Below are 72,089 nucleotides of genomic sequence, written 5' to 3'. Positions count from 1 at the left end.
TGTATAGAAGAAATCCACATTTCTCAGAGTGTTACTCAAAACGGTTCGTACTGTTCTTAATTAAAAAGAATCAAGTACAATTCAGTAAAATAGTTCAGTTTTTTACTTACTTAAAGGTTGGTGTTTATCCATTTCTAAAATATTTTATTTTGTTAAGATATGCACATCGGGTACGTTTTCTGTTTATGTTTTCCGAACTTGAATACTTATCCGAAACATGTATTTACTAACATTATTTTAAAATCAAGATTACAGATTAAAAAGGAATTACAGGGAACATGTCAAAACAAAAAAGAACAATATCTTAAAAGAAAAATACCAAAAACAGTATAAAGATACTTATAAATACAATGAATTCACGATCAACTACAAATGAAATATCACTCTTAACTCTCAAAAAGGTTGAAAGTTATGAAGATAAAAAACACTTGAACGCATTTTCCTACAAGAAATTTGCACGATTGTCTCGGAGAACGACATTTTTTTCTACTTTTTTGTCAAATTTTCAAATTTCATGAATCGGTTTAATGGGATGATTCGTCAGCAAGTGAAGGATGGTACTTTATGAAGCTGTCAATAATTACGCCTTCATGTCTGAAGTGAAGGATGGTACTTTATAAAGCTGTCAATAATTACGCCTTTATGTCTGAAGTGAAGGATGGTACTTTATAAAACTGTCAATAATTACGCCTTCATGTCTGAAGTGAAGGATGGTACTTTATGAAGCTGTCAATTATTACGCCTTTATGTCTGAAGTGAAGGATGGTACTTTATGAAGCTGTCAATAATTACGCCTTTATGTCTGAAGTGAAGGATGGTACTTTATGAAGCTGTCAATAATTACGCCTTCATGTCTGAAGTGAAGGATGGTACTTTATGAAACTGTCAATAATTACGCCTTCATGTCTGAAGTGAAGGATGGTACTTTATGAAGCTGTCAATAATTACGCCTTCATGTCTGAAGTGAAGGATGGTACTTTATGAAACTGTCATCAATTACGCCTTCATGTCTGAAGTGAAGGATGGTACTTTATGAAGCTGTCAATAATTACGCCTTTATGTCTGAAGTGAAGGATGGTACTTTATGAAGCTGTCAATAATTACGCCTTCATGTCTGAAGTGAAGGATGGTACTTTATGAAACTGTCAAAAATTACGCCTTCATGTCTGAAGTAAAGGATGGTACTTTATGAAGCTGTCAATAATTACGCCTTTATGTCTGAAGTGAAGGATGGTACTTTATGAAACTGTCAATAATTACGCCTTCATTTCTGAAGTAAAGGATGGTACTTTATTAAGCTGTCAATAATTACGCCTTTATGTCTGAAGTGAAGGATGGTACTTTATGAAACTGTCAATAATTACGCCTTCATGTCTGAAGTGAAGGATGGTACTTTATGAAACTGTCAATAATTACGCCTTTATGTCTGAAGTGAAGGATGATACTTTATGAAGCTGTCAATAATTACGCCTTTATGTCTGAAGTAAAGGATGTTACTTTATGAAGCTGTCAATAATTACGCCTTCATGTCTGAAGTGAAGGATGGTACTTTATGAAACTGTCAATAATTACGACTTCATGTCTGAAGTGAAGGATGGTACTTTATGAAACTGTCAATAATTCCGACTTCATGTCTGAAGTGAAGGATGGTACTTTATGAAGCTGTCAATAATTACGCCTTTATGTCTGAAGTGAAGGATGGTACTTTATGAAACTGTCAATAATTACGCCTTCATGTCTGAAGTAAAGGATGGTACTTTATGAAGCTGTCAATAATTACGCCTTCATGTCTGAATTGAAGGATGGTACTTTATGCTGTTAATAATTACGCCTTCATGTCTGATAATTGGGTGTATAAATGATTATCTAACACGTCCACACTGAAAGGAAACTAATAATACAATAAATTATAACCGGCTTTTATCATGGCTCAGTTCTAAATGTAACAGTATCAACACTATGTTTTTAAATAAAGATGCATTAAGCAGGAATATAGTTAGATCTTATTTAAATCTAATATCGACCTGACAATATTGTTTTATAAATTTGTGACAGATAACTTCTTTTTGCTGCTGTTACATTACTTTCTAGAATAACAAGTGCAAGGGTAGTTGTATTCAATCTCTAGTAAAGAAATCGTTATTGGTCTGTGGCCTCATAATTAGTCTGGTGTTTCCAGTTTGCCGGCTATAGGTATATGATTGACACTCTGTGTTTTCTTATATGAAGTGAATCTTAGACACTCTGCTTGTGATTCTATATTTACAATTCGATATTTGTTGTGATAACGCTTTTATGTAGTTTTCTTTATTTATAAATGTCAGACGCCTTTACTTACACAAAATCGAAGTATTTAATTGTAGACAATTGTATATTAGCGAAAAAGGGAGTCTCAATACAGCGACAGATCAAAACACTATGTAGACCGTGTTATGCTTGTTAGCTGGCGCAATACAGCGACAGAACTCAACACTATGTAGACCTTTCTATGTTTGTTAGCTGGTAAAATATCTTGAAACGAATGCCTAAGTTTTTCTGTTGCAGACTTATATCAACGTATCAGACGACAGTGGTACTACTCAAGGGTTCAACACTCGCTCATTGTTGTCGTTATGTCTCAGATAGTAACAGAAAGCATGTACAGTGAAAAATGAAGTAGGAATGATAACGGACCACTATTGGTCAGCTCCATAGCAAAAAAATGAATGTTTGGTTCTTTGTTACTTATTAAACAAAATGATCCTGTATTACCCAGTATTTCCAACCCGATGTGTATTACCTTTTGTGATCGTGGCTGTTTCCAGAATGCAAATAAACATGTGTACACTTATAGGCAAGGAAGACAAACGACACGTACATAAAAGTGCTATTTTAATAACTTTGAAACATTAAGTTTATATTGCATTTATTAATTTGAGTTGACAAAGGCTTTTTGAAGATGAGGAATTTGTATACTTCAAATGACAAAATGTCAGAAGAGATGTTTAGATATTGTAACTTTATTTTTCTAAAGTTTTCACAACTTAATTTCTTAACATCGCTCTATTTTATCTACAATTTAAAAGCCCCACGACGACATCTTGAAGAATGCAGCATTTCTGTTGCAAATTACATACATTCAATTTAGCAATAAATAGTCCTGAACCTACTTCAATATTGCGTACACTTCGAATGACCTCTTTTACTGAATGCAATTATGGTAGTTAAAAGTAGGCGAAAACGTCTTGTAACGATTCGATCGTGAAATAAGATTATATTGCAATAACGGGACAAAATGTATTGGCACGAGACATCCGACCTTGTCTATGACTATGCCTTTATTTTCCGCTTCCAATTGTACTTGACCATAAATGCATCTGTATCTTTTCCAAGCCTAAGGTCCGTTCGACACTTGATTGATCGTGCCCGATTGCACTAAGAAATGTATTTGCAAGTGTGTAAGACTAAATGCTAGACCAATCTCCACACCGTCACCGAACCAGGCGTGAATGTCACTTTCCAATTTATAAGACTGCCCACCGACTGCTGTGGTTTTGGGACCAATTCACCTTATAAACAGCCATCAGTAGCGTCAAATATTGCTAGCAGCCCTAAGACAACGCGTGAAACCTAGCCACAAGTGTTTATAGCCGCAGGTCGTAGCACGTGAAACATGACGAACTCCTGGCAACAATCCTCTTCGGTCACTGGAATAAACGTGATCTCCAAACCTAAATCAGTACTGGTTTTGCTATTGTACTTTTGCTTACCAAGGCCTGGCTGCAGTCGGATTAGGTATTTACATCTTTCACGAAAATCATTTTCGATGAAATAACATACATATATTGCTGCGTAAAAAATATGATTAAAAATTAAAAAAATACGAATAAGCTAATTTAAATAAACTCATCAAATGAAGAATCCATTGACTGGAATGTCAATTTACTCGGAAATGGTTATTTCTTTAATCAAGATTAATATAAAGTATCTCCCTCTTACAACTTCAGTAAATATGTCACTAAAAGAAATGGGCTAGACTTAGATAAAGCAAAGCTATTTAACCACAGTATGGACATCAATAGCCAATTTCCTTGTCATGAATCATGTGATTTCATTAGAGAAGAGCGTCATGATAAACAAAATCTTTCTCTACAAGAAGGCGATTTTATATTTGAATTTTGTATATAAGAAGAAAATGTACCTTAAAGGATTATTAAAGCACAACCCGGGTTTTTATGTGAAGAGTTTGCGTTAAATAAGGATAGCCTGCTAAGGGCGAGGTTTGGTTTATCTGTGAAACGTAAGCAACATCAGCACAAATTGATCAGTCAGCAACATCAGTTCCCAGTCAAAGGCTTAGAAAAATCAACAAATGTATTGGAATGATAAGTGCCTGTCAGGAAAATTGTTTTTCACATTGGCACTTGACAGAAAACATTAGAAAATGACAAAATCGCTTTTCAAGATAAAACGATTAAAAAGTAGTGTTATATGGATTTGTGTTCTATGTCTTTGGCGTTGCCCATTGCCACTAAACCGGGTTTATGTTTAAAAATTTTGCCACTGAGCATGTTTCTGTAGCTTTTTGCATATATATCAAAACAACAAGCTCTCTATAGTGGACGTTGTGAATTTAGTTCCAGTGTGTACACTTTCGATAGTGTTAAAACATTGGCTATTTTCATCACAACTGTATTTCACTGGTTTACGCAATACGGCCAATACGCAAATACGCGTGTACAATACTGTCAAAGGGGGTTAAGTAAATGCTGAAATAACATTTACATAGTAATAGGCAAATAACATTAATGATTCATGAGCATTATCATCATGTTTCCTTGTCTTCCTTCAAATCAATCGATTCAAAATGGGTTTACAATTATGTACATGTCGACGACAAATATGTTATTGAAAGTTCTAATAATCAATGACCAATACAAAACATTAACATTCGTTCTTGATTTTCTGAAAAACAAAATTGTGCATGAACAGGTCGACCTTTCGTGAATTTGTAGGCGAAGCTTCGTGGATTTGCAAAATCGCGGCCGAGCATACATACTGCATGAACGTGCGCAATATAAAATTCGATCTTTAATTATATAAAACAAAGCTATATTGCCAACATTCAAGTGTAAGATTAGCAGTTGGACAGAATCCTTGGAAAGAGTTTTTTAACATGGATTGATTGCATTTGCTTTGTGTATGTTTTTCTTTACGAATGCAGATATATAAGCTTGCAAATTTTCCCGAAACGCCAAGTGCGCCTAATGCATTTTTTTAGCTTTCGCAACTGCGACTGAACAGAATAAGCACACGAATATATGTAAGCCATCATTACTAACATTTTGCAAATACATTTCATGGGAAAGCGGATATGATTATTTTGTACACATAGTATTCTATTACACGCGCATGGACTTTTGATCTATGGTTGCACTTCTAATTTTGTCGTCTACGCCCTGTTATAATTGCTGTTTAAATCTGACATTTTTTTCTTAGGCATTATATAAGAACGTAATTGTCATTATTGGAGAAAGGTGTTAAAGTTATCTTATATAAAGCTTTAAAGGTTGTACACTACATGTTAAAACACACTAATGAAAAAAAATACAAGTGACCATAAAAACGGTAGAGTCGGCGCCTAATATGATTATGAAAATAAAGTAGCACTCTGCCAAAGATGTATTGCGTTGATAAAAATCTTATTATACTTGGGCGTAAATCATTATTTTCTTCCCAACATACTTACCTCGTAAAGTATTGACAAATTAATTTCCAGAGGGATAGGATTTAGTGAAAGATTAGTTCTCACGCTTAAAAGACTTGCGACTTAAGGGCAGTGTGGCATAATATGTCAAACTAGATATAATCACATGTATCGTTTCCAGATTAAATTGTAATAGCATTGTATAAAGTACGTGTACATCCGACTGTTTTTTAATAATAAGCACTCATGGTGTAAATATCGAAAACCAGTTTAAATTCTGCAAATTGCATAAATTACTCTAGGGCCACTTGAAGTTAAGCCAACTTAAGTGCTATGTCACATGCAGGAACCACATATATACACCAAATGACACATCATAACAGGACTAGGGATTTTCTCTGAGTATTTTTTTTCGTCGAAACAGTTTTCTACAGTTTTAGATAGTGCGGTTTATATAGATATAGAACCCGCCGATGACTATAATTAGTGTTCATAGAAAGGTGGGTAGATGAAACATAACAGCACGTTAATGTCAATACAGGATGCGGTTCAAAACGACGTTAACGTTCCTGATGCACGCATCATTAAATTGAATTATTTATAAATAACCATGGCCTATAAGCAGATTTATATTATCAGGGTTTTAATCCTCTAATGAATCCCTGTTTCGCTTACCATTTTATACGGTTACCCCAACATTAAACAATATTTTGACGTAAGCGTAGTCTGTCCTTTTTGTTTGGTGATGTGTTGGTGATAATTTGTGATGTTTTGTCTTTCGTTAAGTGTTTGTTCAGCCTTAACCATGTGCTCTTTACATGCATTTTTTTTAAATGCTTTGCTACGGGGCATGTTCTTTCCATTATATAATTATCAGCTTCAAATGACCCCGGAACATCCGTTCGATCGCAAAATGAGATTAGATCCAAGTGATGTGTTACTCTCTCTTTAACAATGTGCCATTTTTTGTCGGTTTCCATTTGTAATTGATAATCAGTGCTTCGAAATTGTCTGTACTATATTAACCAGATGATAATAGAAATAAGTAATGAACTAAGAAACCATTTATTGATCATGGAAGATATTTTGAAATATTTTTTTTCACGTTTTGTTAAGTATTATCTGATAATATTTTTAAAGTGAATAACAACTTTCATATATTTTCTCCATTGACGTTCTTAATAGCCTTATTAACCATAGGCCTTAAACCTTAGTATGAACATCAACAGTCAATTCGCTCTTCAATAGCCATGTCCGTTCATTTACGAGATCTAGGCAGAAACACGGCCGTCATCGTCATATTCAATGTCTTTCCTTTAAGACGGCAATTTAATGATTAAATATCGATCATAATGTATAATAAAAGGAACAGTTCATAGTCCAAAGGCAAGTTCAAAAGTAACCTCGGGTAATTTTCTGCTCGTTTTATGAGAGGGGGTTATTTGGTGAAGATTTCTTTGTGAAGGCTAACATCACCAGTGCAATTCGATCAACCATTTTAACTTTTGGAATTGTGATATTGGCCTTTCAGGGAGAAGTTCATTTCACATTGGTACATGAACATCAATAACAAAAGTGCTTTTACAATCAGATTGCCTTGAAATATGTTAGGAATGTTATATTTTCAAACAAAACTTATCTGTATAGTGAAGAATTGTCAAACAATAAGAAATTCCAATTAAATTCTGAAATAATTTAAAAAAATGGAACTTAAATGTTTCATTCGACACTGCTTGTTTCAGGTTTTTCAGATTTGAGTTTGTAAAGCACCGTTCCCTTCATTTTTAACTACCAATAACCCTGAAAATATATTCATACAAGTGTTCTAAGTTGTGTAATCAAGATTGTATAAAGGTCTTATTAATATTGGGCGAGAATTCTTCTATAAATCCTTGATTATTAAAATATTTCTTTCTGACCGAGTTACATATGAATAAGATTGATGTGTTCATGCTAATAAGACGCGTAACAAAAGAGGTAATATGATGCAGGAAACCTTAATACAATCCGTTGGATGTGATACAGGATACATATTCCTGAACAGATACACGTTTTTTTTCTTGAAAAAGATTAAGAAAACTGAATATTTCTTACATGTGCAACCGTTTATGAATGTGTCTAAATTCCTAGCGCAAAAGATGTACATGGACGCATATTTCAATTGACTTTCAAACTGTAAGTGTATATAAAAAAGACAACGATATAACGAAATATTAGACAAATGCTTTTATCCCTGTATAAATCCTGTGTTTGTTGTTCTTTCGTCATTCACCATTTCAAGTCAACGCAATCGCAATACAGCCTTGTGAGAGATTTAAATTTTGCAAGTGAATGTAAATAAGATAATCACTTAACGTGGATGTTTTAAAGTATGACAATGATTCAAAGTTTATGTCATGATATATGTGAGCCCCTAGTTCTGATGTTACAAAAACATACTGGAAAGATCTCCGCCACAGCAACTACCCTGAATTCATTGAAACAACAGAGGTAGGCCCACAAACAAACCGATACCAATATTTTGTTTTTCGACACAAGCAGCATATACCCAGAAGAAGACAAGACAAGTAATACCTTAAGATAAACAAAATATACCTAACAGAACACAAACACAACAAAACAATGCTTTTTTTCGGCCGTAAATATATTCTTGGACTGGATTATCCTTCTTTATAAAATAATCGTGATCAATATTGTTCTACACTATACAATCTTATAAAGAACAACTAAGTGAGGCTAATACCATAATACCAGGTTCGATCGCTTTTCCTTTACACAAATTACTGTGTATGCAGAACCCCCCCCCCCCCCCCCCCCCAGACCTGACTCAATTGATGGGCTGTTTTTGATTCAGATAGAATCTGATGAATCCCGAGTCCCTTGTCCTTATTTAATATGCACATTTCATTTTTATTTATGTAGATTTCAGTGCTCAAGTATTTTATCTTGTACTGTATAATTTATACAACAATATGAAATATGGAAACTGCATTTTATTCGAGCGCTCAATGAAAATCCGAAAACTATGTTTGTACCATATGTGTAATCAATATGAAAATAAGAAACATACTAACGCTTTCTCCATTCAAAGGATTTAATAGAAATTGAAGTCGGCATGTGTCTTTTTTCAAATAAGGATAATATTTTGACAACTTTAAATGAATTGAGATCTTTTGTTCTAAGTTTCTAATCTAGAGAGACAAGCTTCGCAAACAGATGTGTCGTTTTTGGCCAATTTAGGGCAAGTAATTTGAGGTGGTATTAAATATGGGGACAAGAGCATTATTCAGCTAGCCTTTATCTGTTCCGTTATGAATTAGGTTCTTGGCATTCGCTGAATGTATTGCGAAGCATAGATATAGTTTATCTGTGAAATAATAATGATATTTCACTGTTTCAAACAGTGAAAATATTAATTTGATATGTCTCACTGATTTTGAAATTTTAGCCCGTTCTCACGTCAAATTCAAATTCTCGTGAACACCAATTGTGAATATTTTGATCGTGGCTGCGCCACTCGTAAAATAAAACTTTTGTTGGTCACTGGGGGAAATATATTACGATCTTACACTGTAACAAACAATTACGTATATACACTCCATGTATACTTTACAAATGTTTTGTAGAATAACTTTCAGTTTGTGAACGATCTCTGGTTTAAACACTTAAAATAGAAAATGAATGATTTACGAAGTTATACGTTATGGACTAAAGACAAAACTAGATTCATCAAGAAACGGCGTGTAATTGAAAGCAGTTTTCCTGATGTACACATGTTTGAAGGTGATAATGAAAAGTCCTATATAATATGATTGATGTTATTTTCGAGGCTTATCTAAATAGGCGAACAGTTCCCATCACAATTCGAGCACAAAATGAGATTAGATTCCAATTATGACATACTACTGATAAGAATAGGCCGTTCGACCTTTTCTATGACTGTCCAATTCGATTTTCTCTCCAATTTTATTGCAGGGCCATAACTTCTTAGGTATCTTCATAAATCCTTGTACAATCCCACCAAGTTGTCCGACTGGTTGATCTTGGGGCATGGCAAATAAAAGTCAAGCTAGTTATAACGGAGCAAATTGTGAATCTCGCATGTCGTCCCTTTCCCAATCTCCAGTTCCTGTTCGACCAGTTAAAGATTGATGCTGGCACCAACTCCGCAACAAAGCGTCGCATGAAGCAACAGAAGTAGCAAAAGCACGTAATATGTACCAATGACACCTCAAAATAGCAGGTCTCGCTATTGCGCTTGATTTATACACTTGTACATAGTACTTTCGACCGCATGACGATACTGTAGAATAGTCATTCAATATCTAAAAATAGATAACAATGCATGAAAGAAGCAAATTAACGTAAAACATTGCTAAACATTAAATATCAAACATGTATCTTGTTTGTATATGTTAGGATTTTTTAAGGGATTTCTTTAAAAAGATATTTGGTTTATTACAAAAGACATATCAATGAATGAATAACGGGTTCCTTATTTTTGTATTACGACAACTGCATAACAGCCTTGTCATATTTTTTTTCCAATATTAAGTTTTTGCATTTAAAACTTGTGGCTACTAAGCTTGTTTCTGTAGTTTTTCATATAAATATTGATAGAAATAACACGAATCTTCTGATAGTAAAGCTTAATTTTGTTATGAGCAGATACTTCAAATGAATCTTAGTTTAAAACGTTTGTTTTTAACGGCGGAATAGTCCGTTAAAAAGTAAACCCTTTACAGTAATCAATCTATTAAAACTAGCAAAAGTCCATCAAATAAACAAAAGGAAATTTACCTGACAGAACTCATATACACAACAAATCAATGCATTTTTTTGCCGTGTGTCAAATGAATCTTAGTTTGAATTACGTCTGTAATTCTAAAGGATACGATTTGGTACGCGGAAATTTCAAAGAAATAACGGAAGTGTTTAGAGACTATGAACGAATTTTTTACAAAGAGGAATCATTTAAAATCTGTTTTGATATAGTAAACTTTTGCTTAAAACACAATGAAATGTGTTGGATTATGAAATAGCTCATGCAGTTTTCTAAGAATAGCTTGACTTTCATTAAAAATGCATCTGATGAGGTAATAAAAGTGAACAAATAAGAAAAATGTAAAAAAATAACCTGACTTTCATTAAAAATGCATCTTATGATGTAAGAAAAACAAATAAAAGAAATGTAAAATTATCAGATGAAAAATATTCTTCTTTTAGCTTGAAAACAGAATTTTAAGTTGTTCAAGATAACACTGCTAAATGAAATGTACATATTTCAGGCGAAATTAGGAGATAGCGTATGCAATGTCACGACATTGACTTAGATGGCTGTTGTCATTTACTTCTTGAACCTGTTTGAATTATCGAAAGTCTAGACTGACCTGGTCTCTTGCGTTTTCTAATAATTAACGGTTGTACACGAACTGGTATGTGATCCTGCAGCTTTATGTATTCAATACTTCACAGATCCATCTTTATGACATATGTTCACACTCAAGATCATTGGAAGTTGTTATTTCGAGGGATCTGTTAAATGATGTTCATAAAAAGAGTTGTTTTTGTAAGACCAAAAACATCAAATGATACTTCTTAACATTAAGAGGATTTTTGTAGAGATGTTTAAAACAGTTTTTCATGTAGTTGGTTGTAATGTTTACGTCTAAGCATATTTAAATATCAGTTACATAGGCATTTGCCAATTTAGGGATAGACTGATGCTTGGTCTTTAATTACTAATCTTTTAAGAACTGGTTTATAGATACACAAATATATATCGACTTGCTCTAGATATATTTTCAAGATTCTAGATTTAGGCCATAGCCCATGTTGACAAATATATATACACATATATTAATACATATAGCAGCCACTTTTACCTTTTCCCAAAGGTGGCCATTTAATACAGGTTTGCCTGTAAGACCTTTAAGTCATGTATTAAAAATCCACGTCAATGAATGCACATAATAAATCATGTTTAAAATGACATTTGTCGTATTATATGCCAATACAATTTCCCAAACACAATATTTATTCCACATACAAATCTTCCAATAGCTGTCATGAATCATATTCCATTTGTCATGATACAAATCATTCAAGTGTATTTTGAGTAAAGAATATGAATAAAAACATAATACGGTATCATAATCTAGCTGTAAACGATTCAAAAAGTTGCAGTGAAATTAATTTGATAAAATCACCAGATGAAGTATAACATTAATTTCATATTTCATTTGCCACTTTGAGCATTAAAATAAAATATTTTTATAGACAAGTTTTGGCATTTCTAAAATATTTACAGATTTAAAGACTGAAAGAGTGAAGTGTTTCTGTATTCGAAACTCATTGTTTGATTGATTCAATACATTTCAGTCAAATACTCCTCTAGTATTTGTCCAGTATTGATTCAAAAAGTGATTTCTTACCAATTGTATAAAACCGGTTAATTCTTTCGTTTGGTTAAAGTTACTCAAAATGTTGATTGATTAGTCAACATATATCGTATACTGACTTTTGGTTCATTTGATTGCTTGCATGTGCAAATTGGGCCATATATTCAGATAATGTTATTGCCTATCTGCAAAGACTCTTTAAAGCGTACTGTTTTTATTTTTAAAAAAGACACCTTTGCAAACGCTGTTCACGTCGTCCATATAATTCCTGTCATATCAGAACTAGAGCAATAACTCTTGACATTTACATTTTCGCAGATATGCTGGATTTGTATAAATTCCGTGCAAGATTAATACCTTTCATTCACCATTGCTATTGTAGAACGGTTCCCGTCGCTTCGCTGATGGAAAAAAGAACTATTCCTGTAGTTTAAAATGCTCTTCCTGAATAAAAGTGCCTTTTGAAATGTTTTAATGCAAATTTTAAGTTAGAGAGTTGAACATCAGAAAGCAATTGTGCAGTTCTTTTAACGCAACTTCATTACCTTTAGGGGTAATTCCGCTTTTTGTCGTTATTCTCCTCATCTAGCAACAATAGAGGAAAGTCACATTTGTTTCTGTCAATTAGTTTTTCAATTCTTTCAGACTGCAAAATAACACCTGTTCTTGCCATTTGTGGCATATATTATCTCCATACAGATCACGATTTTGTAATGAAGCATCGTGGTTTATAGCATTGGTATTTGAAGAGGATGTTCTTTGGGAAATGGTGTATATATACAGTCAAACCCCGTTGGCTCTTAATCGCCTGGCTCGATTATTCCGAGGCTCGAGGTATTTTCGCCGGTCCCTCGCAGTTCGAGCCAACGGGGTTCCACTGTATATATATATTGGTATAAAGGTTGTTATGTTAAATAAAATATAACAAAATGAGATCTAATGATAAAATGGGGTATATGAGTCAAAATAATGGAAACGTTTAAAGGCGATAATATTTAAATAATAAGAAGGTGAGAAAGGGGAAACGATGAGAAATGGGGTTACTGAAAGGACAGATCAATGTTGTGTTTTTTTCCCAATTAATGTATGAGAATTAGAAACGTTTAGTTAATATTTATCTTCGATTTCTCCACATTGGCAGGGGAGAATATCTCCAGATGCTACAGTGTATACGCAGTCTTTCGTGAGCAACACAAGATTTGCAATTACCATCATCATAGACCTTACTCTAACACAATACCTGGCGATGAAACTAGAAATAAATCGATAAGAGTATCGGCTGTTTCAATGAAATGTTTTTGAACACGAATTACTTGTGACAGATTAAATTGCTGACATACAGACTCTACCTCAATGGCGAATTGAGGATTTGTTCATGTCAAAGTTGAGATTGCCTGCGATTTCTATATCATTTATACCAGAATAAACCACCAGTCCTATTAATTGTTAATTCAAATACATACGAATTAAAATTATGAGGTCTATAAAAAGTACCCAACAGAAGACGTCTATTATTCATGCGTAATTCCAGTCTATCGTTAACTTCAAGATCCCGTCGTTCAAAAACAAACCCATCAGACTTAATATATATGATATATCCATGCGGATCAGATTGCTTATGTCTTCTGTAAAGAATGTGAAAGAAGGTTATGCCAATTGGGATGAATCAAGGTGTCAACGATGTTTATGTGACAGCTATAATGTTAACGGAACGTAATCTGCATGCACTATGTCCAATATGTCCTTTTTACTGAAAATGCTCTGCACTTTGTAATGGACTATATTTCAAGTTTGTCAAACGTTTTATTTCTACCTTTATTTTTCATCAAGCCGTGATTAGAGATAGCTAAGGCAAGATCTGCAAAGGGTAGCTGACATTTGGTCAATTTACATGCCGTTCGCATCTTATAGATGTCTTTCTGCGACATTCTGATTGATACGAGGATGATTTCCGATTGAAGATAAATTGAATTTGTATTTCGGGGAAACTTTGGCTGCATCTGTAATGAAGTCACACAAATATATTTCCTTTGGATAATCTGTAAAAATCAACTAGGCGGCATATATTTTCGTATCAAGAAATGATGCATTTATTATTTGTGATTTACAAATCTCGGTGTTCAATGGTCATTTATGCATATGTTTGCTTTTAAGTAACGATATACATGTTTTTTTACTAATTCGCCCTATCACCGCCAATTTCTATTATATCCACCGAATATACTAGTTAAAAAGCCAACTAGTGTTCTGATAAATATAGACATGGCACTTTGTGTATTACATGTTACTCGAGGGGAATGTTAAAAACAAATGTAACCAAATATAAGAGCACTTATTATCTATGTTCATATTGTCATTAGGCTAGGCTCGGTAATGTTATTTTGATGCGAATGTGATTGTTTGTGGTATTTCTATTTGTGTATGTGGTGCTTTTTTGATGCGAATGTGATCTGTTTGTGGTTTTTCTATTTATGTATGTCTTGTGTCTTCAGTTCATTATCGTTTGGGCGCTTGCCTTGTAACTCTAAATGAGTTTTCGAATACTGGGCAGTTTATATTGTATTATCAATAAAATTATGGAACAATTTGTACAATGTTACAATTAATATCTACGCAAAAGATGCCGATTGTCTTTCGTTTGTTCCTCACCGTAATATTCAACGACGTGAAATATTATGTACTTAGGGCTTAAATAACTTATCTCATTACACTGAACATCTAAAATAACGACAATTATTACGTTATAGAATCAACTCAACAAGCACTGCTCTGTCGTAGTTCGTCAATCGTTACTTATATTATTTGCGACGGGACATTTCTCGTCGTAATTGTTTATAAATTCGGTTATGAAATTACTCACATGCACTGTTACATGCCATCAAAAACAACAATGTCAATTCAGTGATTCCTTGTCTGGGATGCTAAAGAAATTTCCTGCGAAATGCAGGATTGCAGATAAATAATGCTGTTATTTTGTCCCGATAATATATCATATCAATATTATACAAATATTTAGAAATGATTTTACTTTCATCTACGCATGATTACTATTATGTGAACTATATCATTGATAAAATTATTGCAGTTTGTATTTTATTTCTTTGTTTAATTAAATCGGATCGAAATGACCGTTTTGCAATTTTTGAAAGACAAAACAATAATTTGTGTACTACTTTCTTATAACGTTTTTCTGTCGTCATAAAACTCGTTTAAGCTATACAGAAATGAAATACAGCACTAAGTATCAGAAATTCTCCTGTTTGTGTTATCGGATACCTCAGGTGCCTTTACACAATAGGGATATACGCTTATTGTCCCTGTGTTCCCCCAGTGCTGTTAAAGTTTTACTATCCTTATATACCTCTTTAATTAAACAAGATGGATGTTAGCTTCTTGCCCTTGTATATTCCTCAAGTGCCTTTAATTAAATAAGGTGGATGTAAACTTCTTATCCCTGTATGCCTCAAGGGTTTGTAAACAAGGTGGATGTAATCTTCTTGTCCTTGTATACCTCCATTGCTGTTGAACAAGGCCGGTCTAATCTTCTTGTCATTGTATTTTTCCAGTGCCTGTATACCTCAAGTGTCTATAAACAAGGTGGGTGTAAGCTTATTGTCCCTGTATATCTCAATGTCTTTAAACAAGGTGGGTGTAAGCTTATTGTCCCCGTACACCTCAAGGTCTTTAAACAAGTTGGGTGTCAGCTTGTTTTCCCTGTATACCTCAAAGTCTTTAAACAAGGCGGGTGTAAGCTTGTTGTCCCTGCATACCTCAAAGTCTTTAAGCAAGGTCGACGTAAGCTTATTGTCGCTGTATACCTCAGGTATCTTTATACAAGGTGGATGTAAGCTTATTGTCGCTGTATACCTCGGGTATCTTTAAACAAGGTGGATGTAAGCTTATTGTCGCTGTATACCTCAAGGTCTTTAAACAAGGTGGGTGTAAGCTTATTGTCCCTGTATACCTCAAGGTCTTTAAACAAGGTGTGGGTAAGCTTGTTGTCCCTGTCTTCCGCAAGGTCTTTAAACAAGGTGGATGTAAGCTTATTGTCCATGTATACCTCAAGGTCTTTAAAGAAGGTGGATGTAAGCTTATTGTCCCTGTATACCTCAGGTATCTTTAAACAAGGTGGGTGTAAGCTTATTGTCCCTGTATACCTCAAGGTCTTTAAACAAGCAGGGTGTAAGCTTGTTGTCCCTGTTTACCTCAAGGTCTTTAAACAAGGTGGGTGTAAGCTTGTTGTCGCTGTATACCTCAAGGTCTTTAAACAAGGTGGAGGTAAGCTTATTGTCCCTGTATACCTTAGGTATCTTTAAAAAAGGTGGGTGTAAGCTTATTGTCCCCGTATACCTCAAGGTCTTTAAACAAGGTGGATGTAAGCTTATTGTCCCTGTATACCTCAAGGTCTTTAAACAAGGTGGGGGTAAGCTTGTTGTCCCTGTATACCTCGAGATCTTTAAACAAGGTTGGTGTAGGTTTCTCCATATATCCGTATATCTCATGTGCTTTTCTAGAAAGTGGATGTAAGTTTATTGTCCGTGAGGTTTCCACTATATCTTGACTGTACTGAGCATGCAAGCTTGATCTTACTTAAGGCAACAACGTGACCTAATTGTTAAATATATAACGGATGGCGACGGTCGAAAATCTCGACAGAAATGTGGACGATCTCATCTCTATTCATAAGCCCGTGGGATCACATGCGACTGTGTTTTGGCAGTATAATAATGTTAATAAAAAAATAACAGAATCTTTGATTTTAATAAAGGAGGGTTGTTAGTGCGGTGCTATGGATTACTTCACTACGGGGCGTGTTTTTAAGCATCATGAAAATAATTCAAAGTACAGTAAATCATCCATTAACTGCACACATACGAAAATGTCCACTAACATGTTTATGTATATATGTTTATTTCATTAAATGCTACCTTGTCTTATACAATTAATGTTGTTATATGGGTTATGATTTTTGGTTTTATTAAATAGCGGTGTTTTGTTTGTCAACGACGAGAACTGTCGTTAACTGCTTATGACGTTACTATGTTGGAACAGAACGAGTTGACAGCGGCATACAGCTGCGGAACCAAGATCATCCTATGTTTGGAATGGAAATTCTCGCGAAAGGACCTCTTAGTCTGCTCCCGACACGTCGGGTTATTGCAGGTAAGTACGATTTGTTTAATGAATATTTTAATAACGTATTGCTTTTTACAAATATTATTTATTGCGTTGATGTACTGTGTTTCAAGCATAAAACGTAAATTATGCGTGATAAAGTTGTCTTGACACATAAGTGTATTATAATTTTGCGAAATTCTTTTTCGCGAAGGGTTTAATCAAACGAAGATGTTGATTTGTGTATGTGGTGTTTATACGTTTGTGTCTCTAGTTCAGTGACGTTTTTGCTCTGGCCTGGTGCCTCAAAACAGGGTTTATTTTTACAAAATACTACTGAGCTTGTCCCTTTAGTTTTCATTGTATTATTGAAAAGAAAGGACACTTCAGTTCGTCTGTATAAGCTGCTTTCTGGCAAGGAAATTAAACAAATGTAGTACTTCAGAGTAGAAGTTTGGATTGGATTTTAGTTAAGAAATTTCATGTGTCTATGCTTATTACTAATGTTTGTAAAATTCACGATTGCAAACATGTATGTCGTTTAATAAATGTTATTAACGCTACTATAAATATAAAATTCTAAACTAACTAGATATTTGCGACAGTGAAATAAATTATTTCCATATGCCCACGTAATTGCTGCAATTTGCCTGACAATTATGAATTATTTGATTTTTGTCAAATTAAAGCGAAATAATCACTGCAATTTTGTGACGCTCAAACGGATTGCTTTGTTGCAAAAACCACCTTACCGATGGATCTATTAAAGACGAAATCTCCTTAGGCAGTAAAACCACTATAAAAGAGCTCTCCTTTATGGACGTGCGTCTGTTATTGTGCCATAAAAACAACAGGACACGTAACAGAATGATTATCATTCGGGCACCCACAAAATTTCCATGCATTACAGTTGTGTTTTTTTTGCATTCTCACAGAATAAAAGATGTGCTTTTTGTCAAAATATGAAATTTGAAGCTTTGTAATCCAGTAATGACATATTTGTTGGTCTGCATCAGTTCACTCACTTTCGACGTTGAAACGAACGTACAGGACAAACTTATCTATTATTAACTATTTTGTGGAAGATATTAACATATACAATCTCAGACATGTACATGTGACCGCATTCCATATTTCTTTTAAACTTGGTCAAGACAGTTTATGAAATGAAATATATTTTCTTACAAACATTCCATGGTTAGCCGTTAATTTTAGTTAATTGAGGACAATCGTATCAATCCAATTATTTAAAGAAGAAGCAATTATAGAGTTACATCAGTGTCTATATGCCGTGGCGGAATCCGGTAGACAAACCATCTTACGAGAAAATGTTATGTAATAGTCTATCACCCCCCCCCCCCTCAATACACGCACACACATTGAAAACCCTTACTTTCTTTTTTTCACATTTACGTTAAAACAATTGTGTAGTACATGAGACCAAGTATACATACACTCACGCACACAAAAATGATCATACTTCAAAAAAAGTTGTCACAACGGGCATATGATGGACACTCAAAAAACGACATTGGAACTTGCCGAACTTAATCTTCAGAACAATAACACTCAATGAATCCTGTCATATTTTGTATAATACTTATCTATTCTCGCTCACCCCGATTTCCTTATTAAATTTCAATATTTTAAGACTATATGATTTGTTGTAAGCATATTTTATTGCTTTTCAATATAATACAAAAATACAAAAAGGAAGATGGTTAGACACAGGATGTGTACAACATTAGTACCGTCTTAATTGGCGCATAACACATATAAGAAAAAGGTAATGAACAAAGACTAAAATAATTGCATACAGAACATCTTCACATAAATGATAACTTATGTGAACTATTAATGGTAATGTTTGTCAGTTTTTATTTCACTGATTAAAGGAAAACTTTTATTTAGAAAAGAAATCAGTGTCTTATTCGTAAGGATAAACAATACACTGGGTTAATACCATTGTGCATTTGTATGTATATAATCACGACATTTCTTTTACACATTTTCATATTTATTTATAAAAAGGCGATGACTATCAAACAATATCAAACACGCATACTTTCGACCAATCGTTATGTCTGTGTATTATATGTATTGTGTGTAAATAAACATGTGACTTTTTGTGCTGTATACCATAAATGCTCATATAATTTATCTGCAAAGCCCAAACTCTCGTTTTCGTATTTGTGGATATTAATGTGCATATTCAAATAAATATTTCGACATTTAACATATATCAGTTTTTACGATAATGAAGATCAAATTTGAATACTTAAAACGAAATAAGTAGACGTCTTATCTTATTTGTTCTTGAATTTTTGGGAACAAAAAGGACGTCTTTCTAGTATATTTCTTTCAACAACAATGTCGCGTTGAAGAATGAAACAGAACCGAGATTAGATTAATTTGATGAGTTATGAATTAAGTGTGATATGATCATACGCATGGAGGCAAATAGTTAGCAGTCTGTTTATGTACGACGCAGATTCGACCTTGTACCATTAGCATGGTTAATGGCACCGATTGTTGTCCAAAGTCTATGACAATATATATTTTGGATAAAAGTAAAACTCGACTGACGTAGATTTTTGTCATTTTTAACAAATGTTTATAACCTACAGATATAGACTTAGATAAATGTTCAACAAATCTTTAATAAAAATATATGGAGCGAAAATTTCAATGACATGGTCAGTTTGACGTCATTATTTCACCGTACAACTCAGCAGTACTTGTTTTAATGTTAACTTAATCCCTGAAATGATCCTTATGTATTTGCATAACTTTTAAGAATGTTATTTATAGATGGTCTCAGAGAGTTGTAATAAACCTTCCTTAGAGACACAGGCAAATCAAAACTTTTTTTTTACTTTCATAGCATACTTTTTTAATCATTATTTGGTTATATAAATTGCTGGAAGAATTACCTGTATGCTTAGAGGCTGATTGCTTGTACAAATTTATACCGTTTTCTTAGCATATTAAGTGTTTGTTTGTTTTCTGCTCTTGAATGCATAAAAATGACAAACTGGCGTGTTGTAAACTCCCTTTTTAAGATTCTAGTCTCGAGAGATAAGCTTCGCAAAACTATTTGTCTTTTGGCCAATTGAGGACAAGTAATTTGAGGTTTCATTAATTTCTCGATCAATTTACACATCTTGCCTTTATCGTTTTCTTGTTGCACTAGGCTTGTAATCATTCGCTGAATGTCTCTCAACTTTCTGCTTATTAATGTTCACTTAAAGTTACATAGTAGAAAACCCATTTTCCTCAGCAAATGTGTGCGTCAATATATTTAACTTAAAATTTACAGTCAAGAATGTTAATGTATTTTAATTGACATTGATTAAACGGATGCCTTTACAGACCAATAGTACAGAACATATATTCTGTTACAGACGTACAAATGATACAAGTTGCGGAGGCACTACTTAAACTCTGAAGTTATTGCTTTCTCGCACACTACTGACGTAACGTCTTTGTATAAGAACATATCAACTGTGAAGCATGCGAGAGATCTATCTATCAGGGCCACTTTTCAGCAAGACAAGAATTAATGGGTTTTGACTTCTGAGTCATTTATTTTAGACACATTTAAGTATTTTAGTGCTTTTCTAATCCCGAAGTTATTACCGGCTTCATTAAAAGTCAGCCTTCGCAGACTCGTCACGCGATTTATGCTGTGAAGCCGAGATGGTCCGTGTCTTAATTGTAAACAAGTAATAAAAACACTTTGTAAGCGCCTTTTTTACTATTTTTTTTTCTTTTTCAAGCATGAACGTCCTTTAACCACTCAAGTGCAAAATAATATTAGATTCCAGTTATAAAAACGCCATTGATCGTACTTTCGTTTGAATGTGTTATTTGTTGCTTACCCATTTTTTTATTTGTGACCATACATACGTGCACTGATCGGAATTACGTTTAAAATTTATGAAAGCTATGAATCAGTAATACAGTATTTATTTGATATTAATTAAACCCAATTTTTCATGCAAGAAAAATACAATAATGCAATAAAACAACTACAGGGACTATCACTTTAGCGCCGAAAGAAGCATACCTCATGTAAACCAGTCAGATATAAACACTTTCAATCGAAAAGTGTACATAGCGGCTCGTTAAATCTATTGGTTCAAAATAGACAATGAAAACAATTGCGTTGCACTTTTCATTGTTAACTGAATTGATATTATTCATATTTAATGCGACATATCTCCTTGTATAAGGATGTTAAAAACAATGATGCAATTCGATTTAATTTATGGCCACTTTTATTTGTACGATAGCATCTTTAAGCCACAGTTCAGACACGTCAGATCGTAGGACAAGGTCTGTAAACATGGTATTGGTATAAACATGCTAAATAGCGTTACCTTTGGGGTCACGCCACAATGCTGTCATAAACTGTTAAACAACAACTACCACAACGAACAGCCCGACAGCATTACATGGATTCAGTCGCGAATCTCGAATGTCATTTCGTACTCCCCTCGATTGGTGTTTTAGCAGATGTTTTCTCTGTCTGTTTTCTTAACTCTTTTTTGTGTGTTTGCAATTGTTTTTGTTTGTTATTAAAAAGGGTTGAGTACTGGTCTAGTCCTGTTACATATTTTGATATATATATATTCATGCTATAAGCTACTATCTTTGTTAACACAGGAAGTTATATGTTCGCATCACTATTAAACTAAGATTTTTATCTGAATATCAGGACAACTATGAAAGCAATTTCATGGTAATTTAACACACATTTTGCTATGCTTTTTTATATACTCATTTGATCTGTTTAACTGAAGTAAAAATCCCCGGTTTAAAAAATCCTACGGGATAAATGACATTCTGTCGATCTCAATATCCCTTTTTACGCAAATTATATCCATAACAGTTTTGACTTACGAAATGTACAAATAAAAGCAACGGTATAAAATAAAAAGGCAATGAAACAGAATAAGGACCGAGTTTGTCTAAGGGAATATGCTATTTCAGGGGTCACCGTGAAAAACTGAAACTATGTTTTTATTGACGTTTAATGATGCAATGGAAACTACAGGGACAAGGCAAGTAGCTTAATAGTAAACGAAGTCATTATTTACAGGCACGAGGTAAATCCTAACATAATATAAACGTGACACGCTCAAGGTCATAACACAACAACGAAATATTTAACATACTTAATAACTCTTATATCTGTATTAATACAAATTGGGTAACCACCTTCGAAAGGTCCGTAAAAAAGGAGTTCATTAGGTGTTTATACTAGTTAATGAGTACTCAGCCACCACTCATCCGTAAAAGCAAGATTAAAAATATATGCCTAATCGGTGGCAGTAACTACGTGAAGACAGTAAAGAAATGCCGAAGTAATGTTCTAGTAGAGGTGTACACTCATTGCAACTTACAAATAAGATGATTTTGGCTTCGGTGCTGTATCTTTGTGTAATCGAAGGGCAACGTAAGGTTTTTTTGTCTGCTTGGCTTGTACCTTTAATCTCCATTGTAATGTCGAGACCTGTGGAGCCCAATGTGTAATTCCGTTTAGACTGACAGTGATATAGTATACTAGTTTAAAGTATTTGTCTTTCTGCCAACGAATGGTCTCGATCAATTCACAATAAGGCGTGTAAAGTTCACTAACATGACTGACCCTTTTTTCTCCTGACCATACACCTTTTTTTCGTTTTGATCGATATTTGGATTGTTTTTATAAACTTCCTTAATAGATGGATTTATTTGAATGATCATGTTTAGTTTGACCATTTCCTATTTTGTTTGTTTCTACAATTGTGATATTCCCTGATAAATGTATTGGAGCTTGGTACAGAATCCCGGTTAACAAAAATAAGAAAAAATAGATTTAAAAAAAATAGGTCTCCCTTCCAACAAATTTATTTCTTGGAAATAATATTTGAAACAATAAACTTTTATGTTTTGGCTTAAATCTATGTACTTGTTTGTCCAATGAATCAACCTTCCATTTTTTTTTAAATGAAATATTAAAAATAACATTGTTTTGTTGCCAACATATCGTTTTAGAGGCACCAAATAAGGTTTACTGTAACATAAACATTACAGCAGTATAAAGGTTTACTGCAATGTACATTGCCAAAGACATATAGTTCTTGACTCAATATGCAAACAAAAAGTCAGCCAATATGTCAGTGGTTCCAATAAAAGTTTATTTGTGTTACATTTGAAGACTTTAAGGGATTGCCACATATATTTCATGATGGCGATTATTTTCGAAACATCATTCACTGTGTTATTGTTATTCATTAAAATAAACAAACTACAAACGGTAATTGACAGGTATTTATAAGAACATAAATTCGTTAATTCAAGCTTAAACTCGTCAGGTGCGCATTCAATTATTTCCCTGTTGAATGTTGTCGTTATCGTTTTATTGTACATTATCGTCGTAATGAGAGGTAAAACTACTATTTTCTTTTAATCATGGAGATAAACAGTTTTTTCTTCTTTATATAGCTTTCAGGCACAAATTAATTAGTTCAGAAACTGTCTGTATGCTTCAAAAGTTTCAACAAGATATCTGTAGACAATTCTTGAATACACGGTGCACGGTGAAATTATATTGATCAAATTGATAGATCATTTCCATATTGCATTACCACTTTCAGCATACACATCAAACATTTTATAAAAGCTTGTCTTGATTTAGCATTTTTAAAACATCTGCAGACTTAAAGCCTGAAAGATTGAAGTTTTATTTGATGCATTACCGTTGAATAATGGATTGGACAGTTAAATGTCTCTACTAGCCTCAAGTATTTCTTTAGATTTTACCTTGAAAAAAAATGTTTCTTAATTTCCAGAGGCCAGATATCTAGATAATGAACAACTGCATATCCAAAGTGGTTGGAAGTGTTCGGATATTTTTAAAAGACAGAGTAAGCGATGTAAACATTTTTCAGAATGCCCATAATCTAACTGTTCTATCAGAAATTTGCAATAACTACTGACATTTAGTTTTACTAAGAAGTGCAGGTTGTGTGAAATCCCTACAGAACTATTACCAACAATGCTTTCATCATGGCTTTCTTCACTTCTTTAAAGGAGAAAAGAACCCTTCCTATGCTCGAAAAAATATTTCTAAATTAGTGTGATTCTTTAATAATGCTAAATTTATTAATAAAATTTACAATTATTTTATTTGTATGTTCTGTCTTTCCAGTAATGGTATATATTGAAGACAAAAACCATGTTTTTTTAAATGTTCTAGGCTTGATGATATTCGGTATAGTATATTTTTGAAATTCGAGTTGGTATTATATTATAAGTATATATATGACACATTTGTATAATACATTTGCAGTAGCTGGTCATGCTTCTCAAAAGGTATCCATTGTATTTCGATATAAAAAATAATGTAAGCTATAAAATCTAGTCTATGCTTCGATTTTGAGAAGTCAAGACTTCATTTTAATACATATTATAAAACAACTGTGTTTTGTTATAATTCATTGATATGCAACATGTATTATAGGCAAGCGGCCTTTATTGCAATATATCTTCGCTACAACTAATTCCTCACCGTACATAACTTGTCTCATTGCTTCAGCATCTGAGATAACAATAATATTGATGCGTTACAGGAACTGCTCAGGAATTGCTGTTCTGTAATAGTTTGAACAGATTACGACTGGAAATTCTAGTCGTTAGTGTTAATAAATGTGTTTATGAAAGCACTCGGACGAACTCATTCATGGAAGCAAATGCAATAATGTCAATTCTGTGTCTGGGATGTCAAATTTTATTTCCGTCGAACATGTCATGAATAAAAAATTTACGTATTTTGTACTGAATAAGTGGTATATCAATATTCTGTAAATACTTTCAAATTACTTTCGTAAGGACTGTATTTTTCATTGTATTCTTATTACCAAAAAAACTTTATTGCTTTATATTCTAATTTCTACATCTTAACTAAGAAGAAATAAAAAAATAAATAAAATAATTAAACTAACACTGTTATTTTCATGAACTATTTCCATGAAAAACTTAATTATTTTAGGTTCAATGTTTAGGTTCATTTATTTATATCATCTACATCAATAGATAAATAGAAAAGCTGGATTACCATTGCAGCGGCATTAAAATACACGACACTTCTTTTGCTTGTCCTACAGTAGCGGACGATATGATGTTGCTCTCGCTAACGCCGAAACACCTTCAATCGATGATGAATGTCTGTTCTGGAAACTCGAAAATGGATCGGTATGAATACAATCAAAATAAATGCACCGTTATCGGATATAATGAAAACAGAGCGACTATAGAATGTGCGAAAGGCAGTGGTTAATTTGTAACGCAGAAGTAACGGAATCCGTTAGCTACTAACACCTTGGGCTCCGCATGTTTCGACACTGCAATGGAGTACTTAACAATAAAAATCACGAAATAAGTGAATCGGTCGACTCATGCTGTAAAAGATTACGTCGCATGTATTTTAGCTTAAATGATGATGGCTTAAATGACAAGTCCATGTATTTGCTTGCTATAAAACACACTATACCTTAGCCATGTTATTCCGAAGGCCCTCTATGGATGCGAGATATGGAGTGACCTACAAGATCATCATATATTGGCACTTGAACGAGCTTAAAGAATATGTGTGGAACATATGCAAAATATGCCAGTGTTTACAAGAACAGTGATTGCTATAAGTTGTGCTGTAATATACTCATTAGAAACCTATATGTAAAAAAGGAAATAAATATTTTTCGGACAATTATGCCGTAATGAAAATACACAAAAATATACACTAATACATGTGTAACGCTACTTTCAGATGGACGCAATTATCCCGAGTCATGACAGCTGGAGGTCTATTATAAATAAGTCTATCAATAATCATGATATTATCGATTACAAAAAAAAATCACAGGTAAACGATATGAAACTGCAAACGTTTAGGTCAATTAAGGAATGAATTGCGGGGTTGATGTCATTATCGGGGTATGAACGCAATTGGGTTGGTCAATGCGTGTGGAGTCCGAAGGACTCCACGCGTACTTTGACCAACCCAATTGCGTTCATATCCTCGATAATGACATCAACCCCGCAATTCATTCCTTATATTTACACAAATAGTTCATTATTTCATTCAAGAATTGTTAAAAAAATACTTCATTTCATTTAAGAAAACCTTTCAGTAATCCGTTCTTATCCATTCTGTAAATAGAACGAGCCGACTTTAACCGGACACATTTTTTTTTCAAATGGCGTCACAATAACGCGGGAAAGATCAACCACTTGAAATCACTTTAAAACGTAAAATTAAAACACTTCTGGTACCAATATATTTAAAATATAATAAACTTACACTTTTAAAAATGTTGATCTATATTTTACGGGACCTTCAGACACAATACAACCAATAACAAGATCAATAGCTTTCATGTATATTGTTATGCAATGAATGACGATCCGAACATATCCGAAGATATTGCGTTCATCGATTGATGAAGGCAATTGCCGAGAGGCAGTTTATTTAAGGAACGGAAGTTGAGGTGTAAATATTTCATTGTGAATATGGACGTTGTGTAATATGGCAGTTTAGTCACATGTATCGAGACCAGCTGAAAATTGTAGGACTGCTTTGCATGATTGCAATAATTTGTTCGTCCAAATGCTAAGAACGTGAAAGTGTTACAGAACAAATAGTTTTACACAAGATAATGTTTTGTAAAAAACGAGCTCGTCTAGATACGATTTATGGATAAGAGTGTGTACATGTTAGTAAAAACATTTTCCTTACATTCAGTCACCTTGAACCGGATGAGCAATTGATGGACCTTTTAACTGGTTTTCCGCTCATTTTCGTCCGAGTCAAGGCTTCCAAAGCGGCAATAAAGTACATTAAGATAATGTATGAATACGGATATACCAGATGAATAACTCCCGTGAATATGGCCTAGACTTTCGCTTTTCGTCGTTTGGTTCTTTTTGGCTTCCACGGTATAAATTCAAAATATGAACAAGAAATGAATGAATATGTATCTGTTATTTGTAAAAAGGCACAGAGGCTTTTTGTAGGACGAAACAGACACCTGCCTTGTTCTATTTACTTAGAGCTATTATCCCTCATTAGCATATGCTAACTTAATGTACAAGTTAGTGTTAACGTTGGACATCTTTATAATAAAGCATGTTAACATCGGGGTTTTACAAGACATTATCGGAGACATATCATAGTTATATAAGCATTTTATTCCGTTTTTATTTAACAATAAGACGTACTAGGACTTAAAGTTTCTATAAAAAATGAAGATTTAAAAAAAAAATCTAATTCGGAAAAGAAAAAAAATCCGTGAAGTATTAATGTTTTTCTTTACTCACATTGTTTGTATATATGTTTATTTTGAAAAAGCTGCAATGTCTTATTGACTTCGATACGATAACGATCTTATTTTTATTCAGCCATAGTAGTTTTTATCGATGGGGGTTACTGTTGTACGCTCCTTATGACGTTACGTCGTCAGACAGTTGTTTACGGAAAATAAATCTTTGCAGAGGGGACACGTTAATAGTCTCTTCCCAAAACATCGGGAACAAGTTGAAAGGCATTGACACTAGCACTACTTGACACTCGTTTCGTGTAATAAACACGGTGCATACAACGTGAACTTGACGTCAGTTAACAGAATGTTGATATATATTTCGGAAATCTTTGAGCGGGACATGAATTTTGTTCAATTGTCACTTTTTTCCCCAAAAAATACAAAACCAAGCACTAGGTGGCCGCATAATGGTTAGGTATGTGTACACACAAATTAATTACGCACTAAAACGACTAAGAAGGGCAAAGTAAAAAGTTGCATATTTCAAAAACATTTTCGCTTTAGATACAGCAAATATTTTGTTAAGGATGTGGCTTTGTATGCTTTACTTATCTTTTGGGAAATCGATATTATCCGGCTGAAAAAATGTCCGAAAAACCTTCTGAGATTCTGTTTACATATTCTTTTTAACCACGAAATACGTACTCATCGGTACACAAGGTGATTTAAGGCAATGAATTTAACAAGTGAGGATACTAGAAACTATCGGATATAATGTCAAAACCAAAATAATAAACATTTAAACTTCAAACTACCTACGGCGCGGCAGTTTTACTGTGTTTTATTTTAAACATTCTGCCCTTGTGGTGATACATTTGACCTGTTTTGGTAAAATGTTCTATAATAATTTATTGCAAAAATGTATGACCTTTTATAAATTTCACGACCACTATCATTTCTCCTTATATTTTTGAATTGTGAACCGTAATAAAAAGTACTAGATATTTGGCGAGAGTGAAATACACATTTGCCTTGGAAAAACAACTATTTTCATCTCTTGAAGTAGCTGAGGAAATGCGCCAGACTATATTATAGTTATATTATAAATATATCTTATTTATTATGATGTTTGCCATAGGATAAAATCAATGCACTGCTATGACTCTCAAACGTGTAGCGGTGTTGAAAAAAGCCACCTTCCCTTGAACAACAAGTACCAGAACATAATTTATTTAAGAAGAAAGGCCTTCGGCAGTAAAAGCAATTTAAAGAGCTATCCTTTAAAGAAGTGCGTCTGTTTTTTGTGTCGTAAAAACAGTAGATGTATGTTTCAGAATGTTTTTATGGACACCCACAGCAATTTCCATGTTTTACAGTTGTGTTTGGTGCATTCTCACAGAATAATACTTCCATGTGGTTTTTGTCAGGATATGAAAGTTGAAGGTTTCATTTGTTCATGTCCAGTGATGATGAATTTGTAGGTCTGAATTCTTTCAATAACTTTTGATGTGGAAAATGAACAAATGCGGCTAGGTTTTGTAAAGAAAGTTGTATATATAATCTCATAAGCAGGTGCCCTTATTCTATAGCATTGTAAATCAAAACAAAGCAAAATACTTTTTAAAATATATTTTTCTAACATGATCAAATCAACAAAACAAACACCGCCGTCAATTTTAGTTAGATGAGCATTGTCAAACCAATCCAGTTCTCAAAAGAAATTATCCTAGCCCAAATTTGCATTATAAAATGTTCAATTTAAGACGTTTTACTCAAGATATCGGAAAAAGGGGATGAAAAATTGGATGCGAAAGGAGACGAGCTTGGCAATTATGTTGATTTTCAGTATCATCATTTAGCGGGAGACGAAAACGACTATGTTCAGGGTCGGCGAGTGGATTGATAGCTGCACAACACAGGGGTTTATAAGCATATGCTTATAGAAAACCAAACCGTAATTACGCAGTGGGTTTTTTCGTGAATGTGTCTTTGTTTTATTTCTGATAAGTAGTTTCGGGAAAAAGCATGCATTTGGATTTGATAAAGGGACTTTTAAACGGACTTCAGTCTGCAAGCATTATGATCTACATTTATAATGTAATCTCATATTTGCCGATATGAAGTAAACCACATTTGCTGTTGTTTTAACTGAACTTATTGGATTGAACATTTCATGTGACTCTCAAGCCTTTGATACCGGATTAAATGCCTATAATGTGTGGCCAACGTAGTTTTGAGCAACAGATACGACGTTTAAGAGATACTTTGGTGTATATACATTCACGCTAGTTAAAGCTTTTGCCTTGTCCATTTTAAATAATTTAAAACATATTAATTATATTATATATGAACAATTGTATAATGTATAGAATCCTGTTTACAAAATGTTTTGTTTCCGCCTTGCAACATGAAAACGGTATAAACTTAATCATCTTAAAATTATCTTGCTGATAACGGATTTGGTTGACGTTTTATGATGATATATGATTTACTTAAACGTTATTTAATTGATGCTCGTTCATCATGTTATACTTTATAAATGGAAGCGCTTGTTAAGACAAATAAGATCGCTGGGTCACGGTCCTTTCCAAAACAAGTGAAATGTAACCATTTATATAAATATGTTTTTAAGAAAAAGAAAGAAAACAATCTTGGGTTTGGTCATGTTTCAATCGTTTAACTTATTAGCAATATTTGTATTTTATTTTGTTGATTTTCCATTTGAAACTCTCAACATTGTTTTTTATTACAATTCAAATGGCCTGGGGTTTCAAAGAAACAAACTGTTAAATCTTTAAAATGCTTTTTTAAAGATAAACATACTATGATTTAAAAACAACAACAAAGACAACAAAGAGAAACGGGAAGAGGATAACAGCTTATGATAATTTAATGTTATTGAAAACAATATGTTTAGTATCAGTTGGAGATGTATCTGTTTTTCGTCTAAAACAATCTCATAATAGGTGAAATATGATAAATGGGAATGATGCATGCGAATACAGATCAAAATTGACATAAAAAACAATCATAGTGTGTATATAAAGGGCGCAATTGTAATAAGTTAATGTGTGACGATATCAAAGCTGTTATGAAGCCCATATTCGTGTTAGTGGTGTGCATTTGCGGTTAGTAGCTTTAGTTTCTTAAGATGTTTGGCTTATACTTTTTTACCAAGTGTACATTTCAGCGGTTTTCAAACCAACCACAGTGAAAGAAATAACGAAAACAAAATAACGAAAAGAAAGGAATTACATAATTTCATACAATGAACGGCTTTGAGAAGTGTTGATAAAATCATAATAAGCAAGTTATACTAAACGTTGCGACAAAGGATGGGATCATGCTTGTTTTGACTTGTTATTTCTCATAATAACTTAACTATGATAATAGAAAATGTTGCATGCGAATATGAAACAAGGTTGCCATTTATCAGACTTTTAAAAGATTGAAAATAGAATAGTTCATTCTCTGCCATCATGAATGTTAAAACTTGAAGCTCCAGGTAAAACAAGGACAAACTACATGATCATAAAGTTTATGACTGACTAAGATTTGAAAGCTATGATAGATCCTTTACTTCATGATGAAGACGGATTAAATATTGCAGTTAAATGAACATCATTTAAAACATAAAACGTCCTCATGGTGAGGAGGGGGGATTTTACCATCGATTGAATATCTTGACCAAACAATACTCGCTGCTCCTTTAACCGTTTCTTATTCCTGATAAATACTTCACAAATATTTGTCCCGTTCTTCGCAGAAGTCTTCGACGTCAGCGGCGTCATGGTGCAAAGCAAACTGTAACCTTGTCCATAACAATAAACCGTCCAATGTATTAGCATATGAAACTTGGCACTCATTTTCATGAGACAATGAGTAAACGTGTAGCGAAACGCAAAACACGAATTTGATGAACATAGCATTTTTAACAACAGACGAGTGTCGGCGCCGCGTCGGCGAGCTTTTGTTTATAAATATAACCGTCTCCTTGGCCTAGTGGTTAAGGCGTTCGCCTACGGAGCGGGAGGTCCAAGGTTCGAGTCTCACACGGGGCTTGTTCTGTCATGGCCTGTTGCCGACCCAGCAGCTAGTTAAATCAAGGGGGACCGATTGCCTTTCTGTCAGGCGCTTGGAATACGGGAAAGGAAATAGGGTAAAGCTGTTCAGGTATGTAGGTGTCTCATAAGCCCAACGGGCTGGCCTTTCACTAAAAGAGGTGACACTATAATAAACAAACACTCTATTCAATAGCGCATCTTTTCTGTGATTGAAAAAATTGAATGTACATGTAAATACTTTCTCGATTCACTCTGATTTTCACTGGACAGTAATGAATATGTCCTCATCGAGAACAGTTTAACTCCATGATAAGTGTTAACGCTAATGTCTCCTCTTATGGGATCGCCAGATAGGTTTCTGATACAATCATTAAAAAACACTCTCGGATACAAACAACCGCCAAATATTCATCGATTCATTCGTGTTATTTTAAGGCGGATATTTTGCGGTTTGCGCATGCGACCTTAAAAGAGTAGTGACGTTTGCGAAAAATAAAACATAAACAAATATTATTATTTTCTTTTTGCTTTACTTAACAATTCAATCGACAGTCGGGCTTCGCAATAAATGTAAATTCATTTCTTTTTATCTATATATATTTCAGCGTGTCCTCAAAATTGCGGCTACTTGTGTGTAGATCCTTGCGTGTGCAACCACCATGGCTCTTGTATCCTCGGCTCCAGCGGCTAATGTGCGCTGATTATAAGTTCAATGTACTAACTTCGCGAATACAACAATATAAAACGGTTAAATAACGTCTGTTTCTGAGGCTCTTTGTTACTGATATGTCATCTGAAGTTTTTGTTTGGTGTTTGTTTCATTTGGCAATTTTAAACATACATATGTCGCGTCCAAAACTATGTGGGATTGAGCGTTATAAGAGGGTGAGTGGGGCCTAGTGGAAAATGTGTCTGCCCATCGCCTTAGACGTTGTGGTTCAAGCCTCATCAGATGAGAGTGATCCATTGTAAAAGGTGTCCGCCCAATACCTTAGTCGTTGTTAGTTCGAGCCTCAGCAGGGTGTGAGTAGTCTGGTACAAAAGGTGTTTGCCCATCACCTCATACATTGTAGGTTTCAGCCTCAATAGGGTGATAGTGGTCTTGCGTAAAAGGTGTCCGCCCATCACCTTACACGTTGTAGGTTCCAACTTCACCAGGGTAAGAGTGGTCTGGTGTAAAAGGTAGGTGTCTGTCTATCACCTAATACCTTGTGGGTCGGAACCTCACCAGGATAAGTAGTGGTCTAGTGTAAAGTATCCGCCTATCCCCTAAAACCTTGTGGGATCGAACCTAACCAGGGTGAGAGTGGTCAAGTGTAAAGGTTGTCTGCCTTTTACATACGAACCTGTGGGATCGAGCCTCACCTGGGTGAGAGTGGTCTAGTGCCAACGTGTTCGAACCATCAACTAAGACCTTGTGGGTCTAAGCCTCACCAGGGTGAAAGTGGTCCAGTGTATAAGGTGTCCGCACATCACCTAAGACCTTGTGGGTTCGAGCCTCACCTGATTGTGAGTGATCTTGTGTAAAAAGTGTCCGCCTATCACCTAAGATCTTGTGGGTTCGACCCTTACCAGGGTGAGAGTGGTCTAGTGTAAAAAGTGTCCGCCTATCACCTAAGACCTTGTGGGTTCGAGCCTCACCTGGGTGAGAGTGGTCTAGTGTAAAAAGTGTCCGCCTATCACCTAAGACCTTGTGGGTTTGAGCCTCACCAGGGTGAGGGTGGTCTTGTGTGAAAGGTATCAGCACATCACATAAGAAATTGTGGGTTCGAGCCTCACCTGGGTGAGAGTGTTCTAGAGTTTAAGGTGTCCGCCTATCACCTAAGACCTTGTGGGTTCGAGCCTCACCAGGATGAGGGTGGTCTTGTGTGAAAGGTATCAGCACATCACATACGAAATTGTGGGTTCGAGCCTCACCAGGGTGAGAGTGATATGGTGTTTAAGGTGTCCGTCTATCACCTAAGACCTTGTGGGTTCGAGCCTCACCGGGGTGTGGGTGGTCTTGTGTGAAAGGTATCAGCACATCACATAAGAAATTGTGGGTTCGAGCCTCACCTGGGTGAGAGTGTTCTAGAGTTTAAGGTGTCCGCCTATCACCTAAGACCTTGTGGGTTCGAGCCTCACCAGGATGAGGGTGGTCTTGTGTGAAAGGTATCAGCACATCACATAAGATATTGTGGGTTCGAGCCTCACCAGGGTGAGAGTGATATGGTGTTTAAGGTGTCCGTCTATCACCTAAGACCTTGTGGGTTCGAGCCTCACCAGGGTGAGGGTGGTCTTGTGTGAAAGGTATCAGCACATCACATAAGAAATTGTGGGTTCGAGCCTCACCTGGGTGAGAGTGGTCTAGTGTCCGCCTATCACCTAAGACCTTGTGGGTTCGAGCCTCACCAGGATGAGGGTGGTCTTGTGTGAAAGGTATCAGCACATCACATAAGAAATTGTGGGTTCGAGCCTCACCTGGGTGAGAGTGGACTAGTGTATAAGGTGTCCGTCTATCACCTAGGACCTTGTGGGTTCGAGCCTCACCTTGGTGAGAGTGGTCTAGTGTATAAGGTGAACTATCGACCAATAAAGACAGCTATACAAAACAAAGTTTGCGCGGAATGAACCTTCTGGTCGCCCAGCAAGGACAGTAATATCCAACAGGCTGGCATTTGTGTAGCACTCCAACATCTTGACACATAAGGACAGCCAATCCGCAAGAACATGACAAAAATGGCATATGTAGAGCAATTGGACCTGTCGAAATACCCGACAGGTTGTCCTTTGTAAAACAATCAAACATGTCGCTCTTCAATGACAGCTACTCCGAAAATTAGCATAATTTAGATTGAACTGACCGGTCGAATGAAGAGGGAAGCTATACACAACAGGACGGCTTTATGTAGCAATCAGCCCTAGTGACCCACAAGGAAAGCCATTCCCGACAGGTTTGTATTTGTTTAGCAATTTGACCTGTCGGCCCACAAAGGAAGCCATACCAGACAGGTCGAGGAAAGCGATTCCAGTAGTGTATTGGACATTGAGGGTGTCCTTATTATGGTTTGAAAACGTAAGAACTTCAATTCCTTCAGAAATACTACATGTGCATGAACCAATGTTTAAAATACATTTATGCTTTTTAAAGCGTTGCATCGTAGCTAACAATTGTCATAACATTAAAATGGCGACATGTAAAAAGGTTTTGCATTCCATTCAAAAATAAATGCTTCACTCAGTAACATAGCAAACATGTACCAACAATCTGATATTTTACTGTTTACATTATCATTTAACATGCATATTGTTTTTATAAAAGATAACAATTTAAAATATAAATTTGATATCTTTATTCATTTTGTAGAACTTCTACATCATTGCTATTTAGTCGATAGCCTTATAGAATATCCTAGATTGCAATAATTCTTTATATCCTAAAATTTTAGTAAATGCAATATAGAACAATCTCTATACATGTTCATTAATTTTGTATATCGATAGTTACAAGAGAAGTCAAACTTAAACATAAACTAATTATTCTAACAACGTTTCGGCCATTTTGGCCTTTATCAAGTTGTATACACAAGATTACAGGAAGTGTCGTCATGAACAAGAAAAAGACTTAAATAGAAGAACCAGTTATATAGAAAATGGCTATTATGAAATCGCGTTATGGATGTTCAAATAATACATGTATGTCCCTTATAAGCTTCATTCGAAAATCACCAATTCAAATACAAATAAACATAGGAAGGATATGTTTGTCCTGGTCGTTGTATTTCATGTTAAACAAGGTAAGGTCCACATCTATTTCTAAATCTATGACAAACACACTGACCACTATTCGCACACCAGTAATTGTTGAAACTCCCACAACGTCCATTGCAACGCCCGTAGACACCTGGAAAAAATAATAATTCATTGTATGACTGTATTGAAAACACTTGAGTCGAGTCGCCATCGGAGAGAACATCGCTGAAGTGTGACCCATTAGAGAGGAGAACATGTAATTGAGAAACATTTCGTTAAGAGTGCTGTTAAAATGTAAGCAATTATTTTGTTAGTAGTAATGTCAAGCTTAGCGCTATACCGAGGTCGTACTTCGCTTGGCTAAGAACGTTTTTGTCATCAACAAAGCTTATAAAGCTGATTTTTTGCTTTGTGGTTATGCATTAAAATAAATATAGGTCATATTGTGTGTAACAGTTGACTTATTACAAAACAACCGAGTTTGATTCACAGAAAAGGATAAACTGTTCATCAAACATTTAAATGAGAAACAACAGTTAAATGAAAATTTTATCAGATGCACAGCTACATGAAGTCATATAAGTGCTAAATTTAGCCAGTTTTCAGCAAGTTGATAATATTATATATTATAAAACATTGCTTCAGAAGAATAATTTAACAAATGATAAAGGATCACGTTGATTGTTCTTAGTGTCATAATAACCATAACAATGCCTTTGCCCATAGCACCGGTTAAAGCTGCAATATATGTGCTGCCTTTTTGCAACTTGTCCACAGTTTGCTTTTACAACAAATTCAGTAACAGTTGTACCAACCTCTCTTCATTCGATGAAACAGGGAAAGAGCTTTGCTGTCCCCGCTGACAACAGATCCATGGGTAATAAGCGCTACAACTGGAAATTGTAAATATGATCATACAGAATAGGACCTACAGTGATTACCACAATGAACATAAGAGTTTGACGGGACCTTTTTGTGATAACTTTGTGTTTTTTATAAATCGTCAATGTGTGTGCGTTGCGTGTGCGTGTGCGTGTGCGCGTGCGCGTGACTGCTGCATGTTTGTTTATTGTCCAAGATAGTTCATGAAAGCAGCCCAGAACTTGTTTAATCATATTCTTTAAGTAAGTTAAGAGTTATATTTTTCTTTCTATTTCTTGTTATTCATTATTCTATGTGTTTACAATAATCATCAAACACGTTTTAGGGGTCAACAGTATATGTTGTCTAACGAGCAGGCAGTTATTCTTAAATATTCCGATACATTTATTTCAATAAATCAGCAGCCAGCTGTTTTTGATCTCAATCAGGTGAAGCGGTAGATATAAACAGTGGCTAACCCAATCATGGAGTAGTTAACACAATATAAACTAAACCAGTAGAAACTTTAAGATTGTTATATATGTATGTTCTTACACAAAATTATGCGTCGTATCAAACTATTCATTTTGTAAATACATAATAACAATCTCTAACATTTTCTTAATTTCAAATACAACCTAAATTTACCGCCAATGAAATTGCAGATAGGCAATCAAGTACTAGGCTTAATCATTAAGAATTTCAACTTTCCCTGGTGTTTAAAGATCTACCCACTGCCAATAATCCGATTCACAATCCCTGCGTCAGATTATTTGTTGACTAATGTCAGCCAATAAGGTTGTATTCTAAGTCAGTAAGATGACCTAATTAAAATCTTAATGATTAAGAAGGGCTCGTTCACTCGCTCCTTCCGCATATATTTGAATTCATGTTATCAAACTATTACTTAAGCTGATTAATTCCACCTCTACGCATAATAATAAACATGTAAGTTCTTTCCATCGTTCATGGAGTTTATAGTTTTTAAGAATAAGAATCACATCGCAAACTATTCTGATCATGTGGAGAACATTATTATACATTTGCTTTTTCGTTTTGAATTGTAAATTATTTCATCTGCTCATTTAACTTCTCATATGACAGTTAGATTGCACGAGGAGTAAAATTTACTTATCTTTTTAAGTGTCGAATCAGAAAACATCAAAGAATTGTGCGTAAGAATATACATGATGAATAGTTTTTAATTGACACACACGCACGCACGCACGCACGCACGCACGCACGCACAAACCACCCACACCCACCCACAGACAGACAGACACACGCGCGCGCGCGCGCGTGCGTGCGTGCGTGTGTGTGTGTTTGATATATTTACTATACAAATTTTGATTGTTAATGTGATGCGCACCTTGTCGAAATAAATCTGCAAAATAACATAAATAATTCTATTTTCTTAGATAACCAGAGCTTTTCATTAAAAGTTGTGCAATTTAAAGTTTTTTTAAAGCGTTGCCTTAAATAGATCCGCACAGACACCTTAAACTTCAATGTGTATAGTTGTTACAAATACTTGATACAAACTTATGATTTAACGTAATTTTCCCGTGGAAATAGCATTATGTAAAATTACTTGGTACGCTACGTTTATAATACACCTTTATTAATAGTTGTATAATGGTTTGGCTGTGTTTGTTCGAACTATAAGTGTTCGCCCTATCTTTGAAAAATTCTGTGAGTAAAACCTCGACAGTAATCGATGGTTAAAGTATACAAATAAACAAACAGCCGGTTATAAAAAAAAAACTTTTTAAATAATTCATTTGTTTTCTTCGAATTATTTCTTTCTTTCTAAAAATTATTGATAAGAAAATAATTGTATATACATACCCAGCACACAAAGCAATCCAAGTGTATCACCTTTCATTTTCTTCGAGCGAATTGTTCGGGTTTATTTAATGAACTGATGTGTTTTACTTTACAAAACATTGAAACACACGACAATCCGGATGTTTTTTCTATTTATAAATTACATCCTTGACCGCGCATGTTGTTCTGCGTTTCAATCATACGACCTTCAAACAGAGGTGAAACAAACATGTTTTGATTACGGATGTACGAAACGTTCTTGTCAGCTTATGTCATTTTGAAATGAAAAGACTGATAAAGAAACACACGTGTATACTATTTAATTGTTTGGTTTTACAAGTTCCAGGACTAAACTTTCTAGTCATGCTTGAGTTACAGCTGTTTTAAACTAGCTTTAACCCACAAGCGCATAAGTTAAATCCTTCAAAAAAAATTTGATTTCAATGTAAGAGATTGAAAAGGGATCGCATTGTATAACAATGATAAAAAAAAAATAAACATCAAGGGAGCCTTTGTGAAATTTTACTTAGCAATATTCCATTGGCTAGTCAAATTGTTGGCGTTAGACTGGGCGCTTTTTGGGGCTAATCGTGCCCTCCTCCCCGAAAAACGAACACGATATGATTTAAATGTGATAATGATGAATAAAGAGCCAGAGCCAAAGAAAAGAGTGGCTTGTTTTATGCAGTGCTTGCTGATGTTTTCTATTGTGTTGTTTTCTACGTTCGAGACCAAGTTGAATTGGATAAGCCGTCGCCCGCCCCTTCGCCCCCCCCCCCCCCCCCCCATAACCTGTTATAATATTGTGCCTGGTATCAACATATGTCGACACTTTATGAAGTATAAGAGATAAAATAATCCGGATACACTCTACAGATGAACGGTGTGTCATATCTTAGACTTCTCACATTTATGTTTTATAACTTGCTGATAATCATTGCCATAAATTGGTATTTTAAAAATATCTTAATCTAGTATGCGAATTACTGTACCACATGTTTCTCATGAAATGATCATGGAATGAAATATTTTACAATTTTTGTCGATGATACCAATGCAGAGTCAAGAAGTTATTTTTTGATATGCAACGTTTGCACGTGGTCTTACGGTTCTTTTACGTACGCTAGCATCATAAATACCCGACTGTTTTATAAACGGTTTAATACGATTACAAATGCTTATTCACTACTTATTAAGTAGTGTAGTAATTTACTGATAAATGAACACAACATATTGCACGTCAGTCTCATTTTATTGAGACTGTTCATGAACAGTTACGATAAGTGTTACTGTCAACCTTCCTTTTAGCCCGCGCTAGCGAAATATTAATCATTCACTTCACTAAATGGTCATCGCGATACTTTCATGTACTGCAGGGCATATACCGTGGTCTAAATAATGAAAGCCAGTGATGACCCAGAAATTCAGCTTTCTGGGTTCGATTTTCTGTTGCGGCGTCTGATTTTCACTCCGATTTTCCTATGTATATTTCATGTATTCCTAGAATGCGTCTGCTTTTCACTTGTATATGATATTATAATGAGTCGCCATATGATACACACTTGTATTGAATACATTGTGAAAAATGTTAGTAAGTAACAAATTTCTTGGACGAGTTGATTTAAAGTGTGTTTTAGTGAGTCAGGGTTTTTTGATCACATGTTTATTTCGGCTAAAAATAGCCCAAAGATCTACCTGTTTCACATGCGGTCCCGATAAGCCGAATGCCACAAAGGAATTGACCTTACGACAGCGGCTTCTAAGCCACGCCCCCTGATATCAAGGGAGCGAACTCCGTCTATGTCCGTCAAACAAACGAGGAAGTAATGGCGTCTCGTCGTTTCGCTTTCCGATATTCCTGGCAAATTATCATAAATGTAATGCATTACAATGCGAAAAAAATAGAAGTCAAAGGAATTTGTAACTGGCTGCTACATCGGAAGGCTCGATATATCTTTAGAAAATGACGATATCTAACATTTACGGGGTAAAATCTATCCAAGTCAGAGAAAATCGGATAGCCGCCATGTTGTCAATATTGATATCGATACAAAGGAAAAGCGTGTGTGTGACGCATACTGTAAATGCAAACAAGGGTAAGTTTAACTTTCAATAACACCGGCCCTTCTTACAGTATTGTTGAAACAAAGATTAAATCATCGCACAATATGAGTAAATCATAAATGGCCCGAATGGGGAACCCGGAAGTGACATTAAATAACAGTTACATGCCAGCTATACAGTATAACCTTGTATTCTATAGTATGAGCAGAATTGGTTTATTGGGGTTATGCATAAAAAGTTTCAGTTCTAAGCGATTGAACACTCTCCCTTATGAATAATAATGTAATAGTTGACAAGTGACAATCGTGGGTGATACCAATCTGTAACTTTTGCATTGCTCAAACATTCACATGCTTTGATTTTTGTTCTTACAGAAATTGTGGAACATGTTCACACACTCTGGCTGTAAAAGTAGACCTGGGAGGAAAAGTGCCCCCGGTGTGGGGCTCGAACTCACAGCCACCAGAACCGCCCGGCACTCTAACCAACTAATCTGACCGGACAGCTGGTTCTAACCCACACACACTACCCTCCCCCCATTTACCGGTTAAGGCTGGTGGAGGGTCTCCTGCTATTTACCGTTGACACCATTAAAGTATTCTGATTGATGGAGATAAGGAAGTCCCCTTATTATTGTCTTCAACAAGCCTACCGCCACAGGGGACCTAGCATAAGACCGGAAACCGCCCCCCCCCCCCCACACATACACATGATATTTGCCAGTCCAGGAAATGTCAACCGCAAGAGAAAACCAGTGATGAGAAGTTTTACAAATAATCGGTAGGACCTATTTTAAAGCTTTTTATAACATTTAGTTTTACTTTGCTGTACAAAAGTAATGGACTATTTGTCCTGAGAAAAACAACAACCACAAAACATTAGCTATTATCTTGTCAATATTTCATTATGATATACATGTAGAAAGCAAACATCAAAGGCAGTGGCATTTACAGCTAGTATTAAAATATTGAACAATACATGTAACTGATTTATTTTGGCATCTTTTATTTATTTCAGGAAAGTGTGGTCTTTTGAAGAGAGTTCTTGAAGTTGTTCAGCATGTTGTTTTGATGGATTCTTGGAAGGATGTACCTCTATGATGTTAGCTTCAGTTCTGGAGTATAACACCAGTTGTTGCATATTTAATATCAGATTTATTAAATACAGGTACATTGTTGTTTTTGCAAACATTACTTAAACTTTAAATACTGTAGATTTACGTAAATGGCCCAAAATATAAGAATAACAATGAAAATATGTACATGTTTGACTTGTTCTTTATTCATAATAAGTCTAAGTCTTTACAGCACATGTTTGGCAGAATCAAGTTCTAATGAACATAATAATTGATTTAAATGTCCAGTGAAATAAATTGTTTTATACAGAAAATAATACCTTAACGATTCAGACCGATCTGTTCTCGTTTTGTTTTGGTGGCTCAAATATTTATCTGAGTTTTGGAGGAGGCCTAGCTGGTGTGAGCTGGTCAAATACAGTAGCTGCTTGAGGGTCAGGGTTTTCTTGATTGGATTTCCCGTCGACAAAGTGCTGATATGAAAATAAGAAATCTATGAAATGTGTCGGAATGACAGCTACAAAAGCCATTGTTTACATAGGAACCATACGAGTAGAGGAGATTCGGAAGCATGCGATGGTTCGGACAAAAATTTAGTTCTACGATATTCCCTGATTTACTTTGAAAGCAAAGCAGTTTATAAAAACTACATAACGGTTTCAACAAAAATACCTCTATCTTGAATGAAATCAATCGTGTCCATGTTGAACCTGATATTAAATGGCCACTAATGCCGATTTGACAACACAAGCCAAAGCATAAATGTACGATGTTTATAGTTTAAAAATAGTAACACTTATTTAGGTCATGCACGGACAATTTCAGTATTAAATAAATTTTGAATGGATTGAAATAAGTAGTTTTGTTCAAAAAAATACTTTTGTACAGACGTATAGATGTTTCGCCTTTGAACGATCTTTCAAAATTTCCAAGTTCAACTGTTGATGAGGTCTTCCACAGAGTCTGATACAGCACTTGCATTTTTCTAAATAACTCGCTGGTTTCGAATACGGAACGAATTGGAAGCCATCTTTAGTCGGCCTGGCTACCTTGTATCCGAATTACAAGTGCCATGACAACACCTTTTTACCATAATACTTAAAAAGGCGAGGAATTGCCAGCGCATGTATATGACGGACTCTGGTCAGTTTGACGGACAAAATGGCGGATAGCAACACGGCTTATCAGCCCTACATTCTGATTGGCTGATAGGACCTGTCAATCAAATCCTGTCGTAAGGTCAATTCAATATCGCGCGCTTTATGCATTGCAGAAATGTAGTATCAGAATACCTTAAACACACTATATATCAAAGCGTTTTGATTTCCATTAAAAACAAAATACATACATAGAAATTACTCGTAAAAAGTCAAATGACGTCGTAATTTGTTTAATGTTAATGATGTAATTTCCTATTTATCGTGATAGATATTTTCAATTACATTGTTGAGTAAGTTTGAAAATCAGACTCGGAAATACACATTTAAATAATAGCATAAATTGAATTATATCATTGTTTTCGATAAAACTTGTGTGTATTTTAAAGGAATCTATTTTTATATTATATGTAACAACAACAACAACAACTTTTATTGCATTCAGACAAACATGCATATTGTGAAGAAAACACGAAGGAACACGTATCATATATGCAGCATATATAAGCGAGAACCGTAACAATGCATTTGAACAAAGATATAAATTCAATAATAGTAAAATATGTCATTTAATAACACAAGGAATGTAACAGCAAATACGCAAAGATTATAAGTATCTTCCATGGCCGAGAGCGTAAGATAGGTTCATTCCGACCCGAGCGTAGGGTGTTTTGCGGAAACGAGGTTTACCGAGTTTCCGCAAAACGCCCTGCGCGAGGGTCGGGATGAACCTATCTTATACGAGCGGCTATGGTAGATGCATTTTCTCCCACCTCAGTTAAACAAAATTTAGTTTAAATGTATTTTTTTGCTGGAACTCTTTTGCTTAGTGAAAAATAATTGCGTATGGATATGCGATAGCACGTGGTTGTCATGGATATACGCGCAGTGATCCAGTTAATGTTAATAGTCAAATCGGTCTTTTTAAATAGTTTTAAGGAGAATAAAGCATTATTTCTTGAATGGTGCGTGAAAACTGTTTTATGGTGTCATTTGAAGCGAGAAATAATTAATTAGCGTTCAAAATATTACCATAAGACAAGATTTCCTTGATGCTACTGACGACAGTCTTCAACAAGGGAGGTAATTACAATCTGGTAAAAGGAGTTCCATACGGGCATTTTATCTTCGCCCGTGGGCAAGATAAGAATATCTAGCATGGTCAAATTATTGGATCTACTTATCTGAGGTGGGAGAAAGTGGAATATAACAACATGTATGATTATTTTAAGGGGATGTACAAATAATAATCATATTTTAAGGTTTACTGAATTTATCGCCTCTACATCATAGAAAATATTACCCATGCTACTAAGGGTACAGCACTACTTCCATTACGGTTAAGTTAACAATCGATGCTATACATGTTGTATAATGCTCGCCATGACATGTTTAAGATAGTTTGGACATATATGTAAGCGACATGCCAATATACATTGTAATTACAGTCGAAACACGTTATATCGACTTCGTCGGGACCTAGGGGAAAAAGTCGAGATAACGAACATTCGACACATCCGAATTTCAACAAAATATCACCAGTCCAAACACATTTGAGTTTGATTTATGTCCGACACTGACCTCTGCCATTGAACGGTCTTGTTTCCGTCGTGAAAACAATGTGTATTATTGAAGTGAAATAAAAATGAATTATTTGTGTCAAATTTACTGGTTTAAACATGTATGTTATGCCGGTTAGTTTACTACACGCAGTGTGGAAAAATTTATCGTCACATAATTTTCAATGTTGTCGATTTTTTCGAGGATGTCATCGGCGTCCGTGTGCGTTTAATGAATAGCTTGGGCAAAAAAGAAACCAGAAAATGTGTGAAATTCGGCCATAGGGACTGAAATAGGAGGTTGACATAGTGAAAAAATCGAGATAAAAAAGTCGACTCAAGCATTTATTTTATATAGAATAAGAAGGAATAGATTCGGGACCGGAGAAAAATGTCGACACCACCGAAAAGTCGAGATATCCGACGTCGACATAGCGAGTTTGGACTGTATTACAAATGGGATAGTGCAAGCAAATATACAGCATATATTAGCGAGAACCATAAAAACAAATTTGAATAAAGATATTAATTCAATAGTAGTAAAAATATCATTTAATAACACAAGGGATGTATCAGCAAATACGCAATGTTAGTGGAATATAACAACATGTATGATTACTTTAAGGGGGTGTAAAAAGAAATATCATATTTTAAGGTTTAGTGAATTAATCTCCCCTACATCATTGAAAATATTACTCGTGTTACTTAGGGTACAGCACTACTTCCATTACGGTCATGGTAACAATCGATACTATACATGTTTTAATACTGCTCGCAATGACATGCTTAACATAAGTTGGACATGCATGTAAGCGAAATGCCAATATACATTGTAATTATTACAAATGAAATAGTGCATGCAAATATACAGCATTTATTAGCGAGAACCATAACAATAAATTTGAACAAAGATAAATTCAAAAGTAGTAAAAATGTCATTTGATAACACAAAGGATGTAACAGCAAATACGCAATGTTAGTGGAATATAACAACATGTATGATTATTTTAAGGGGGTGTAAAAAGAAATATCATATTTTAAGGTTTAGTGAATTAATCTCCCCTACATCATTGAAAATATTACTCGTGTTACTTAGGGTACAGCACTACTTCCATTACGGTCATGGTAACAACTGAGACTATACATGTTTTAATACTGCTCGCAATGACATGCTTAACATAAGTTGGACATGCATGTAAGCGAAATGCCAATATACATTGTTATTATTACACAATGAAATAGTGCATGCATATAATACACGTCATGATTAACGTTATTAATCGAGTGCTACTTGTGCTACTTCACTGAAAGCAGCACGTAAACGTACGTACCAATGACTTATCAGTTTGGGATATCCTTTTCAAATAGGTAGGTTTGACATAGTATAGGTATTTTAATTAGTGACAATTTCTACTTTGAGCTAAATAAATTATTATTTCTTATGAAGTTACCTTTTATAATGACATTACTATCTAAAGTTACACGCGAGAACGAGATGGGTAGATGTTCAAAGAAATGTCGAACTTGTTTCGGAAGAAAAGTCCTCAATGGATGACGAAAGTCGCCGGACAACGCAGTTACATAACATGGATGTCAGAGGAACTATAATGTATTACCTTAAATGACTTACTTAGTCCAACTATAGAACTGTTTTTTTATTTACCGGCAATATGAGGTGTATCGGTTGAAAGTCTATTGCATCGACCGAACAAAATGAACAAAGCTTTAATATAGTAGTTTTTCAAGTACGGGACATTCTGCAAATCCACGAAAAAATATGTAGTCAAGTGTATTGATGATATTACATAGTAGTAATCAGACTGGAAACGCCCAGCGTCTATGATCCAATGGGTAAAAGTACGTTTCAAACTTGCTTTAAAATATTTCTAAATGTTAGTCAAAGCACTGTCACTAATATTAAAAACGGTTAGATAAAAAAATGACTATGAAAAGTTGGACAATGAGGACAAGGATGATTAAGTTACTGAAAAACCTTCTAGTCCTCTTCAGATTTTGGTTCCTCATACACGATTGCCATGTCAGACAAATAAACAGCTGAATCCTTGAACGAATGAAAATATCGATTGAAGGGTTTTTTCCACTCGTCTGTATGCGCCATTTGTCCGGTCTGTAACTTGTTCGTTTCGTGCGGTTTCTTTTTCTTACATGGTCTGTAACAATTGCCTTACTGAATAAAATCCGTTATCAGAAAATTCTCGTCTTAAACTTCCATATCAACATTGCCTTCTGTAATTGCTTTAAAAACACCTTATACAAGAAGCGTAAAATAGCAAACACTAATGAGAACAAAGCAATACGTTTTGATACATTTTTAGTATTTCCTTCTGAGACAATTTCTACGTCCAATTATTTATTGAATATTTTACAAATTTAAAAATCCAACCTTAATATGAAGCTAAATTAATAATCAATTCTTCTGAAGTAACCCTTTATAATGACTTCATTTGTTGAAGTAACACGCCAGAACAAGACTGACAGATGGTTAAAGAAATGTCGAACCGAAAGAAAAGTCGTCAATACAAGATTAACTAAGTCCAAAAATAGCATTGTTTTGTTAGTTTCCGTCAATGTGTGGTGAATTGGCCGAAAGTGTATTGCACCGACCCATCGAAACAAACAAAGCTTTAATATAGTAGCTATACAAATACTGTACATTCTTCAAATCCTCGATAAAGGATGTAGTCAAACGATTGAGGATTTTACATACATGCAATCGGACTGGAAGCGCACTGCGTCATTGGTCAAATGTGTAACAGGACTTCATCAAATTTGCGTAAATAATATTTCTAAATGTTGGCTAAAGCAGTGTCAATTATACTTAAAACGATTAGAAAAAATATAAGTATGAAACTATAAGTTTGCAAAGCAATGGGGACAAGGATAATGTATTCAATAAAAAAACCAGTTCAGTTTTTGGTTCCTCATACACGGTTCCCATGTCAGACATATAAACAGCTGAATCCTTGAACGAATCGAATTTTCGATTGAAGGGTTTTACCACTCGTCTGTATGCGCCATTTGTCAAGTCTGTAACTTGTGTGTTTTCTGTTGTTTCTTTTCCAAACATAGCATGTGAACATTGCTTTGCAGAATAAATTCCTTTATCCGAATATTGCTCGTCTAAAACTTCCATATGATCCTTGCCTTCTGTAATAGCTTTAAAAAAACACACCTGATACAGCGTTAAAGAGCAAACACTTATAAAAACAGAGCAATACCTTTTTGACATATGCAAACAATCACAAATGTCCCTTTCTCATCTCCAGTTTTAAATTTAATCTGAACTTTATTTGACAAACAAAGAGCAAAGATATATTCCATTACCTCTTATATCTTCCTGCAAAGCTAAGTATCTTTTATCGACAATGTAAACATCTTTCACAACTTGTACTTTCTTTGCTCCCATTTCAGTTATGTCCTGTTTCAATTTCTTTATATCCTCTAGTTGCTCTAGTTCTCTTTGTAAAAGTTCCTTTGCTCGTTCAAATCGTTCCGTCTCAATTGAAAGAATTCCGCAATCAGCTTCAGCGAGGTCTTTCAAACTTGGACTATCTTTAAGTAATTGTACAGATGAAGAATTCCGGACCGGCTTTCGTGTCTCAACTTGTGTCGGCATTTTTTGTCTAGTGAAAGTAGTGTTTACTTCGTTCTGCTCAGTTATCTCTGTTTGAACTTTCTTCGATGATTCGCTATATGTAAAGTCTTCATCTAGCAATGCTGTTTCTGCTGAGAGGCTTGGTAGTTTTAAAGCGGTGGTTGTGTGATCTGGTGAAGATGGTATTTCCCAGGTTTCAAGTCTAACTGAATCTAAAAGGGCATACTTTTATAAATTTTGTTTCTCCAGTTCAAGTATGCACGTGATAACGTGTAACCAAGGATGAAACACAGGAAGTAGTAAGAAACAGCAATATATTGAAAAAAATATTGAAAAATAACTTGATAACTAATAAAATCATAAAAATATATTAACTTCCAAATTCAACAAACAAATATGTAACACAAATGAAGATTAACGATATGGATTGATTAATGGATTGATTAATGTACTAATGGATAAAAGGCAGGCAGATAGGCAGGCAGGTATGTAAGTATGTAAGTATGAAGGTAGGTATAATCACCTATTCAGTATATTAATACATTACTTTTGCTTTCCTTGTGAGGTTGATCAGTAATGATACAATCATCGAATATCTCGGACTCACTATTATCAGCATATACTTCCTCTGAAAAAGGTTTTAGTACTCGCGCATGCATAAATATAACTTCATAGGTAATAACTTATAACGTTGAGGAAATGTATGCTTCAGAATGGTACTCTCTTTGTAATTTTAATATATAACATTGTTTAACGAGTTTATTAGTTTAGACTCGTTTATATTCTATTTGACGAAATAATGAAAAATATTACTTAACAAATAGAGATACCTATTGGTTTCCTCGGAGGTAGAGCTGATGCATGGATTTCTTCTTCGCACAATTTTCGACGGTAAAACGTCTTCTAGGTGGGTCAAAATCTTAAAATACAGTAGCAAGATTCTAATAATTGTCAAATATACAGATGTCGCAGCTCTATTTCTTTGCCATTGTTTGTCTTGATAATTGTATAATTATAATTGTATTAGTTCCAATAAATGTATTGTAATTGTCGGCATTAACCTTTTCATTTACTTTCGCTTTCACATCGTATTCATCTTCTTTTAATTTTCATTCTGCAAGTATTGACAGTCAAATATTGGAGGTTACTTAAGTATTTATTATTTATTATAATTTAACATACCAACCTTGTACCCTAAATACCGCGTCACAAGAGTGAACAGAACATGTATAAAGAGCCTTTCGGTTGAAAATATTCCTTCCCATTTCTAAGCGAAAGTTTTGCTCATTAACTCTACTTTGAATGTATTGTTCCCAAGCGCAAATATATCTTAGTAGTGTTTTCACAAAATATTTACTTGGTTAATTTATTGATTTGTACTTAAAACCGAATCGAAATTAATAATAATAATAATGATGATGATGATGATGATGATGATAATAATAATAATACAATGAAAACACAGTGACAAGCTTATCGCAGTGTTTTGAAACTATAGCTTTCTTTCTGTAAACCATTAAAAGTCCCCTTATTCTCAAAATGTATTAGTTGGACTTCCCTTTTAGGGCCTGAGGAGTGTTTACCTTGAGAAAACAAAAAACATTCATTCAATGCAAACCTTTGCAGTACACAATTGTTTTGTTAATGAATGTGTTTCATGAACGGACTAAAGCGTAAAATAATCTAAACACCAATGCTTTCTTTTGTGCCAATGAACCAATGTCGTAACTAGCTACGTTTTTTTCCACATCAAAATCCTTCATCAGCAAGACCATAAACGTTATCGTGAACGAATTGTTGTGTGTGTAACAGAACGAACCGGAAACAATCATTGTCGTACCATTTGTATCTTCATATTGCTCCTCATATGTTTCGAATAGTTGCAGGTTGGATAGTCTTCCTTGTTTATAAACTTCGTCATCGTCGTTTGTACCTTCCGGAAAGTACACTATTGTGGATAGATTTTCCAATGCTTGTATAGCTGATGAAATAAAAAGAGGGTGGATAACAGAGTAAGAATAACAACCTCTTTTATACTGTTTTTGATATACCAGTATTTTTCGATTTTAGCCGCAACATTCCATATAAAATTATTATTTCCAAAAGCATAGAAAATTTAACCGAATAGTATTTAATTACTGATCTAAAGATATCGAACCAAATGTTGCTTTCAATCCTGATCTGTGTTCTTCAAAAATATATAGGAATCCGATATCGAAACGGCTTTATTTATTCATTAGCCTAAATGTTCAATGAAACCATCAAATATACTATATAATTATCAAACGTATGAGGTAATGTCTGGTATTGTTAAAGATCGAACTGATGTTTAAGATAACTACGATTTGATGTGGTTTTCAAAGTATTGCTATAAGGTGTTCTAAATACAAACATAACGCATTGCATACTTACGTTTTTCTGGATTTGCACATCTGTTTTCTGGAACGGACTTTGATAAAGCCAATTCGGTTTTGCCAGGTGAAGATTTCTGTCCGGCTAGAATGATAGAATGACCATTCTTTTTTTTAAAAAAAGTGATTTTATCGAAAAGCTCAAAAGTTATAAACTTAAAAATAGTCAACTTTTACACATTAAACAGTGATTGACGGATGACAATATTAATATCCAAATTTACGAACCAAAGAAATGTCGTCTAATAAATGGGGTTTACATAATTATCATCAATCTATTAATGTTCATTTACATGCTTTTAGTTATTATCATATTAAATGCAGTATGTCAAGAAAGGCTACGCTTATAAATGACGTCTCTAACGTTACTTATAACTCCGGTCATGTATTTATCAACGCTTTCATTGTCACGTCATGTTAGATTCGCATGTCTGTTTACAAAATATCACTTCTGCCAGAGAATTTCAATTATTATGGTTTATCACTTGACAGCCGCTCGGCTAATGAAAAATGGCGAAATATATTTATATTATAAAATAATAATCAATCTTATCATCAATAATTTACCTGTAGGTATATCCATTATTTCAGGAATATCCAATAATTTTGCAACATCTGTCAATTTTGCAGCTAGCAGTGAATCTACAAAAAGTCTGTACCAGTTTTCAATCTTTGTTGGAATTATTTCCAACAACATATCCGCCGCTTGAATCTCTCCATGCGCAGTTTGCTGGCATTCAATTCTTTGCTTGTCCTCATCATTTATCACTCCATGAGCCCATAGAAAAGGTGTAAGCTCCGTTGGAGTGATATATTTTCTAATGACCACACTCATTATTTTCAAGAACTCTTTTTGGCATGAGTTATCCTTAACAAGTTGGCCTTTAAGACACTTAATAACATACTCATATCCTGAAACAAATGTATTTAATTGCATTTTACTTAAAGTTAAAGAAATTCAGGATCTTATTAATGAAAAAGAAAAAAGGGAATAGTGACAGAATTTGCACGACAGATATACAACTGTGGCCTATTTTATAAAGTATTTTTATGGTACAATAAATTTATCTTAATGTCATAGGTTCGAAATGTGCTATATATAATATGAACAATACAAATTTGTATAATTATCTTTCTTTAAACCTCTTGAGAACAGCATCAAACTACCGTGGAGCGGTGTATAAAGTATACATTGCAGCCGTCGCAAGAACTGTTTTCAATGCGTTATTATTTAATTGTCTTTCTTTTATTATCCTTTAGAAAATCAACATCGTGGTATACTCATTTTTAAATGTTTTCTTTAACATTTGATAATACACATACCACAGCGTTCAAGAGCCTCAACAAATTGTGTCCATCTCCCTAGTTCTTTGCTTTTCTGCAAATCTTCGATGAGAGTTTTTATTGCCTCTCGTCCACTTTTGGAATTTGCAATATTTCTGTATGACTGAGGATACTCTGAAAAGATTTAGGGTACAAGTTTATGAATCGCTACAAAAGAAATGTTGATGTTGAAGGATGAAAACAAAGACTTTCAAAAAGTGATGTGTTTTATTGTCTTAAAAAAGTTTCAAAGAGCCTTGATTTTTTTTATTTCTAATAGTATTTTATTACTTAATGGTACATAAATTCAATTGCATTGTATTGATATATCAATGCATATACTGATAGGAGAGATAGGCATTTAAATGTACTAACCAACAAATGTCAGGTAAGGCAGAATCTGTTTGACGTCCACGCATGTTATTAACATGTATTCTGCCTTGGAGATAACCTGAAATTGACATTGCCACTCATATAATTTTTGTCAAAATATCTTAGTTTTACTGATATATTTTTTTTTTTAAATCAATATTATAAATACATCTTTTTCAATTTTCATGCATCTATCAACATTTATTTATCTATATTTCCTTGAAATACAGTCATATTTAAATTAGAACCCTTGATTCACATTTACACACATCTACACTGTGTCTGAAATAGCTTGCTTCCTTGTTTGAAATTCATCAATTTGAACCATTAGACTTGATTTACATGAAGATAGATGCATGTTTAGCTTCCTCATTTTCATTTCATTATTTAAAAAAGAACATATGTAATCATCACCCTTGAGTCACTTTTTTCCCGTACATGTTAATTTTGCCTTAATTATATTTCCATCGGCTTGTTAGACATGTATCAACTTTAAATAAGTTATCCTGACTCACATATACATACATGTGGACATACATGTAAACATTGTTTTATCCATAGTGCATTGCCTAAGTTAAATACCATTCATAAATAGTATCCATGAAAAAAATTGACCCACAAATAATTACATTTCATTGTATTGCCTTATTTTATCTATATCGCCTTGTCCGTAATTGAAGTACAAAATAGTTAAACCAGTACAGCTTGTTTCATTTTATTAACGGTTTAGAACGGTTGCACGGTCATTATAAGTAGAGGTAATGAAATAATTGATTGACTTTTGTAAATATAACAAGGGACAAAAAATAGGATATGAGGATACACACGAACAAATGGATTACCGGCGGCGTTTAACACTTAACCCGCGCTTTAAATTTAAGACGTGTGTAAAGTTGATGGTTTAACAACATGTGGAATGGACTAATTCATTGTATCATATATTTCAGGGCTCGCTGTTACAGACGAGAACGAAATGGCTCAGGGTTTCAAGTACGACAATGAACACCAACGTGTTTCACAGCGAATCATGCATCTGCGGTTTAGCTTGACCATTTAGCATGTTTCTGCGATATCTAGAACCGTTGTTGTAGAACCACCACCTGTCATGGATCAAATTGGACGACTGCCAGACCCTAACCTGACAGCGCCAATATATCCCTTCAGTTCATAACACTGCAACGGTTAACAAAAAATGGGACAAAATATGAAGATCATCGCTGTACATAAATATCAAGCCAACAACAGTTCCATACCGAGTTTGTTTTCGGAGGGAAGAACTTGAATTGAAGTTATCATTTACAAACATTGGCTTATATTAGTTCGTGATTGGACCTATACATTTAAGCAAATTAATCAAAACGAATATTATTGTTCAATAAATAATTAAAATAATTGTCTTCATTCCTTCTTTGAGCCTGTGTAATTAAATATAAAATCCCGATAAGCACTTGTTTTGGAATAAGGCAGGCGCGCGCGCACAAGTCCCGATTACCACTGGTATTGGAATAAGGCAGGCGCGCGCGCACAGGACACGATAAGCACTGGTATTGGAATAAGGCAGGCGCGCGCGCGCAAGTCCCGTTTAGCACTTGTGTTGGAATAAGACAGGCTCGCCCGCACAAGTCCCGAGTAGCACTGGTATTGGAATAAGACAGGCGCGCCCGCACAAGTCCCGATTAGCACTGGTAGTGGGATAAGGCAGGGGGGCGCGCACAAGTTGCGATAAACACTGGAATTGGAATAAGGCAGGCGCGCGCGCGCAAGTCGTGATAAGCACTGAAATGGGAATAAGGAAGTGCGCGCGCACAAGTCGCGATAAGCACTGGTATCGGAATAAGGCAGGCGCGCGCGCACAGGACACGATTAACACTGGTATTGGAAAAGGGTTGGCGCGCGCCCACAAGTCCCAAGTAGCACTGGTATTTGAATAAGGCAGGCGCGCGCGCACAAGTCGCGATAAGCACTGGTATTGCAATAAGGCAGGCGCGTGCGCACAGGTCTCGATTAGCACTGGTATTGCAATAAGGCAGGCGCGTGCGCACAGGTCGCGATTAGCACTGGTATTGGGATAAGGCAGGCGCGTGTGCACAGGTCCCGATTAGCACTGGTATTGCAATAAGGCAGGCGCGTGCGCATAGGTCGCGATTAGCACTGGTATTGGGATAAGGCAGGCGCGTGTGCACAGGTCGCGATTAGCACTGGTATTGCAATAAGGCAGGCGCGTGCGCACAGGTCGCGATTAGCACTGGTATTGCAATAAGGCAGGCGCGTGCGCACAGGTCGCGATTAGCACTGGTATTGCAATAAGGCAGGCGCGTGCGCACAGGTCGCGATTAGCACTGGTATTGCAATATGGCAGGCGCGCGCGCACAGGTCGCGATAAGCACTTGTATTGCAATAAGGCAGGCGCGCGCGCACATGTTGCGATTAGCACTGGTATTGCAATAAGGCAGGCGCGCCCGCACAGGGCGCGATTAGCACTGGTATTGCAATAGGGCAGGCGCGCGCGCACAGGTCGCGATTAGCACTGGTATTGCAATAGGGCAGGCGCGCGCGCACAGGTCGGTATTAGCACTGGTATTGCAATAAGGCAGGCGCGCGCGCACAGGGCGCGATTAGCACTGGTATTGCAATAGGGCAGGCGCGCGCGCACAGGTCGCGATTAGCACTGGTATTGCAATAGGGCAGGCGCGCGCGCACAGGTCGGTATTAGCACTGGTATTGGAATAAGGCAGGCGCGCGCGCACAAATCGCCGTAATTGTTATATTATTATATTTATTTTTCAATAAATAATTAATATAAATGTCTTCATTCCTTCTTTGAGACTGTGTTATTAAAAATAAAGTGTTTTTACATCTATTCATGTGCCCACGCTATAACAATGTTTGTATGCGGTAGGGTTTCACTAAATCCTAGGTTACAGTATCAGAAAGATATGGTTAAACCACATTTTTGTGGACATACTTATATGTTATATAAGAAGATTTCCAATACGGTTTTCACCCCTAACTCTAAGGACATGACGGACTATAACCAAAATGGACCAGATTATGATATATCATAAGTATATATAAATAAACGAAACGAGGGTGAAAAATCAACTGAAAACAGTAAAATCGGTACCTGTTAGACAAATAATGACCCTATTCAATAATAATATTTACCTTATAATACTTGGTACACCGTTGAAAAATGATGTCTCTTTTTATATTAGAAGTAACTTAATTTTCTTTGTATCTTGTATGTCATTTTACGTTTAACAAAGACACAAACAATTTCGCATTCAAAATTTAATCTCAAGTGATACACAAGGAAGTTACTATGTATAATCACCTTCAGTAATCACAAGGGCATACACGTAACAAAATATGTGCCTGCACTTTCAGAGGTTGGGAAGCTAGATAAAATGTTGAGACTCCGAGTATTTTACAATTTATATATCTCCATATTCAGCACGTAGACTGTATTTGTGTCGTACAAATAATATATATACTGCAGATTTCTGACATCGTCTTAAATTATGACAGCCCTAGACAATAGCATACTGCATTGTTTATATCACTTCGTTTTCTGAAAATGATTTTTACTGCATATTTCATTACCGAAATTTCCGTCTGTATAAATTAAACATCCGGGGATTGGTCATACCCTTTACGAAAACACTCAATTTATGTTCCTCCAGTGAGTGTATATAGACGGTATTTGCGCCGTTCGAGTTTTAGATATCTCAGATGTCTGATACGGTTTAAAATTATTAGAACCAAACACCATATCATACTGCGTTATTTAAGTAAAATGGTTTTCGTTTGGAATTCATTAAACAAAAATCAGTATACAAACGTATATTCTGGATCTTAAGTATTCGTTATCGTGTCGGGTTTTATATGACATAATAAACACAATTACTTAATTGTATTTTCCGACATACTTTGTCATCTGGTAGTTGAGTTGTAAAAAGCGCTTTAGAGGCTCAATTCGGCCTGTTAATAACTACTATGAAAAACGATAAGAATAGAGGCAAGCATGCTTTTTAACCAAGGCTCAGGTTTGCAAGCTGAATAATGATAAGGTTGCACGAGGAATTTCTTTGTTTAATTAACAAAAGGTTTGCACCGGATTCTGTTCCTTGATTTCGTATAACTGCATTAAGTATTGTTCATGATTTGCTATTTATTACGTTTAAAAATAATATCCTCTAACACGATAGTCCATGCTTTTATAAGAAAATCACATGGAAACGATGATATCCTTCTTGTTTAAAATGGAAGAAGAAGTGTATGAAACACAAAAAACATATACCTCCATGCATGATGTCAAGAAAATTGCTTTACTGGTGACTAATGATGATATAAGCAAACTTTAGAGAGTATACATCAAAAAATATATATTTATTGCATTAGTAATACCTCCAAACTCCATCCGGACAATGAAATGGTGTAATTGAAACAGTCATTGTATTAAATATTCAGCTGTTGTCATGTGTCTATTTTGACAAATGAGGATATTTAGTCAAACGAGGTTGAGTCAATAATGTGATATGCCTTGTATCCTTCTTTCAAATATGCAAACTGAATGAGGATTGATGACATCAACATGTGAGCATATTTCTGTCTTCCACCATATTGGACATAATAGTAGAATAATAAATGAGTTCATTTGTATCTATTTTCCCCAAAAACGTTCAGAAAGGACACATGTAATCGATTAGATATTAACATAAGGAACATGGCTATGAAATGATACTGTTTATAAGTTATAACATTAACGTTCTGCTCCGTAAAAATTCCAGTTTCGGTTTCGTGTTATTGTCTATATATAGAGTAGTGTCTGTATGTTCAAAAAAGAATACTGCAACATTTAAATTTAGTGTAATTCTTCTGTCAAACATCAAAGCGCTAACATATCGCAATCGTAATTTTACATATCCATTGCATCTAACTACACTGCGAAACCTTTGTTTGTAATAAAGTGCCCATTTTCCCGCCTATGGCAAGTTAATATTTAGAACATTGATAGCAAGTACATACGCACTTGCCGCTTAAATGTTTTGCTATCGGGAAAATGCAAATATTTGATATGGCTGTCATATACATGGCAGCATAATAACAGTATTCTTAGTAGAAGGTAGGTTGCGGATAGATATCTGGGCTTAAATTAAATAAATTGATTAGACTTGTTGATATGAAGCACGATATAGCAATGCTGTATGCGTACTAGTTACTGATCATACATCATAAGTTATCAACATTGCAGAATATAAATAGACACAAATAACAACAAATAGTAAAGAGGCATGTCATAAAAGTGACAAACATAAATATTATAAAACAATTACATTTTAAGGGTAGTGTTTCTTTATTTCATTTAATCTTTCAGATATCAAGATAATGTTAACACTTCTCGTTGAGGTAGTTAATTACATTTTAAGCAGAGGAAAGGTGACGTAATTATATCAGTCTTAGGTTATGTCTACTTGTTCTAGAGTGAAATCTAAAGTCTGATATAAGACGTGAATAGCTACCCCTATTCATAGCTTAGACATTAAGCAAAAGAGTATTTAATTCGTTACATCTGATAATTAGGATCAGTTAAGATATCTTAATTACTAGCGTATTTGTTTTAACTAATTTTGAGAAAATTTAATAATTATCAAGGGAGGGAACTCTTTCTTAGCGCCGAATGTTTAATTGTCCGCCCTTCTTTATTTTGGCGCCTTTCTCACTTGTTCTCTAGTTTTAATCCGGTTCGGACGTGTGTTTTTTAAAACCAGTCAATGGTCTACTGTTGATCTCATCAGATGCTTGTCTTTCTGGATGTGGAGCTATCAATCAGTGTGGTGAATTCTTTCATAAAACGTTTCCCAAATGTGTGCTTGAAGCGTGCTCAAATATAGCTCAGTTTGAGTGTATCAGTGTTGTAGTCGCTTTAAAGTTGTGGTCTGTGAAATGGCAGGGGATGAAAATATCCATATTTTGTGACAATCAAGCAGTTTGCTCTGTTTTGAATTCTGGGAGAACCAAGGATCCAATCTTACAGAAGTGCCTTCGCGAGGTAGCATACTTGGCATGCTCTCGCGAGTTCGAGCTTCGAGCAGTGCATCTGTCCTCGGCCAGCAACAGACTTGCAGACTTACTCAGTCGCTGGCATTTAGATCGTTCATACGCAGAACTATTTGCGCACGAGGCGCTTCTGAATGGATATACGGAGATAAATGTGGATGATTCAGTGTTTATCTTAGAAAACGATTGGTGAACATATTGTTATACTTTCGTGATATTCATTGATTGGTCGATACACTATTATTAACATATATTTCTACATGGGTTTTGTTTTTGAGTAAATTTTGTTAACCTGTTTGTAACCCATTTGATCATTTGAATGCATGTATTGGTAATTCTACATTTAATGTGCCTAAGTGTTCGCAATAGTGTTTATTTCATGAATTTTGATCATTTCGACATTTATCTTTATTTTTATTTCTTAATACCTCCACGGACTTATAATGGTTTAATTGTCCTTGGTACCTCTTAGTTTGTTAACATTTGTATAAATAAGCTGTGCTTTTAAGATGCGTTTCTTCTTTTAACAGATGAAGGATCGAACAATAGTATGGGGCTTAATCTTCTTCGCCAACAGTTAGTTCATACCCAACGGTCTGCTTATTCGCACGGGACCTACAAGAACTTAAAGACTCAAATTCGCTCATTTCTGTTATTTTGTGTATTTTATTCATTGCAAGACTGTCCTGTAAATATTGAAACACTTTGTTTATATGCCCAATTTTTAAGCCGCAGCATGAAATCTCTCCAAAGTATTAAAAACTATATTAACGGGGCTCGTATTTACCATGTCTTGCGAGGAGAAGTTTTCCCTGATATTTCCAACATTTCTTTGCAACTCACTTAAAGAGGGCTAGGAAAGTTACTATTTCATTCCCCAAAGCAGGCTCCGCCCATAACGCCAGATATTTTGAAGCAAATGTATGATGTTCTAGATTTTGCTATTCCATTTCATGCTACGATATGGTGCTTATTTTTGTTTGCATTTTACATGATGTGCAGGAAATCAAGCATAGTTCCTGATTCTAGTGTTAAGTTTGATAAGTCTAAATACCTGTGTAGAAACGATGTGTCAGTGACAGATTTTGGCATTGTTGTTTTACTTAAGTATGCTAAAACTAATCAATTCGGGGACAAAAACGTAGTTATTCCGTTGTGTAAAAATGACTCTTCTTCTTTATGTCCAGTAAAAGCGTTTCAAAACATGTATAGGTTAGTTCCCTTGGCACCCTCAGAATCGTTGTTTGGTACAGTTTCCGTTGGGGAGGTGATCCCGCTTGACGCGAGCTGCGTTGATCGTATGTTTCGATGTATTATGACGCAACTTCCGATTGCTCACGCTCACGAATACACCATGCACTCCTTCAGACGCGGAGGAGCTTCCTTCTATTTTAAATGCGGTGTGCCGGGGGAACTTATTCAATTGTTTGGTAACTGGAAATCCGACTGTTACCTACGCTACCTTAGATTTTCATTTTCTAGCATGACTGACGCGGCACGGCTTGTCGCTTTGGCTTCCTAACTTAGATTCTGGTATTTAAGTTCAGGTTTGGGCCGTTTTTTGGGAGGATTTTTGGCTGCTTTTGACAAAACTTTATATCTATGTTAATTTCATTTACAATCTAGCAGCCCATTATTTCGGCCAAATTAAATTTATATTTTACATTTGTCTTTGTTTTTCCTGAGCGCAATAATTACAATGTATTTTTAGTTAGATCAGTTGATATACATGCGTTTTAATTATTGTATGTGTATTGTATGTCTTTTCGGGGGAGTTTATGTAAAGTTTTTGAATTTGTAACGTTAGTTACTTTCCAATGTTTACTTCATTCACATACATGTTTGAGGGACTTATATGAATAAATTTGGGGTTACCGACTTGGAAATGTGTACACAAACAGGAGATCACTGCGGATTAAACAAGTTTATTGGTACAATATTAGGTCCAACATTCATCAGAAAAACCGACATTAAAAGCGGCTATAAACAAAGACATCACACACAACAACCACGTTTAGTCAAATGTTAAGTTCTTATATTGATAAATAATTTACAACTAGAACAATTAAACAAGTGAACAAATAAATCTTCACGTTCATTTTGTTAGGATAATATGTCTATTATAAAGCTTACTGGTGCTTTTGTTTTGCTTATCTCCCACCGCGAATATTTGTCACGGTTAATGACCGACCTTGTCTTGAAGACGGTACCTGGAGTAATTAATATAACTGAAACTCGTCTAACTACCGGGTATTTCAACAGCTGCACTAGCGGGTCACCTGTCGCTTTAAAGCGCCCAGCAAAAACCTTTAAGGTAGCTTTAAATATTGGATTAATGTTCCTTACAAATGCTTCACTGTCACTGTTCACTGTTAAGTTTAACATTTTCAAAATTGGATCAGGGTTTCTGCAGTAGCTCGTATGCTAAAGCGTATTCCCATTTAACAAATATGATTCAACATACCACTACGTCAAGTACAAAAATAGGGAATTTTGATACCATTTGCAGGTTACAAAAACTACTGATGATTTTACTTTATCATATGCACATGAACATTACATATAATATTCTCTTATATATACAGGGCTTGTATCTGGAAACTATTTACAAGAAAATAATAATTGTGATGGATAGATCGAGTAGCTTTTGGCATGTAGTTCTGTTTTAAGTGCACAACAATATCAGAGACACAAAAATAGCCATGAATTAGTATTTTATATAAAATTCTTGTCGCATTACTGGTATAATCTGATGTGGGAAAACCGATAGGTTTAGATATAATAACAGATAATACATGTTTGAAAATAAACATTAAAGTACAGACATATCTTACATGTTAATCTTTTAAATTAATATGATTTAGATATATATATACTGTATACATCTATGTGAAAAACAGATACTTGCCAAAATCACAATGTATCGCAAGAAATAAATATGACAAAAGGATTTAATTTTCATAATGCTATGATTAAAGTATTACTAAATTTAAATGTCTTATTTAATAAATGAAATTGACATTCAAAAAAATCTTATGTTCAAGATTTATGATGTACTGTAGCCAAAATGTTGCTAAACAAGACTGTTTTATCTTCAGTGAGACACGTTTCAGAGTTAAAAAACATGTATGGCACATGCCGCTAGGAAGTCAGCTAAATGGGATGATGTATGATCTTGCTTTAGACATGTATATATACGTGAAACATGCTGTACTGTTTAAAATATTGTGTACCTATATTACAAACAAAGAATTATAGATTAATCAAGATAATACATGTATTACATAAATGATCTTGCTATAAACATGTGTATGTGAAACAAACTGTACTGATTCAAATATTGTCTACAAATATGTTTTACAGACAAGGAGATATAGATAAAACAAGATAATTCAATGACATGTATTAATATATGGGTCTTTTTTCTTAAAGATAATAATTATGAATGGTATTTAGACAATACACCATAGATAACACAAGTTATACATGTATGTCTATGTGTATGTGTATGTGCGTCAAGAGTACTTATACAGTACTGGTACATTTCTAACAAGCTGATGGAAATATAAATAAGGCAAAACTACCTGTATGGTAATATAAGAATTCTCCATGCCAACGAATGTAAAGCATTTCACAGTACATGTAATTGTGTGAAACGAGGGTACTGATTATGTAAGTAACATCTAAAATATAGATAAGACACGATGGTACATGTATTTATATGCATTTTTTCCTTAATCTGAAAAAAAATATTTGCTTTCACCGAATGCGGAAGTCAAACCTTTAAGAAATTACAGTTGAAGAATTACGGCGTTTAAAAGAATTACGAGTATGATTTAAGAATAAGTATTTCAATAACAGTTTAGCAATCCATGAACAGGTACGATTCATGGCATTGGAGCCATTTGGGGGTAAGCAGTTCTGCCGATAATGTAGAGGGATAGTCTAAAACAGGGAGAGTTAAAAGAGAGATCCTTCTGGAGTGCAAAACACAATATTTCAAACTTTTGACAACACCATTCTAGGGTTCATTAGCATTGTTCGTTTGTGCAACATTGTCAACAAGCATAAACTCGGCGAAAGCGGTAATCTATTTCAAGAGGTCGAATGTCTTAAAACGTTTAGACATATATTTGATTATTTTATGTATCTTCCTCTACTGTTGCTAGGCTAGTACATTCGTAGATAGCGGAATCTTTGAAGGACGAAGCCCTACTCAGCCATGACTTTCTGCTATTTGAGCGTTCTCTGTAAAGATTTTCGAATTGAAGTGGCAGGTCTCTGGATTTGTTTTCCATGCGATTTCTAAACATGTGTTGAGCAGAATATAATCCTTCCGATGAATATTCTGATTCTGGTTCGAAGTGATCGAAATTGCCTCCTTGTACACCTGTGAATATAATGATAATTTAGAATTGTATCACATTACCACATGTCATAATCAAATGTGTGATTGCAGCGGTCAGCACCAATAGCGATAACCATGTAGAAAACAGTTTATATATGAAAACTATATGCTTTTAGGACAACATTAAAACATATCTTTTACTAAAAAGGAAATTCTCAAAGATACATTTGCAGCATATGATTCACCTTGACATTCTTATAAGTTTGTGTTACTTTCCCAATCCAACATCTGTCTACTCTTTTGATAAGCTGTTATTTAAATATATATACATATATATATACACTTAAATGAGTACCTAACGCCAATAAATCAGTACCTATTATGCTCTCGCGATGCAGTTTAAATCTTTCTCCCGCGGATGCGAACTCTATTGCAACTTTTAACTTTTGACATTGGAGTTCATTTATATTGTTTTTTAGATTTACAACAGCCTTAAATTGTTCTAGTTCTTCATTGGCTAGTGTTTCAGCTTCCAACAATAACTCTTGTTCTTTCTTCAAAAATTTCCAATCTGCATCAATAATATCATCAAGGGTTGAGCTATCTTTTAATAAACTGGATGAACTTGTACATTTCGCATTTGTGACATTGTTTTCCCTTGAATCGGCTGTCTTTGTAAATGCATTGACAAGTGGAGGTTCTTCGTCGACAGTATCTGAAACCATATACAGTTCAGAAGTTATTCATTTTGGACAAACACTACAATAAATTTATCAAAGTATATCAGAAAAAGTGCTTGGAAAAACTGTACCTTGAGGATGGGGTGAACAAGCTTCGTCGTAATATTCATCATCACAATCCATTGCGGCTTCTGTTCTATCATAAATAATATTAGCGCACACTAGAAAATAAATATAAAGTTGTATATATCATTACAGAAAATAAATACAAAACGTATGCAAATGAGAAGATTAACGAAAGTATGTGCAGCGCGAAATAGTGTTGCGGATGCTTTTTACGGGAAATGACTTAATATGAAAACTTGATGAAATTACAGTTTAAGAAGAATACCAAAATATATAAGAAAAAGTGCTTGGAAAAAGAGAAAACAGTACCTTGTAGATCGGGTGGTTCGACTTCTTCGTAAGGTTCATCATCATAATCCGTTGCGGCGTCTGTTGTATCATAAATCTTAAAAGCGTCCACTAGAAAATAAATATAAAGTTGTATATATCATAAAAAAAAAAAAAACGCATGCAAATGAGAAGCATATAACACAAATTATCTCTCGCGTTGTAGATGACTACCTGGTGCCCTTTCTCGAAGTAGAGGTGAAAATGTATACGTGTCATTAGCAGATTCCGCGCACTCACCCGGCAACGGAATTCGTACCTTATCGAATACTCTTGCTGAAGATAAAGTTATGAAGAAGAATCATGAGAATTATTTTGAAATAACAGAAATGTTTATGGTGATATTTATTTTATAAATTTAAATTTCTTTCGCACTAACAAGTAGCGGATGAGAAATGACTTCATGAGATTTCTTTCAATTGCATCGAAATTGGGGGAAAATTGATAACTGTGTCCAAATAAATGGACTTGAACTAAGAATGAAACCTAGCCAAATATTTCAAACCATTTAAATGATGCCAACAAAAAAATGTGAAGATAAAATATGTAGTTGGATTATTTTTGGTTGATAAAAACTTCATGAAGTTACAGTTTAAGAATAAATTTATAAAAAAAATCAGAAAAAGTGCTCAGAAAAAGAGAAAACTGTACCTCGTAGATGGGGTGATTCAACTTCTTCGTAACGTTTATCATCACTATACGTTGCGGCGTCTGTTGTATCATTAATCTTGAAAGCATCCACTAGAAAATGAATAGTTGTTTATATCATTACAGAAAATAAAAACAGAACGCATGCACTGAGAAGCAAATAACACAAATTAGCTCTCGCGTTGTTGATGACTACCTGGTGTCCTTTCTGGAAGTGAAGGAGAATTCCTTTCTGAAAGTGGAGGACAAAATGTATACGTTTCATCAGCAGATTCCGCGCATTTACGCGGCAACGGAATTGGTACCTTATCGAATACTTTTGCTGAAAATAAAGTCATGGATAAGAATCATGAGAATTATTTTTAAATAACACAAATGTTTAAGGTGATATTTGTTTTATGAATTTGAACCTTTTTCATATTAACATACGGCGGATGAGAAACAAGCATGAAACCATCCATTTTTTACCACAGTCCTTTGGAATAAGCCAAGTTATTCCTTCAACCTGCACACCGTAGAAATCCCCGTAATCTTCCACCACTTTCAGACAATCCCCTTCAGATATCGACAATTCCATTTCCTGTCATAAAACAATGATTTACGTCTGTATAAGTGATATGTTTTGTCTTTTATAATTACAGTTGTTGAATTCTAATGTGTTCTATCTATAATATATATCGTTTATTTACTCTCAGTACAGACTGTGTACATTTACATTAGTAATCCGTCAACAATTGCTCACCCTTTCCTTTTGCCGTGAATGCAGGGCGATAACAAAAAAAGGAAGGTCTGGAATATAAAATAAATAAAAAAGTGGTTTTATTTATAGAATCCTTTTTTTACAATTTGATTGCTATATAAAGAAAACGAAACTTCAACAAAAGTAACAAAGTGTCTCATGGTTTTAACATCTAACATCTCTCGCCTGGTACTGATTTCGTTGAAGCCCAGGAAGACCATGTGTATAATTCTTTCTCCATTGTGTCCATGATCGACGATTCCTTATTCTCATAGTTCGCATTCGTATTTTGTTCATTTACATCATCCGGTGATGTGCTTTTCAAAGTGGTGGTGTCGCTATCGGGATTCGTTTCAACTAGATAAAGTGATGTTGATGAGGATCTATGCTCAAAACGTTCAGTTATTATTTTACCTATTAACTATATTCATTATTATGTATTTTTGTACTGGAATTGAAGATGTTAGATATAGAATGTTATTAAACATGAATTTCGTCTTTATCCTTAAACAAGACGACGTATTGTTTCAAACAGATATGTTCAGGGTTGTTTTTCTGTTGTTGTTTTTTCAAGAATAGTAATAGTTATGTTAGTGTACATATTCACGCATCTAACACACGAACTATAAAACGATAATTGTTTTAAATTAAAATGTTATACATGAGCAAAACAAACTTACCATTTAAAGGGTCACATTGTATCCTTTCTGTGACTTCTTGCATCGAGTTGGCTGGTGAATATTCCGCGTTAGTTCTCGTGGAAATTATCTTTTGCCCTGTACAAGAAGGACCGACAATAATTGAGATATTTAGCAGGTTCAACCAATCTCTTCCTTTATAGTTTAAAAATGCAGTTAGGTTTACTGCTTTGATTCATGTTCTAATATTTTTAAAGAGTTATAAAGAGTGTTAAAGCTTGTCCCTGTTTTCATGGATTGAGGTAGAACAGGACGGAGCATCTTAATTTTTTAAACTATACCTGCGTTCAATTCAAAACAAATTTGCGCCAGAATTTCAGAGTTTAAAAATAATACCAGAAATCCTGCTTCTTCAACCGTTTGAGGTCATGCATTCTTATAACTCACTCTATTCAAGCCTGATAATAACTTATCAATTCAAAGTATTCAATACTTTACAAGTGTGATCGATTTGTTCTTCACCGATTGCGCAATATACTGCATTCTCCTCCCTTGAGCTAATAAGGCTTAAAACTAAACGTTTGGATTCCTGAAGACATTTTACGCTCTCTTCTTCCATAACGCTTTTGGTTGATAAAAACTTCATGAAGTTACAGTTTAAGAATAAATTTATAAAAAAAATCAGAAAAAGTGCTCAGAAAAAGAGAAAACTGTACCTCGTAGATGGGGTGATTCAACTTCTTCGTAACGTTTATCATTACTATACGTTGCGGCGTCTGTTGTATCATTAATCTTGAAAGCATCCACTAGAAAATGAATAGTTGTTTATATCATTACAGAAAATAAAAACAGAACGCATGCACTGAGAAGCAAATAACACAAATTAGCTCTCGCGTTGTTGATGACTACCTGGTGTCCTTTCTGTAAGTGAAGGAGAATTCCTTTCTGAAAGTGGAGGACAAAATGTATACGTTTCATCAGCAGATTCCGCGCATTCACGCGGCAACGGAATTGGTACCTTATCGAATACTTTTGCTGAAAATAAAGTCATGGATAAGAATCATGAGAATTATTTTTAAATAACACAAATGTTTAAGGTGATATTTGTTTTATGAATTTGAACCTTTTTCACATTAACATACGGCGGATGAGAAACAAGCATGAAACCATCCATTTTTTACCACAGTCCTTTGGAATAAGCCAAGTTATTCCTTCAACCTGCACACCGTAGAAATCCCCGTAATCTTCCACCACTTTCAGACAATCCCCTTCAGATATCGACAATTCCATTTCCTGTCATAAAACAATGATTTACGTCTGTATAAGTGATATGTTTTGTCTTTAATAATTACAGTTGTTGAATTCTAATGTTTTCTATCTATAATATATATCGTTTATTTACTCTCAGTACAGATTGTGTACATTTACATTAGTAATCCGTCAACAATTGCTCACCCTTTCCTTTTGCCGTGAATGCAGGGCGATAACAAAAAAAGGAAGGTCTGGAATATAAAATAAATAAAAAAGTGGTTTTATTTATAGAATACTTATTTTACAATTTAATTGCTATATAAAGAAAACGAAACTTCAACAAAAGTAACAAAGTGTCTCATGGTTTTAACATCTAACATCTCTCGCCTGGTACTGATTTCGTTGAAGCCCAGGAAGACCATGTGTATAATTCTTTCTCCATTGTGTCCATGATCGACGATTCATTATTCTCATAGTTCGCATTCGTATTTTGTTCATTTACATCATCCGGTGATGTGCTTTTCAAAGTGGTGGTGTCGCTATCGGGATTCGTTTCAACTAGATAAAGTGATGTTGATGAGGATCTATGCTCAAAACGTTCAGTTATTATTTTACCTATTAACTATATTCATTATTATGTATTTTTGTACTGGAATTGAAGATGTTAGATATAGAATGTTATTAAACATGAATTTCGTCTTTATCCTTAAACAAGACGACGTATTGTTTCAAACAGATATGTTCAGGGTTGTTTTTCTGTTGTTGTTTTTTCAAGAATAGTAATAGTTATGTTAGTGTACATTTTCACGCATCTAACACACGAACTATAAAACGATAATTGTTTTAAATTAAAATGTTATACATGAGCAAAACAAACTTACCATTTAAAGGGTCACATTGTATCCTTTCTGTGACTTCTTGCATCGAGTTGGCTGGTGAATATTCCGCGTTAGTTCTCGTGGAAATTATCTTTTGCCCTGTACAAGAAGGACCGACAATAATTGAGATATTTAGCAGGTTCAACCAATCTCTTCCTTTATAGTTTAAAAATGCAGTTAGGTTTACTGCTTTGATTCATGTTCTAATATTTTTAAAGAGTTATAAAGAGTGTTAAAGCTTGTCCCTGTTTTCATGGATTGAGGTAGAACAGGACGGAGCATCTTAATTTTTTAAACTATACCTGCGTTCAATTCAAAACAAATTTGCGCCAGAATTTCAGAGTTTAAAAATAATACCAGAAATCCTGCTTCTTCAACCGTTTGAGGTCATGCATTCCTATAACTCACTCTATTCAAGCCTGATAATAACTTATCAATTCAAAGTATTCAATACTTTACAAGTGTGATCGATTTGTTCTTCACCGATTGCGCAATATACTGCATTCTCCTCCCTTGAGCTAATAAGGCTTAAAACTAAACGTTTGGATTCCTGAAGACATTTTACGCTCTCTTCTTCCATAACGCTTTTGTTTTGACAGCTGAATTTGGCAAACGAATCTGACAATCCTAACAGTTTCGGGAAGAAACAGTTTAATGCAGAATGCAGACAATGGACGTCACTTAAACACACTTGAATGACATTCAATGACACTATCATGAATGCTACATCACAAATAGCATACACAATAATTCATACCTGTTTTTCCTTCATGTAGTTCAGGTAGATCTAAAATATTTGCCACATCAATCATTTCAGCATGCCGAAGAGCGTCAATAAAAAGTTTGTACCAATTCTCACTTTTTGTTGGTAGGATTTCTAATAACAAATCCGCTGCTGCAATTTCACCTTGCAATGTCTGTTGACATTCAATGCGCTGCTTTTCCTCGTCGTTTATAACATCAGCATTCCAAAGATATGCTGTCAACTCCGTTGGAACAATCTGTTTTCGTACTGTAACGCTCATTATTTTTAAGAACTTCTTTTGGTAACTATAGTCAATTACTGAACGACCTTTTAAGCATTGAGAGATATATTCATAGCCTGAAAAAATAAAAATAAAGCGCTACGTGAAATACGCGCTACGTATTGTTCAAGATTAAATTTATCTGATTTTCGAGTCGAAAATGCGAAAGGCCGCCATTTCTCCGGGGAAAGGCCGCCGCGTTTATACGTATTTTTGCTCTCGATTCTGCGGGTTTTCGCACTTGATGCCCTCTCGAATTTTGACATTTTAGCATGTTTACACGTTTTCGCTTAGAAAAGATGAAAAAACCCAATGGCAGAAAGCAGGCATTAACTATATATAAATGTACGTATTCAATAATTCGTAGATTTTATCAATCATACCACATCGTTCTAATGCCTCGACAAACTGCTTCCATCGGCCAAGTTCTTCGCTTTTTTCAATCTCGTCAACGAGGCAAATCATTGCGTCTCGTTTACTCTTGTCTGTTGCAATATTTCTGTATTTTTGGGGATATTCTGGAATAACCAAAACAGTAAATACATTAAGTTATGAGTAAGCGTAATCACCGTTTTGAATTTGTTTAAGCTTTAACATTTGAACAATATTATACATCGAACGAAAATGTTGCGGCAGAAAGTTTGATAGAAAGAAGTTCCCCGAAACATTTTGCAATTTCCTCAGAAAACATTCCTTCACCAATTTCCTCAGTAAAAAAGTAATGAACAGTTACTGTAAATGATGTTGAGACAGCTTCTTAGCTAAAGAAGTCAATCGGTTTAACACCGTTAAATTATGTCCACTGGGAAGAAATCTGTTCTGGTGTCGGTTGTTTTGTGGTTCGAGACTATGACTATTAGGGAAGACACTCCTCCTAGTTGATATAACTTGACCAGTCCCCCTCTTAACACATTTTTGTAAATGATGTAAAGTAAGAAGGAAATCCGACTTACCTACAAATGTAAGATGTGGGAGAACTTGTCTTACGTCGACGTTGGAAATAATCATTTCTTTAAAAAATTGAAGCCTTTCTTCATACTTGTTCCTCTCATTTGAATTTATTTGCTCATCTGTCCAAAATTCTTTATCTAAAATATACATATCTAGTTTCAAGCAAAGTATGAAATGTCCATAACATCATTTTGTAAATATGTTCATACTTGTGAAATCAACAGTTGGAAATGTCCAAAAATTGCATACCGACATAATCGTAGATATAGCTGCTGGCTTTAGCCTTTGGTAGAGGTGGAAGAGGGCGAACCTTCATCTCTGGACCACAAATTACAGTTTCCTTCATAACCAATTCTTGACACAGGGGACGTTGACTTGACTCGCCCTGAGACCCTCGTACCGTCCAAACGGTGTCCTCATCTTCAACAGTTGGGTTCACGTGATTGCAGGAAAGTTCCGGATCGCTGTATCCTCGCTGGTGCATATCATCCAAGTACAGATTAAATAAAAAAACAATGCCTATATTACCTACATAATGCTTACCAAACATGCGACCTACGCGAACCACCTAGATACATGCTGTTGTTTTTTACGTGTTAGAATTACGTGGACATGTATCGCAGCTTGATTCACAGGCAGGGTTGCGCAGTTTCCTGATACAGCTCACGGTATCTCAGCCATGGTTTGCCAGCTGCAATCATGTTCTCAGCGCGACTGATACGGGTGTCGTAAGAATGATCTGAGATAAGCGCTTACAAATATACGCCCCTTAAGTAACACCAAGTACAAGGTTCAAAAAATGTTTTCAACAGCGTAATAGTAATGTGGCTTTCGTTAATTTGTGCAATATCAAAAATTTCAGATATTGCCCTTCAAAAAGTGGGTATTAAAAATATGTATGTGTATGGGGAAGAGGGAGGGGGCCTTAAAGCATTTAATAACCAGCTCTGATTTTGAAATTATTTCTATTCTTTTCACGTAAAATTGTATTTTTATTCTCATTTTTGAAAATGACAAATTTTCAAGTATATATTTTTGCAAAGAATTTAAGATAAATCATGAATTGTCCTGTTCTTCTACAGGTGTTATATATGTTATCAATTGCAAAAAATGTAAAAAGCAATATGTTGGTCAGACACAACAAAAATATAGTCAGAGAATGAACAGTCATAAGTTTGATATAAAGCATTTTCCAGATTCATATACAAATGTGTCCGAACATTTTAATGCTCCTGACCACAGTATCAATGATTTTTCTGCCAATTGATAAAATTGAGAACAATTGGAAACGATTATTAAAGGAGAGAAAATGGATGCACATTCTTGGCACAGTCATTCCTAATGGTATGAATTCAAAATTAAAAAAAATCACAAAATTAATCTGGTTTATAACTGTTTTAACCTATTTAATGTTGCATAGTTTAAACTGGTTTATTGATGTTTGTTAATGCATTTATATTGCATTTTACCAGTATAATTGTATCTCTTTAGATCCTATAAGACATTATTTTGCGCAAAAATGTATGCTATATTTTGACGTTATCAACGTTGACGTCATTTGATGTTGACGTCATTTTCTGTTCATTATATACATACAACCTGATGAAGGCCGAATGGCCGAAACGTTGTTTCATAAATGAATAATTTGTGTTGAAGTTGGACTTCTTTAATTATCACCATATTCTCAAATTATAAGTTTACGTTTTTGTAACTGAACGGATTTTTGCGACCGTCCTTTTAGATTGCAATTTAAGTTGTTAGGCCAGAAAAAGAATTTGGCTGGTTGACTAAAATAAAGTAATAAATGAATAAGGAGAAGAAAATATTTTTAAATTTAAATACGGTCAAAGGTCCTCTCTACTTGGTATGCAGTCAATGTCATCTACACCGCGCGATAAAGACAAATTGCATATACATCACTGTGAAATAATGCAGCATTTTTAAACAATATATATTGTTGCATCCGAATTTGTCAATTCGTCAGTACATAAATGTACATGACACAAACGTACTTTTGAATGAATATATTATTTCAGTCGACATGACATGCGATCAGGTACTTAGCTTCAAAGAACTCATTGCCGAATATAAAGCTTTTTCTGTTAAGAAGAAGTAGTGCCCAGCAATGAGGAGACACAGCCATATTCATTGTAAGGTTGATATGTGGAAATAGTGTTGCAAATAGGAAAACTCTTGCAGTGAGGTTGTGCTTCAGAAAACATCAACAAAAAGTGACAGTAAAACTGAAATAATATTGACTTTAAGTGATTAGCAGGGACTTTGACTTTCGGTCTAGCCAAGCCCGGGCAGAGTCCCCGCCCTGCGGGGACGAACTACTGGTGAAACCCCCGCCAAAATGCCCACGCACACAAGGGACTCTGTGAAAGACCCATTCCCCGCTATATTTGACACGAAAACAAAACCACCGCATTCACCCGATACTGCGGGGCCATCTGGTAGGTAAAAACACGGCCCATTTCTTCGGCTATCCCCGGTATACCCCCGGACCTGGGGGCCTTGGAAAGAATTGACTGGTGCATTGTTTTTGGGTGTAAGTGTATAAAATGTTTATTTAATGATTACATTAATTTGAATTTGGTAGAGGAGATTATTGGACTTTAAAGCCAAATATATGTGTATGACAAAGTGAGCATTTGAACATATATCAATATTCATTATAATATTGAGACATTGAAGACATTGTGTTGCATAGAAATCAAAACATACTTAAGCATTTCAAATGTCATTCATATGTATCTACGAACATGTCTTTCCTGTTTGTTGTTACTTTGATCTTTTGGTTTTGGGTTTCGCCACAGACGCTATGAAAAATACATGTTCATGTTTT

The 72,089-nt window shown here is 34.7% G+C and overlaps 2 protein-coding genes and 3 long non-coding RNA genes across 5 annotated transcripts in view; 1 reads left to right on the top strand and 4 right to left on the bottom strand.

The window, feature by feature from the left end:
- Positions 1 to 34,890: 34,890 nt before the first annotated feature.
- LOC128216867 (uncharacterized) lies at positions 34,891 to 38,201 on the bottom strand. The gene is made up of 3 exons (XR_008258150.1): positions 38,015 to 38,201; positions 36,121 to 36,198; positions 34,891 to 35,456 (listed from the first exon to the last, which is right to left on the bottom strand). It is a non-coding gene; the product is annotated as an uncharacterized LOC128216867 (long non-coding RNA).
- Positions 38,202 to 39,822: 1,621 nt separating this feature from the next.
- On the top strand, positions 39,823 to 41,209 carry LOC128218455 (uncharacterized). Its single transcript, XR_008258379.1, has 3 exons — positions 39,823 to 40,089; positions 40,432 to 40,837; positions 41,075 to 41,209. It is a non-coding gene; the product is annotated as an uncharacterized LOC128218455 (long non-coding RNA).
- On the bottom strand, positions 41,053 to 42,341 carry LOC128218457 (uncharacterized). The gene is made up of 3 exons (XR_008258380.1): positions 42,011 to 42,341; positions 41,453 to 41,605; positions 41,053 to 41,171 (listed from the first exon to the last, which is right to left on the bottom strand). It is a non-coding gene; the product is annotated as an uncharacterized LOC128218457 (long non-coding RNA).
- Positions 42,342 to 45,844: 3,503 nt separating this feature from the next.
- Positions 45,845 to 51,643, bottom strand: LOC128216158 (uncharacterized). Its single transcript, XM_052922738.1, has 7 exons — positions 51,574 to 51,643; positions 51,199 to 51,333; positions 50,443 to 50,787; positions 49,877 to 49,960; positions 49,305 to 49,445; positions 47,261 to 47,676; positions 45,845 to 45,910 (listed from the first exon to the last, which is right to left on the bottom strand). Exons 1-7 carry the CDS (start codon positions 51,626 to 51,628, stop codon positions 45,845 to 45,847), a joined length of 1,242 nt encoding a protein of 413 aa, XP_052778698.1. The 5' UTR covers positions 51,629 to 51,643.
- A 7,916-nt stretch (positions 51,644 to 59,559) lies between these two features.
- Positions 59,560 to 72,089, bottom strand: part of LOC128216157 (uncharacterized) — a 14,123-nt gene continuing 1,593 nt past the window's right edge. Inside the window, exons 2-22 of the mRNA XM_052922737.1 lie at positions 69,491 to 69,716; positions 69,244 to 69,378; positions 68,674 to 68,808; positions 68,023 to 68,367; positions 67,269 to 67,364; positions 66,775 to 66,945; positions 66,592 to 66,638; positions 66,318 to 66,429; positions 66,046 to 66,171; positions 65,853 to 65,942; positions 65,179 to 65,274; positions 64,685 to 64,855; positions 64,502 to 64,548; positions 64,228 to 64,339; positions 63,956 to 64,081; positions 63,763 to 63,852; positions 63,286 to 63,387; positions 63,094 to 63,183; positions 62,790 to 62,879; positions 62,355 to 62,693; positions 59,560 to 62,020 (exon numbers count right to left, since the gene is read on the bottom strand). Coding sequence (XP_052778697.1) covers positions 61,773 to 62,020; positions 62,355 to 62,693; positions 62,790 to 62,879; positions 63,094 to 63,183; positions 63,286 to 63,387; positions 63,763 to 63,852; positions 63,956 to 64,081; positions 64,228 to 64,339; positions 64,502 to 64,548; positions 64,685 to 64,855; positions 65,179 to 65,274; positions 65,853 to 65,942; positions 66,046 to 66,171; positions 66,318 to 66,429; positions 66,592 to 66,638; positions 66,775 to 66,945; positions 67,269 to 67,364; positions 68,023 to 68,367; positions 68,674 to 68,808; positions 69,244 to 69,378; positions 69,491 to 69,716 — 2,994 coding nt within the window. The 3' untranslated portion in view covers positions 59,560 to 61,772. The remainder of the gene's footprint in view (positions 62,021 to 62,354; positions 62,694 to 62,789; positions 62,880 to 63,093; positions 63,184 to 63,285; positions 63,388 to 63,762; positions 63,853 to 63,955; positions 64,082 to 64,227; positions 64,340 to 64,501; positions 64,549 to 64,684; positions 64,856 to 65,178; positions 65,275 to 65,852; positions 65,943 to 66,045; positions 66,172 to 66,317; positions 66,430 to 66,591; positions 66,639 to 66,774; positions 66,946 to 67,268; positions 67,365 to 68,022; positions 68,368 to 68,673; positions 68,809 to 69,243; positions 69,379 to 69,490; positions 69,717 to 72,089) is intronic.

Source organism: Mya arenaria, chromosome 14 (assembly GCF_026914265.1).
Source record: "Mya arenaria isolate MELC-2E11 chromosome 14, ASM2691426v1".
NCBI classification, from domain to species: domain Eukaryota; kingdom Metazoa; phylum Mollusca; class Bivalvia; order Myida; family Myidae; genus Mya; species Mya arenaria.
This window is presented reverse-complemented; position numbering and strand designations above follow the sequence as displayed.

Coding starts and splice junctions, on each gene's coding strand:
- LOC128216158 (XM_052922738.1), bottom strand. CDS start 51,628: ATGTTAATAACATGCGTGGACGTCAAACAGATTCTGCCTTACCTGACA. Junction 49,961..50,442: donor AATAATGGATATACCTACAG/GTAAATTATTGA, acceptor CTATCATTCTAG/CCGGACAGAAATCTTCACCT. Junction 45,911..47,260: donor CTGAAATGGGAGCAAAGAAA/GTACAAGTTGTG, acceptor CATTCGTTCAAG/GATTCAGCTGTTTATTTGTC.